Source organism: Geospiza fortis, unplaced genomic scaffold (assembly GCF_000277835.1).
Source record: "Geospiza fortis unplaced genomic scaffold, GeoFor_1.0 scaffold125, whole genome shotgun sequence".
Classification (NCBI taxonomy): domain Eukaryota; kingdom Metazoa; phylum Chordata; class Aves; order Passeriformes; family Thraupidae; genus Geospiza; species Geospiza fortis.
In genome coordinates this window covers 296,700-367,438 of record NW_005054479.1, presented here as the reverse complement: position 1 = coordinate 367,438, position 70,739 = coordinate 296,700, and the positions used below count along the sequence as shown (strand labels likewise).

The window sequence follows — 70,739 nt, the reverse complement described above, 5'->3', positions numbered from 1 at the left end:
AGCAGTTGGAAGCTGGAGCAATTCGTGCTCCAGAAGTGTCTCCCCCCCATTTGGTCACCAGGGTCTTTCCAGGGCCCAGATGCTTACCAGCAGCTGTGCCAGCAGTGGGAGAGCTGGTCGGAGGAGAACAAAAAGCCCAAACCCACTAACAAGTGTAAGAAGCGGGCGGCTTTGCAGGGTTTGCTGATGGTAGGCAGGGAGTTGTCCAAATTGCTGAAGGAGGCTCTTGAGAACGTGCAGACCTTGGAGCAGGCCAAGGAGGAGCTCAAAGTCCAGGTGGACAACCTGCGGGCGGAGGTGCAGGGTTTGTGCGGGGACTCTCTGCGGAGCGCAGTGGAGATCACCCGGCTAGAAAGCAAGCTGGGTTATGAGAAGCTGAAAACAGAGGAGCTGAAAAAGGAGGTTGGCAAGTGGATCGGGGAGACCCAGGATGCACAGAGCGCGGTGAGGGCCGTCCTGCAGGATGTCCAGCGGGACCGGGGCACTGGCCCCGATCACAAGGTGTGCCATGCCAAGATCCAGGAGCTGGAGGCAGAGCTGGGGGTGTCAAGGGGCATTGTGGCTGCCATTAAAGGCAAGAGGACCCAGATTGGGACTGGTGAGGGGGAGGACTCCCTGGACCTGCACCCACCCCACTATGATTACGAGGATGATGTGTGGGGTGCTAACAGCCCCACCAGGCCGTCCCCCTATGCTCCTCTGCGGGAGGAGGTGTGCCAGCTGCAAGCAGGGGAGGCAGAGGCTTCCAAAGATAAAAAGGTCCCCCACGATGAGCCAGTCAGCCATGTCCCACTCCAACCCATAGACACCAACAGGGCTGTGCTCTGGTTTACCCCTGAGCAGCTTAAGACAGTGGGGAAGATGCTGGGGCCACTGACAAAGGAGACAGCAATTAACTGGCTGTCCAGGGTCCAGCGTCTGCCCAAGTGCCAGAGTGGCAACTTTGTGAGTGACCTGATAGACATTGTGAGAAAGTCCATGAAACCAGATGATTTTGCGTCACTGCCGGGGGATGTGCAGATGGGCAATGTCCCGGACATTGGGGATGTCCAGCTGGCCGTGCTGAAGGTGTTCTTCCCAGAGGTCAACCCCTTAGTGCTCTTCCACCAGGAGAAGCAAAACCCTGAGGAGAGGCCTGATGCCTATGTAAACCGTAAAAAGATGCTCTACCAGATGGCTGGGCTGCCTGGCTCAAAGGACTCTCCCCCTGATTTTGACAGGCCTGAATTCAAGGAGCCGCTGGTGGTGGGGCTGACACCCCCACTGCGGGTGATTGCTGGTGGGGATGCAGCCAAAAAGCCTCTGTCAGAGCTGGAGCAGATCCTGAACCAGAATTTTGAGCTGCAAAAGCAGGCATTCCCGGGGTACATGTTGGGGGGGAAGAAAGGGAAAACCTTGGGCATGCCTTTCCAAAATGCAGGGATGAGAAAAATGCAAGGAGACAACCGAAAAGATCCTGATAGCAAGGGAGGGCTGGGGAAGGAGAACCAGCAAGGGCTGAGGTTTCAGAAGTCTAACCCTTGGCGGGCTGAGCTGAGGAAGCGCTTGATAAAATATGAGAAACAGGAGGACATTGATGGCTTGCCGGATGCGGAGCTCTTCCAAAAACTGGCCCTGCATGAGGCCAAAAAAACCAGCAGCTCCCACCTGATTGACCCGGGGGCTAAGGCTCAGCAATAGGGCTGCCAGGCACCCGCATCGCCCCTTTTTGTGGCACCGATTAAGACCGATTTATGGGGGCGCCTGATAGTTGATACAACTATTGGAGGGGGGGTGCTTGGACAAGTGATGTTAATTGATACTGGTGCCTCTTATTCAATTCTGAACATGACCCCCAGCAGAGCTGGGATTTTCCAAACCTCTGAAATTATTGAACTGACAGGGCCCAATGGCCAGAAATCCTCAGTGCCCTTCACAGGGCACATACCCTTTGAAATTGGGGCTGCCAAAGGGTCTGAAAAATTTGGGAAAATAGAAATGAAAGGAAAGCCAGGAATTTTAGCCATCTCCACACTGACAAAGATGGGGGTGGTGGTGGACCTGGCAAACCAAGCGTTGCTACGCTGCCCACAGATTGATTTGCCCGTCATCCCGGCAAGTCACAGGGTGATGTCAGTGAAAGCCCCTGAGATCCTGGTCCATCCTGAGTGGGAACCCCGGGTGAAACGGGTCACAGAGCAGTTCCCCCAGGTCTGGGCAAGGAGCAAGCTGGACTGTGGGCAGACTGATGCTGCTGTGTCCATCAAAGGGCCGGATCCGCCTCCTCAGCATCAGCCCTGGTACCCAGCTGAGGCTGAGGACAGCTTGTGGGACACAGTCAAAGCCTTGCTGAACCAGGGCGTGCTGGTGGAGCAGCAGAGCACCAGCAATTCCCCAGTGTGGCCCCTGAGGAAAGCTGATGGGAAAACGTGGAAGCTGACAGTTGACTTCAGCACCCTGAACCAAGTCACCCCAATGCAGACCTCCACGGTGGTCAGGTACCCCAACGTCATGGCAGCCATCTCCCGGGGCTCTGAGTGGTTCTCGGTGCTCAGCCTGACCAGCCCATCATTTGCCATCCCCTTGCACCCTGAGTCCTGGCACAAGTTTGCCTTCATGATTCGAGGGCGGCAATTTGCTTTCACCAGAGTCCCTCCGGGTTTCCACAGTGCCCCTGCCATCTGCCATGCCCGCGTGGTGAGGATGTGGGAGCAGGTCAGCCACCGGGGGAGTGTGCTGTCCTGTGCTGGTGATATCCTCATCCACACCCGGACAAAGGAGAAGAACTTAGAGGTGCTGGCAGAGGTGCTGGGGGCTGTCCAGAAGACAGGCTTCAGGATCAGCCCCACAAAGGCCCAGCTGTGCTGGAAGGAGGTCTCCTTTGTGGGGGTGACCCTGGGGGAGGAAGGGCGCTCACTGGAAAAGCAGAGGGTTGAGCTAATACAGAAGATGTCAGCACCGTCTGATGTCACCACCCTGAGGTCCTTCCTGTTCCTCCTGAGGTTGTGCCGTGAGTTCATTGAGAGCTATGCAGAGAAAACAGCCCCCCTTTGCCACCTCCTGAAAAAGAACACCCCCTGGGAATGGGGGCCAGAGCAGGAAGAGGCAGTGAAGACTTTAAAGGAGAGTGTGGCACGAGCCCCCATGCTGGCACATCCCCGGGGGGACAGGCCCTATGTTCTGCAGCTGGCCAGCATGGGGATGGGGCTGCAGGCCACGCTGAGCCAGCAGCACAGTGCCAAGCTGCTCCCTGTGGCCCACGCCTCGCATCTCCTGACACCAGTCGAGCAACAGTTCAGTGACTACGAGAGGGAGGTTCTAACCTTAACCTGGGCCCTGCAGCACTGGGAGTACCTGCTGGGGTCGGCCCCAGTGCTGCTGAGGACCTCCTGCACCCCGGTGAGGTACCTCTTGTTGGGAAAGGGGGATGAAGGTCCCCTGTGCTGCCCCAGGATGGCCAACTGGGCGTTGGCACTGACCAACAAGGAGGTCCCTGGGGACCTCTCCCCTGGTGCCTACAGGGTGGTAATCAGTGCAGAGAGGGATGGGGAGGAGCTGGGAGTGTCGCTTACTGGGCCCAAGCCACGGCGGGCACCCCTCTTTGAGAGCAGCCTCAGCCTGGAGGAAGCCAAGGAGAGAGGCTACGTTGTGTGGTTTGTAGATGGGTCCAACTATCATGAGGAAGGGGTGCCCTACACAGGCTATGCCGCTGTCAACAGGGGCACGGGGGAGGTGGTGAAGGGGAGGTGCCTGCCACACTCTATCCAGGCTGCCGAGCGCTGGAGTGGCTGCCCCTCTGGAGGGAGAGGGACATGCAGTCTGCTGATGGCAAGCCTGTCACCTATGCCAAAAAGCTGCTGTACCTTGCAAGGCTGGCAGAGCAGAGGGCGTGCCCGGCACAGATCATTAAGGTCAAGGCCCACAAGAAGGGAACAGAGGAAGCCAAGTGGAACAAGGAGGCAGATGCCAAAGCCAAGCAAGGTGCCAAGGAAGGGCTGATGTGGAAGGCCAACAAGGTATCAGAGAGTGGCCCCGTGTCGGTGGCTCCCAGCAGGCACTGGGAGAGTGTGGATCTGGTGGGCTTGCAGGCACAGGACCCCAGGCTCAGGGAGTTAGCACAGGGCAAGGAGTACAAAGGGTGCAAGGTGTGGAAAGATGTCTCAGGGCTGATCCTGGCACGGAGGGAGGGGGCAGATTTCCCAGTCTGGGTGGTGCCGGAGCTGGTTCGGACAGAGCTGGTGGCCCTAGCTCATGAGCAAGGGCATCTGGGGACAGACAAGACCATGGTGAGGCTGCAGGGTGCTGGGTGGTGGCCCGAAATGAGAGAGGATGTGGAGAGGTATGTCAGCAACTGCCTGACCTGTGCAGCCAACAATCCCGATGCCAAAACAGCCAAAGCCATCCTGGGCCACCAGAGGGTTTCTGGGCCATGGAGCAAGTTGCAGATGGAGTTTATTGGCCCTCTGCCCCAAACAGCCCAAGGCAATAGGTACTGCCTAGTGGTCAGTGATATCTTCACCAAATGGGTGGAAGCATTCCCAGCTCGAAACAACTCAGCCAGTGCAACTGCAAAGATCCTGGTAGAGCACATCTTCTCACAGTGGGGCATCCCAAAGGAGATCCACTCAGATCACGGCCAGCGCTTCATCGGGGAAGTCACAAAGGGAGTGTGCCAGGCCCTGGGAATCAAGCAAAAACTCCACATCACAGGGCATTTCCAGAAGCCAGTCTCAGCAGAGGGACCCAACCAGCCCCTGAAGACAGCACTGAGGAAGCTCGTGAGCCAGCAAAGGAAAGACTGGGATCATAAGCTCCCACTGACCTTGCTGGCACTGAGGGGGTCTCTGGCATCTCAAACACTCTCTCCCCCAAAATTTCCTCCTGCAAGAGATCCAAAGTTTCTGGAACACTGGTGGCAAGGAGGGGAGCCCCCGGATGAAATGCAGCCCCGCGTGCTGATGGACAGGTGGGTCCAGGACATGCTGAGGACGGTGTCAGCCACCTACCACCAACTTGCCTCAGTGCAGGAGACCAGCATCCCTAAGATGGATAAGCAGCTGGGAGTGCTCCTGCGCCCCATGGAGTGGAACACAGGGGACCTGGTCATATACAGAAGGGTTAGGGAGAAGAACCAGGTGCTGGAACCCCAGTGGTTGGGGCCTGTTAGGGTTGTGAACAAGGCCAGCCCATCTGTGTACCAGGTAGAAATCAGAAAAGGGGCAAAAAGGCAGGAGAAATGGTTCCATTCTTCACAGTTAAAAGCATGGAAGGGAAACTAACGGGGCTGGAGAGCCCTCCTTGCTTATGTTTTGCAGATAAAGGAAAATGGAAGGCGATTGTGACCAGCGGGAAGGGCGATCTTCGTGGCATCACCAGCCCTGTTTGTGCTGCGGGGAAAATGCTTTCAAATTTGTGATTGCAGGATTTACTTTGCTTTCTGGTATGTGCATATTGCTGAGCACCCAGTGTGTCCAACTGACTCATCAGCATCTTGGTAAAAATGTCATTCATTCTCACTTAGAAAGGCACCTTGACACACAGGCCACAGCCCAGCCCAGGCTTAGGAGGCACACAAGAACTGGGACTGATTGGCCCTGGTCCCAAGCTTACATAAAACACACAGGAATCATGGGATTAAATTCTACCAAAGGCTTGAATTTGTCAACAGTGGTTATGCATGGGGCAGAGGTGTACTTGGAAAATGAGTGGGGCTGGGATAGCACAAACAGACTTCCACAGCTGCTGGGAAAGGTGGGACAGCAAATAAAGGTGGGGTGCAGGGTAATGAATGCATCCACTCACCAGCGAGTAACTCAAATCTCTGTCATTGAAATAAAAACTAAGAAGAATCAGAACAAAATCTGTGCTGTGGAGAATTTGGACTGCTGGTACAATTTTACTTTGGTCCAGCCAGTCTTTGTGGTTTGCCTTTGGGCACAAAACAGCGTGGGGCTGTCCTTTAAATTTAAGATCAGCACCACAGCACCCTCCTTTGCTGCCATTAAGATCTCAAAGTGCCATTTTTTGGCCTGGCATGCACCCCGTTATGTTGAAATTGGCAACCAGGTAAAACTGGAAATTAGATACTCCCAAGAAAATGTAGCTGACCCAATGCAAATCAATGGCACCACCGTGACTGTCACAGCCCCTGACGGCCACCACTGGATCATTCCACTGACCTGCCTCTGTGAAACCAAAACACTTGATAGATCTGAATTAGATGCAGAGGCTTCATGGTATAATCAGGATTATGGACGCTGCCCACACCTGATCATAACCCTCCAGGTGTGGTGTAAAGGAAGCCTGAGCGTAGAAATGTCCCCCAAACTTGGAGGAAAGTGGTGGATAGGAGGCCCTGAAGGATTTAAAAAAGAATTTGCCATCATTGCTGTCTTGCCCCCTATTGTTTCCAAAATAGGTCCTTATGTAGTGAAGAAAAATCACATCCAGGAGTTGTTGACAGGGCCTGTCCGGTCACTAAAGAAGGTGGTGCTGTCTCTCTCCACTGCTAACATTTCCTCCGTCAGCCCACACTGTGCCCCCTTCCTGTCCACTCTGCACACTGGCTGGCTGGCATGGCTCCAGAGGAGCTGCTGGCCTGGGAGTCCTCAACAGCATGGATGCTGAAGTCTTGGCAAACAAGCTGGAGACTGTCACCTCAGGCATGCAGGGCCTCCTCAAGCCCCTGAATTCATCCCTGTCCAGCCTTGGGATGGGGCAGTGGCTTGTGTCAGAGGTGCTTCCCACCTGGGAACAAATAAGTGAGAAAGACCATCAGGTGCTGTTGCAAGCCCTGGGCTTGGAACAAAGTAACGTCTCTCTTGCTCTTAGCTGCATCCAGGCCCAGATGTGGGTGCAGAGTGTTGTTGCAGGTATCCTGAGAGATGGTGACAACGGCGTCCTGCCCACCGAGATCCGAAAGATCGTGTGGGACGCGGCCACAGAGAAGGAGCGGCAGCTCCAAGCCTGGTGGAGGCTCGTCAACTTCACCCACGACCAGGCCCTCAACGCAGTCATTGCCCATGTCCTCACTGTGGCAGAGGCTCGCATTGAAAAGATTTACCCCATCGTGGCCCTGGGGGTGAACACCAACGGGTCTGTAGTCTACCCCCTGGAGCACCGCATGTGGGCCAGGGTGTCTGATGGGAGGTGGGAGACGGTGGATTTGGAAGCCTGCATTTTGGAGAGGGGGCTGGGATTCATATGTGAAGATGATGCCCTTAAGGCGAGTGATGTGTGCTTTGACACCAAAGAAGGGGTGTGCCACTTTGAGATCAACCCCCAGAGCAGTAACAGAACCATGTTAGTGTATGTAGGGACAGGCTGTGTGTGCTTCAGAACAACATGTGAATACGTGCAGATTAATGAAGCTTATAACCAGACTGTGTTTAGCAACTCAAATATGTGTGCTTGCAATGTAGCTACTATTAGAGGCTGTGATTTTGTGTATAAACCACCCATGTTTACTAGCCAGTTGCTAATCAGAAACTATACCTTGTATCGTAGTATAACCCCGACCCCCATCGGTATGGATTTATCACTTGTAAAAGAAATGTTAGAGCATGTAGATTTGCAGCAGCTACTAGAAAATGCCAAGGCTCAAGCTAAAAAGATCCTAATAACGGTTCACCACGATGGTAAAGTTATAAAACAGGTCATAGAACGAATTAAGAGGGCAGGAGAGCACCACTGGTGGGAATTTTTTTTTGGCTGGTCCCCCACGGCCACTGGCATTTTCAACACGCTGCTGCACCCCATTGTAGTCATCCTGCTGATGCAAATCTGTGTGTGCTTTGCCATGGTAGCCACTTGTTACCGGATGAGGCAGGTGAAGCTCTGCTTTGATAACCAGGTGAAAGGAGCAGGGCTGGCCAAGAGCCTCCTGAAATAGTCAAGGGCAAGACTGGGTTGGCCTCTGTGTTTGCCACCAAGAAGATCTTTTGGCTCCGCTGTTGGCTGCAACCCAGCAGGCGTTGAGCGGTGGGGACACACGCCATGCCAGACCTTGATGACAGGGATGGCCTTCTCTGTTACCAGAGGGCCACCCAGGAGGGGAGGACAGGCCAAGCAGCCTGCAGATGGCATGAGTCACAGAATGGCTGAGGTTGGAAGGGACCTCTTGAGAGGTTTCATTTAGTCTGAACCCACCTGCTCAAGCAGATTGCCCAGGACTGTGTTCAGCTGGGCTTTGACCACCTCCATGGATGGAGACTCCACAACTTCTCTGGGCAAGCCTGTTTCATTGTTTGATCACTCTCATAGTAAAGAAGCAAAAGTTAGCAAAAGTAGCTTGTTTTCGAACTTCCCATCCCCAAATAGTAATGTTAAGAAGCTGCTCTTGTGTGATTTAAGAGTCCTTAAACCAGGGAGATAGGGGTAAGGAAAACCAAGGACGCTCTCGGAAGGTTGTGGTTTATTGCAGCCCCGAGACACATGAGAAGTCTCTGTTTCGGCTCTGTCGTGGTTTGAGAGGAAGTGAGGTTTTTGGGATGCTGTGGTCAAACCAATGGGTCTTCTCGTTTGAAGACTGAGTCGGAGTTCTTCATTTCTCGGTCTCAGAGTTGTTTATTGTATCTTATCTATAAAAATTTTTCTCCTGCCTTGCTGAGGTCCGTCCAGCAGGACAATTCCAGGCACTCTGCCTGCCCCCAGGGCAGGGTTATCTCTTTATACTGCAAACTACGTATAACATGTTTACAATTACTTCCCAAAACCTATCACCTATGTTAGACAGTGAGCTTCTACTCTAGACCAATCTAAAAGTGCCAACATCACAGCAGAAGATGGAGGTAGAGAAGAAGAAGAAGAAAGGCTGGACACACCCAAGTCCTTGCATCTTGTCCCCAAAACCCCTATTCCAAAAACCCCAAAATCTACTTTTTCACCTAGTGATAATTTTATTATTACACTACTTAAACTTCTGTGGCTTTCAGGTCTTCATACAAAGCTGGCAACTTGCTCCACAGGTCATAATCAAACCCACAGGTGTTCTGGGCTGTGTGCCAGGGTCTCTGAGCCCCCTGGCAGGGGTCCTGGCAACTCTGGACACCCAGAGGGATGTCCTGAGTTCCAACAGGACACTGTCTTTGGAAGTAAAGAGAAGGAAATTTAACACCTGAGCTTGGAAAAGCACCCATGGAAGACAGCAGGGGTGTGAACAGCCTCAAAGCCTTGGAAAGATGATAAAAGATGAGCAGAACAGAAGACCCTGTAGCCACCATGGACTTTAAGGATCTGAATCCGCATGGACCTTTGCAGCATCACCTCCAGGTTCCCAAGACTCCCAGCACGCCTGGCCAGCGGATTGATGAGATCTTGTTTTTGGAGCCTGGACTTCACTGCTTTGCTTTGCTTAGTTGTGCATGTAGTCAATAAACCTGTCTGTTAGAGAATGGGCTGTCTGTTCAATCTCTGCCTCTCACTCACTAGTCAGGCTTGTACCTTTGGCTACCCTGGAAAAGAGAAATCCTGGTTAAAAGAAAAAGAAGTGGGGTTTTTTCCCCCTCTTTTATAAGCCTAGATCTCTCACTTGCTTTTTTGTCTGCAGAATATTCACTCAAACACAAAGATTTCAGCCTTGGGCCGCAGGATGGGGCTCTGAGGTGATGCACAAACTCACTCCCCTCTCTCACTCTGCCCCTCCTCACCTGCATCTCTCCCCTGCCTCTGAATACAGGAAGAGCCTCAAAGTACACATAGGGGGTCACAAACAATTTTAAAACATGGGCAATTTCAAGAATTAGATTAACTACCTCATTTCCAGGCCATGTTCAACTTCATCTCAGAGGTGCTGCACTCTCTGAGAATGGGGCAGGGGGTGGGGGGTTACACAGACAAAAAAACTCTTTGCAATTTAGGTTGAAGTAAATAGATAAAGTCCTCTAACCTAGCAGAAACCAAGTGCAAACTGAGATATTAATTTTAAACCCACTTTTCACAATCACCAGGCTGAGAAGTGCAAAGAGATATCATGGTGCTGCAGCATAGGTGTTTTAAAGAAATGCAAAACTTTCATAAAGACACTTCCCCTTAAAAATATACATTATAACTGAGCTCATGAAAATACAAATATATACATAATGGTCTAAACCCACAGAAATCCATTTTTCCCTCCAAGAACTACAAATACACCCCTTTCACCCTTGGGATGGGAGTTTGAACTCTCCCTTTACCCCTCCCACCTAGCTGGGAAAGGGCCATAACCTGATCCCCTCTATGCTTTGCTGCTCCCTTCAGTTTCCCCATCACAAAGCCTCACAGAAAACACAGAGTTATTTTGGTTCAAGCACTTTCTTACTTGCTAACACCTCACATGTTTCACAAGAACTAATTTCCCAGTGATTAATTACCCTTTTACACAAAGCCTTTACCCCCCTACACCACAGAAAATTCCCATTATCCACTCTTCAATCCCACACATGCACTGTGAGTGTGGCCCAGCAGGGATTAGCCCTGGGGTGATGGTATAGCCACAGGGAAAGGGTTCCTACAGCTACACACAACTTTTGGCTGAGCACAGAGCCCTGCACGTGCATCCTCTGCAGCTGCACCGAGCTGCTCCCTCTGCACAGCCACCTCATGTGTGCATGTGGGTTGGGAAAGTTTAGAAAAAGATGAAGTTTCCCCCCTTAACTACCATTTATTTATCACCACAAACCAAGGAGGGCTGTTTTCACAGCAGCAGCACCACAGACACACTTGGGGCTGCAGCCTGGGCACAGGAATTCAGGATCTGTCTGCTCTTCCAGCAGTTTCAGTAGATGCCAGAAAAGACTCCACCCAAACCTGCCTGCTCTTCTGAGTCAAAGGGGTAACACAACTGGATTTATTCCCTGGTCTTTATGTCCCTATCCTCTCTGCTTTGGGGCAGAGGGGACTCTGTGCAGCCCCTGTGAGCAGTGGCCTGTGGAAGCCCCCCATCCATCCACTGTGCTCTGGCTTGCCTCAGCTCCAGCTAGGCACATCAAAGAGGCGGTTTTCAGCTCTAGCCCAGCCTGGCTGCTCCTGTGTCAGGCTGTGAGCAGGTCACTAGCCCCACTGACCTGGCCCCATGGTAATAATTCAGATTAAATTCTGAAAATTAGGGGTTTAGGTGCTACTGAGAAGCAATTTTGACTCAACCTGAACAAAGTGATGAAAAAAGAAGCTTTGGTGGAACCTCAGACCTGCTGGGGTCCTCTTAAGAGTCAAAAAAATGCCCATAAGGGACAGAAAAGCAACAAACACATAATTTAAGACAAGGTAAGTGCTGATCTCTGGATATTTCTCAGGAGGCTGCAGAGAAACTTCTCTGTTATTTCTCTTGATACGTGGTGTGATGGACATTTCCTGCTGCAGCAGAGGATCCTGGTGGCTTTGGAAGGTGGCCTGCAGTCACACAGAGGTGCCACAGCAGCTCCTCACTCCATTTGAGTGGTCACAGAGTCTCCACCCCCTCCAAAGCACGGGTGAGAGGAGATATCTGAGATATCTGAGCAAGGCTGCATGGGGCCATCTGCAGAGCCAGCCCTGGGGTAAGGACCTGGCAGTACCCTGAACCCAAACCTCCCACATGGGCTCCAATCAAGTGCAGGAGGGATTTGCACCTGGGTCCTTCCCTGGCTAGGCTTGTACCTGAGCACATGGCTCAGAAAAAGCTCAGGCTTTGATTTCCCATCCCCAAACAGATTACAGCACTGTATTTTCACAAAAATGTTCAACAAAGCTTGGAGCTTTTTTTGGGGGGGGGTCTGCCTGCAAAGCCCTAAAGACCATCAAGGTTCATTTCATACCTCTTGGGACAGGGCCAGCTGGGCAGATTTCTCTGTCAGAGCTGCCTCTCAAATTCCACAGTCACCTTCTGGTGTTAACTTTGCTTTTCAGACTTGAGGCTTGGCTATGACTCTTTTTCCTTCTCTCTCTTCCCTCTTTCCCATCTCCAGCTTTTACCCCTTCCAGCACCAGCTGCTTTCCACCCTCCTTAACACCATTTTCCTTGCTTCTCAAGTGTGAGTGTCAGTCCAGATCCCCCTTCAGGAGTGAGAAAGCCCCAGGGACAGTGACAAAAGGGCAGTGATACAACCTGGCTGATCACAGTTTATGGGCATGATGGAAGAAATGAGCTTAAGGCAGAGGAATAAGGAAGGGCATCAGGACTGAGAGGCACAATAAGGAGAATTGGTTTGAGAGCTAAAATGCTGGGTAGCTTATCTGGGATGTGGGACAGATTATGGTTTGTGTTGATTTTTTTTTCTTTCATAGAGTCTCACAGATATTCTGTGATGTGCCAGCACTCAGCATGAAGGGAGATGCTTGATTTGTTCCTCACAAGAGCCTCAGGAAGTGATCAGATCCACATCAGCCTGGCTGAGAAGGGTCATGAATAACTCAGCAGGGAGTTACTTTACTCTTAGGAGTGGTGAAATGACTGGAGGTGTATCCTGCAGAGGGAATTCTTGTGGGTTCACTCATCTTCTTAAAAATAAAACACAACGGAAACAAATTCCAATTTTGAGAGATACCTATAATTAACGTGACTGTTGAATTTGGCGTGGCTGACAAAAGAGTGTAATTAAGAATTAGGCCTTCTACAGCATGGGACAATCAAAGTGTTTTTGTTCCTCTTGCTGCTCTCAGCATCCTCACCAGTGGAGTCACAACACAGGTATCTGGAAAGAGAATAGAAAGTCATGAAGTTACTTGAAATAGTGCAGGCTAGAAGATATGGGGGGGAAATATCTGCCTTAAAACCCCTGAAGTTATCTTTGCTCTCCATGAGCAAATGTAAGGCTACAAAGATGCCTGCTTGCCTATGCTTGCCTAAGCAAATGGCATTAGAATGTTTATTAAAAATGCTAAAAAAAGAGAAAGAAACAAAGGTTCATTTGTTTTAACAGCCCACCCACCAGTGAACAAGAAAGCACCACCACAACAGCAGTGGTATGTGTGTCCCCACTTCCTTCACACTTCATCAGAAACCTCATCTGTAATCTTAACCCAGTGAGCTGCCAGAGCAGTAAAATCACACCACGAGGTGAGGGAGCTGTGAGATGGGCAGGGAGCTGTGAGATGGGTGCTGGGGAGCAGATAATGCCACACAGGGTGAGGCAGAGATGGACAGAGCTTGGGGGGCTGCTCAGCTCCTTTCCTGCTCCAGCTGCTGCTTCTTGCTGCTTGGAGCAGAGTGCAGAGATGAAAGGCAGGCTGTGCAGCCCCTGCTCACAGGGCAGGGCAGGCAGGGGCTGGCTCTGCTGGGGCTGGTGCCACAACACCTCCACCACAGACACCCCCAAACACATGCGGTCAGATTTCTGCACTTGTTGAGCTCAGATTAAAAAAAAAAAAACCAAAAAAAAAAAACCAACCAACCAAAAACCTCCCCCCCCCAAAAAAAAATCCCCAACCAAAGAAGAGATTAAAAAGAGCTGTAAACAAACCTGAAGGCAGGCAGTGAACAGCTGGCATCACCTTCTCCATCTGATTTGAGAGAGAATTTTCTGAAAGCAGAGCCACTTCCATAAAATCCCCTCATTTTAAGGGCAATTCTAAGGAAATGGGTCCATCTCCTTCTTTAGGCTGTGATACGCTCAGAGAGTGACATAGAATAACTGAGCAGGGAAGAGATGTTCATCCCAAGAGTTTTCAAAAAATATCACAGAACTGTAAATGCTCGAATAGACTCAAATGCCAGCAATGCCAGTTGCTGGCCATTCACAGATGGCCCCAAAATGCAGACTTTATTTAAATCTGATGGGATCTGATGCTGTTTTGCAGGATACAACTCTGCTTTCAGGGTGCTGATTTCACATCAGGGTGCTGATTTCACATCAGCTTCCCAGTTATCCTTCTCCATGCTGAGCATGGCAGCATGGAGCAGGGATGGAGCTCACATGTGAAGAAGCTGCTGGTGCACACTCAAATTTGAACAATTCACACAATACAGGTGAAAAAGGTGCCTTCCCAGGGGGCTCTGAGCTCTCTGCACCACGAGCACCACTGACATGAGCTTAGGGCCCAGGGACCTCAGTGTGTGCCCAGATGTTGCTCCTGAAGGTGACCCCAGGTGCCGCCTGAGAGAAACCCACAAAAGCTGAGCCCACGGTGCCCTGATCTGAGCTTGCATGAAACTGCAGCACCAAAACTTCTATTGGCCTCTAGGAAGTGGGCAAAAGAGCCAAATCTTGCAAGCTGCTGAGAAGTCTCACGTTTCAGTGGTAACACACCACTTTGCCCAGCCTGAGTGATTCATTCGTCCGGGCAGAAATGCAGTTTCCTGGTGCTGCAGCAACAGGGGGAGTGCAAAGCAAGAGAGGGAGCATTAGTGGGGTGAAGCTGAGCAAGGCAGAGTGATTTGTTGTGTTTTTTTTAAGCCCAGCAGCTGGCTATGCCCCCAGTGTAAGAAGGGCGTGGGTCTGCTGAAGGGAGTCCAGAGGAGGCCATGAAGATGCTCAGAGGGCTGGAGCTCCTCTGCTGTGGAGACAGGATGAGAGAGCTGGGGATGTTCAGCTTGGAGAAGGCTCCAGGGAGACCTTCTGGCATCTTCCATCACCTAAAGAAGCTACACACATAGACTGACATAATACAGTTCCAAAAGAAACATTTTGAGGGAAAAAGCTTACCAAAATGCAAGAGGTATCACAGCCAATGTATTTCTCACATATCATGGTATTAGATATCTATGGCTCAGTTTTTGGAGCTTGAATTTATAATGCAGGGGGTTTGGAAAGATCTAGCACTTAGCTTTGGGGAAAAAAACCTTCATTTCAATTTTTTGTTAGCTTAGTGCTTGGAACACTGCTGGGAACTGTTTCCTCCTTAATTCTAAGGAATCCTACTTCGCTTTAAAGGTGTCTTTTAAATCTCCCCTCTCCCACACAAACAGATTTTCAGTTTTCTCCACAGCTCTCACAGAGAAAAAACCCACAATGTACTACTACTTTCACAATCCCCCCACTGAGAATCTAGTTTTCTGTCAAACTTTTGTATCTCAAGTACAGAAGCAGCAAGGACCTGAGCTTGCCAATGCAGGAAGAAAAGGTCTGTGAGCTGAGCATCTGTGGTTTTGCCAGGTGTTGTTAAGTATCAATTCTGCAATGAAGCCCAGCTTGTGCAAGGTGGGCTCCCACAGGTGTTCAGCACTTGTGGCTATGCCAGTCCCCTGTGGAAGCTTTGATTTAAGTTTTATGCCCACGCTCAGTGTTCCACCCTGGAGCAGGAGGGACTGACAGCACACTCCTAGGAGCAAATCTGGGCAGGCATTTTTCTGCAGCCCTCTGAAATCAAAGCAGGATTTTCCTAAATTCAACAGGAATCAATGCCTAAACCTTCATTTTGCCAGGAAAAAAAACCCATAAACACAACCCAACCTGGTTGAGATAGCACTTAATTGCTTTCAAATTGAGCTCTGAAAGGGAGATGAAGAACCCTTGGTGCTCCTTTTCCAAAGCTGTCCCACAGATTTATGGCACTGCACTTATTTATAGTTTCCTATTAATTGGGGTTTTTTGTGACAATTTTTGTGGCACCTGTTGTAGGGTACACTCAAGAACTGTTACAGCTGGTCAGGGTTAAAAAGATGCCACGCTTGGCTGCTCAACACCTTGCTCTGAAAACAGAAGCAGGATGGGAAACAGGTACAGCAGGAGAAACACCAACAGATCTGGCAGGGCTCTGACCTCCTCCTTCAGGCCATTTCCACCACTGCAAGTCCAGAAGAACCACCAGCTACAACATCTTGTGGTTAAAAAAGCTGCAGCTGTTCTACACTGTGATCTGGTTCCACAGGTAAATCAGGTAATGGCACATTTCAAATGCAGTACAAGGTGTTGTATTGGGTAATTTGTAGTGATTTTGGTTGAATGCCTCTCAACCTTTAAGGAAACATGCTTGGAAAAGTTGAAAGGTGAGATATGACAAGGATGTGGCTCATGAGCCAGCAGTGGGGTTAACTTGGCAGGTGTTGGTGCTCCCTGTGCCTCTCTGAAACCACAGCCCGAGTTCAGGGCACACGAGGTGCTTCAGTGGTTCTCCCTTCCTTTGGTGAGAACCTTCCACTGTGGAAACAACTTGCTCACTTCACTCTGAGATGTTCTGTTTCACTTGTGGACTTTTTCAGGCAGACTGTGAACCAGGATCTTGCCACAAATTATTCACATTCTGCAGCCAGTCACGAAACCAATGTATAAAAAGTCATAAGGGGGAAAACAAACTATAAAATAGTGACAGTATTTTGCACATTCATGGCACTCTTCACAGGGCAATGAGTGTGACAGCTGTGTTCAGAGATGAGCATCTGAGCTCCACTGTGTTCACTGAACAAGCAATTCCACGGCTTGCAGGCATTTGCTGTTACTCCTGCTCCCTCAGAAGGGTGTCTTGCCTCCCTCTGATGTTGGCTGCCCTTCATGGAGAGGTCCAGCAGATCTGTTTGCCTGTGAGGGAGAGCAGCAGACACAGGGACACAAGGATGTCCAAGGAATGGTCACCTTCAGGAGGGAGGAAGGGAAGAAAATCTGCTTCAGGGGCACAGCGTGGCCAGGAGAAATCTGCCAGAATCACTTTTTGCACCATTTGTAGCTGAAACAAGAGGCCTTGGAAGAGCTACTTAATCCAGGTGACCTGGTGAACCAGGGACAGAGCCAAAATTGAAATGCAGGAATTTTCCATTCAAGCTCAGTTTTAAACAGCAGCCATAATCTTGGTTTTGTGCTCTACATGTACACAGTTTTACCTTGTCCTTTATGTATAGAGCAGTTCTCTCACAAAGCCAAGCAGCACACAGGTTTTCCAGACCAGGAACAGATCTAATTTAGTGCTGCAGAGAGGAATGATTGTACCTGCCCTGGACACTGTGGTCTCAAGGGGTCTCCAGAAAGATCTGAAAGATTTTCTGCTCAGATGTGACAACGATTTGTGGCTCCATTTGTTTCTCAAATCAGAATTGTAATGCTTTGGTGGCTTAAATGGGAGGAACAGATGAGCAGGATTAGGTTTCATTACTGACATTTGTCTCTAAGAAGTGAAAAAAGATGTATTTAAGTAAAGGGTAAATAATATCATCAGTGTCTGTGCTTAGTACTTTAAATGTAAAGAACTACTGGCAGAAATGTGAAAGGCCAGGAACAAGGAGATCAGGAAACACATCAACAATAACCATTATTTATGACCTTAGAAAATTGGTTATTGCTTACCTAAATTAAAGCTGTAAGTCACTTCTGCTAGATGAGAATCTGCTATGTTTTATTTGCAGCATTTACATCATAGATGCATCATTTTCAAATGGAAATGTGACAAGAACACTTCATTTGGGATCTTATCTTTCATGTTTGACACCAAGAGCCTTAGTTTAGAGCACAGTTTCTGCAATCACTGCCCAGTGGGTGGGTGAGCAGAGTTCACATTTGGGAATGATCACTGAACACACCAAAACCATTTCCTTGTTCTGCCAAATCACACCTTTTCCATATTTTCAGAGATGTTAATCTTCTCCTCTTGACTTCCAAAAGTGCCACTCTTTTTTCAAAAGTGGACCAATTGACACTTACTCCTCTTCAATTAGTGTGTCCACAGTGTACAAGTGGGGTACTCACTCATGGCCTTTCCATCTATGGAGCAAGGGTGCCCTAGTAATAAATGTCACTGGCCAAATTTGCACAGCCCTCTGTGCCAGAGTGACAGAAACTCAGAGGGAAGATCAGATCGGAGTGAGAAAAGAGACACTCTGAAGACAGCAGAGGGATCATCAGTCTCAAATAAAGACTGAAAGAGCTTAGGAAAGGGGACCAAAACAAGAGCCCCACGGACACCTTGAACTTAAATCTGAATCCTCATGGACCTTGGGTTGAGGTTCCTGGGACTTCTGCCCAATGAATTGTTACTGGCACCTACACGTCCCTGCTCAGCTTAGCTTAGTTCAGTTTGTCTTTTAGAGGATGGGCTAAACTACTTGACAGCCCAGGTTCTGGCTACTCATATTTATAATTTAGCAGTAGCAGGAAAAATCTAGAGCCAAGATTGCAATCAACAACAAAACACAAATTCAAAAAGAAACGGGAAAGAAAAAGCAGACTACATTATTTTTTTCAGGACTTTTCAACCTTCCTCTTATACTCACAAAACTAAGAGAAATCAGACAGAATTCAAGGTTTTGAGGGCCCTGGTCTCGACTCTATCCCACAGCACAATAACCCACAACAGAAAGCTTCAGTTGGGCAGATTTACTGAGCACAGCAGCTCAGCACAGGTGGCTCTTCAAACAGACCCACCCTGGGGAAAGCACAGTTGGAGTGCTGCACACCAACAGTGTGATGGCTTTCAGGTCCCACATCAAGGCTTACAGAAGCTCTCCTGTGACCTGAAGACAATGAGACACTAAACAGCCTCTTATGAAATTGCTTTTAAATGATCAGTTTGCAGAGCCTCACTGTTTGCTCAGTCCAGCAGCTTTCAGTAGGATGTCACAGAGGATTCAGGGGCTCTGCACAAACCCTGCTCTGAGCCCTGCAGGCAGACTGAGCAATTCCCCTCTTTCTCTTGCCTTTCCCTGCCTACCCCAGGCCCTGTAGAAGCTGATGTTTCCAATTTCTTATTGAAGGTCTCACTCATGAGTCCTGGGAGCAACACAGGAGCTTGAACATACTATGGAATTATAAAATCATAGAATAGTTTGGGTTGGAAGGGACATTTATAGATCTTCTAGTCCAACCCCCTGCCCTAGATTAGGTTCCTCAAAGCCCAAATCCAACCTGGTCTTGAGCACTTCCAAGGATGGGGCGTCCATGGCTTCTTTGGGCAGCCTGGTCCAGTGCCTCACCACCCTCACAGGGAACAATTTCATCCTAATATCCAATCTAAACATGCATTCTTGTTTAAAGCATTTCCCTCTTGTCCTGTCACTCCATGTCTTGTCAAAAGTCCCTCTCCAGCTCTCTTGTAGCCCCTTTAGGCACTGGGAGGTGCTGGAAGGTCTCCTGGAGCCTTCTCCTCTCCAGGCTGAACACCCCCAGCTCTCTCAGCCTGTGTCCACATCAGAGGTGCTCCAGCCCTCTGAGCATCTGTGGCCTCCTCTGGACTTTCTCCAGCAGATTCATGTGTTTCTGTGTTGGGAACCACAGGGCTGGATGCAGTGTTTGAGGTGGGGTCTCACCAGGACAGAGCAGAGAGGCAGAATCCCCTCCCTTGGCCTGCCCACCCTGCTGGGGATGCAGCCCAGGACAGGTTTGACTTTCTGAGCTGCCAGTGCAGATATCCAGGTCATGTCCAGCCTCATCCACTAGGATCTCCAAGTCCTCTCAGCAGGGCTGCTCATTCCTTAAAAATCAGGAACCATTTCCATGTTTAATGGACTCATTTTCCATTTAGAACTGGTAACCAAAAAAGCAAAGCATACCAAAACCCCAATAGCAAATAACATCTGGAATAATTTTGTTAAACTGCAGATAGGCCTATAGCAGTTTCCTATACTCCTGTTTTGGGGGATTGTAATTATGTTCTAAACAAATATTTAAAATCACACCAGTTCTATATCAGTCTTTTGTAATTTTATTATTATTGTGCCTTCACTTAAAAATTTTTAATGGCCAGACTTGAAGATCTTTGAGGTATTTTCCAGCCTTAACAATTCTATAAAATGTTTTATCAAAATGCTTAATATGTAAGCAATTTTGATATTTAGCCCAGTTGCACAGCACTCTCTAAGAAGTGCATCTGAAATCACCACAAAATCCATTTTGCAGTTAACACTCAGCAGCCCTCTCCTGGGCAAAAGGGAAGGTACAAGAGCTTCAATTCAATTCAATTCAATTCAATTCAATTCAATTCAATTCAATTCAATTCAATTCAATTCAATAAATTTCTTATGCCAAATGTAAAATGAATCCTGAAAGCAACACAATTGATGCAGACTTGGCACTTACCAGGATTAAGGTCACTTTTGCCTTGTCAAAGGGAATCTTTAAGTTCAGCCCACTTCCTTCTACACTGAGCACTGCAGATGCTGTGCCAAAACAGGTGCTGCTACCCCCAGAGAGCAAAATAAGTGGGAAAACTGCAAAGGTTGAAGGAGCTTCTCTGGGGTTGTCATTGAAGATGTAACTATGAAAAGTCTAGGACTGCATCTCAGTTTAACTAGACAGTGCCTCTTAAAACCATTAAACCAAACAACAACAAAAAAAACCAGTCCAAAACCAAAACAACAAAAAAATCCCCAAGAACTTATTCAAGTCAGTTAACAGCAGACCACAGGGCTCATGAAAAAGTCTGAAAGTGCAAACTGCAGAGGAAGAGTAACAGAAGAGTTACTGACTTACTAAATCTGATGTTTGTTTCATTCCATGTGAGAACGGAGTTACAGAATGGATTTACTGTGGAAGTAAGTGTGATATTACAGACAGGGCACAAGTAACAACCAGCCCCAAGTGCTGGAAAAAGGGAATCTGTAGGTTAGAGACTGCAAAAGAGGCACAAAACTCAAAGCACACCATGATCCCATTCCATGCAAGAGTCCTGACACAATGACATAAAGAGCATTTATAGATAATACAGCCTCTGCTGCAGTTTTACACTAGAATTGATGAATTTTACACTAGCATTTATGAAGGTGGCCTGTTGCAGTGTAACCATGGCTTCAACATTAACAAAGAGTATTTTTGATGTCTGAAGTGATAATTCCAGCAAATTGTTGTCAAGTGCTGATGAGAATAAACCATTCTGAAAAATGAAATATTATAGATACTCAACCCAAGTATTATAGGTACCAATCTAGCCAGTCCAGATTTAATTAAAATAAGATCAGTTTAAACATTATGTGAGACAGTATCACCCCAGGAGTGGGGCCCCAACAAGGAATGACAAACTGGGTATCAAAATGCTGCTGATTGGCGTGGAGGGCCATTAGTTTCCAATATAGGAATTAATTTTCTAATTAAAACTTTATTTTTATGACACACAATGGGCCTGGTGGCTCATCTTTTAGAGATTCTGTATGCTGTGGTGTAAGTAATCCAAAAAATCCAATATTCCACTGTTACTGATTTTTGCAGTTTAACACCTTCAACAGAGGGGTGAAAGATGGACACAATAACTTGAGTTGATTCACACAAGAAAATCTGTTCTGACCATCAGATGAAAGCCCTTCTTGCACACAAAATACATGAATTGCCAGTGTTTGTAGCAGAAAAGACATTTACAGAGGAAAACTGCAATTTGCTCAAGTGTACTGAATTGTAAAAACAGCTACCTAGAGAAAGATAGAAGGAACAATATTCTCTATTAAAAACCTCCCAGCCAGTTAAGAAAAGGCCAACTGCAGTTAGGCACAAGTCTATGAAATGTTACTATCATGGGCAGTATTCACTCTATTTCAATTTGCATAACTTCTCACTGGAAAACGTGTTTGTTTCAAAGACAGACTTCTTGATATGAATTAAGGACAGTACTTTGTGTATATTTTCCTTGGATTAGCAGTGAACTGCACAGTCTTCTTGGCGGACATCACCCAACCAAGTGCACACTACCAAAAAACCCTAAGACTTTATAATGTAAAATTTAAAATGAGGTTTAGTTCACCTTTTTCTTGCTGACCACTGTACCGAAAAGATTGGATTATAGGGGGTAACAGTCTGGTTGGCCAAGTAACATCTATTGTGCCTCCTGGAGCAATCCTGAACCCTGCTGCGACCTTGTCCTCAATATTTTGCAGTAGCTGATGAATTGCATGGACATATATTCTAGGGACAGCTTAAAATATTACCCTTTGTTATTACAACATCCATTTTCATTCCTCGGTGTTGTAAAAAGGCGGACGGGACTTAAGATTCTTTCTTCTTTGTAAATTCATAATATCTTAGTTCTCTTTTCATATTATTGTCTTTTCTCCTGCTCGTGAAGTCAATTTCCCACCTCTTAACAATTTAGTGCCTCTGTTTGTGCTCAATCTTTGCCAATACAAAATTCAGCTGCTACAGCCGAGTCAGCAGTGATGAATGCAGAGCTACAACAACCTCTTACCTCAGTATAATACTTGTAGTGCTGTTAATTAATTTGTCCCATGAGAGAAACAGCCTCAAAATATATGTATATATAAAGACACAGAATTAAAAACATTTGTGTCCGTTTCAGAACATGTGGAAACCCAGAGCAGCACAGGGAATATTTCTCTGTCTGCTCTGGGCTGTCCTGACACCCAGGGGAGCACGGACTCTGACCCTCATTCATGGAGAAAGTTTCCTAGATTTCAAGATAGACTAGAATGCACAAAAGTGTGAAATAGATTATAGAGACCAGTGTAGGTGTATCACTGGGTGAGAAATTTAGCTTTTGGGATTTTTAGTATGTTGTGGATGGAAGCAAGATGGAGGGCACAGGGTGTTCATCCTGGGTTTCTTCTTCTTCATGCTTCTTCTTCCTTTTCCTTGGTTTGGGTGGCATTTTGTAATTGGCAGAAGAGTCTGCATTGTGGGCTCTGTGGGATCAATTATTGGGTTAAAAGGGAAAATAATGTAGGTGTCAGTTCTTAATTGGATAGTTTAGTCTTAAAAGCCCTTGTAACAAGAGATTGTTGGCCATTTTGTGCCTTCTAATGAAAAGCTGCAGAACTCACAGTAGTGAGACTGTTTTACTGATAAGAAATAATAAATACCTGAGTCTGAACATGAACTACTGTCTCAAGTGCCTAAAATCCAGACCCAGAAAAACCAATGACTGCTACCCTCACAGGAACCCTAAAGATTCACACTGCTCAGGTTTTCTGCATGCTCACAGGATGATGATTAACAGATTTGACATAAAATAGGCAGGGTTCCCAAGCAGCAACTTGGCTGGGGAAGGCAGGGCAGCACCTCAGGCAATGTCACCTGCTCTGATGCAGCTGCTGGCACTGCCCTGCTGTTCCATCAGTAAAAAAGCACAGGAGTTCAGCTCCAGCTCTGCCAGGGTCACACAGCCCAGCACAGCTCAGCCTCCCTGCTCCCCCAGCCCAAACAAGGCCAGCACATCCTGATCCACAAATGGGGACAGCAGCTGCTGCTGGGGATGGTTGGAAACACAGCAACTTCAGGAGTGCTGGGTACCCACTTTTAAAAAGACTGATCTGGTATAATTTCACCTTCAAATCACGTGAAAAAAATGTATAGACACATGTATCATTTTTCTTTTTATTTCTTTTTATTGTTACTTGTGCTTTGTCTGTAATATCACACATTTTATTTATTTGTATTTTCTTATTTTATAAGTTACCAGATTTTTATGCAAATACGCTTGTGTATATATATATATATACACACGTATAAACGTGTATATATATATATATATAAAATAAATAAATAAATAAATGTACATATATATGTACACAGATCTATCTATATAGACATATATCTATCTATCATATATATCTATATAGATATATAGATACATATCTATATCTATCTATCCTATTTATCATATATATCTATCTATGCAGACACATACATATATAAATAATAAATAAATAAATAAATAAATAAATAAATAAATAAATATGTATGTATATATGTATGTATTTAATACCTGGGCAGGGTATTTCTACATGGTATTCTGACAAACCTGCATGAGGCAAGCTCAGGAATGAACTGATGTGTCTCTCACTTAAATCCCAGCCAGGCAGTGAGGTGTAAATGGCTTTCACTTTGGTCTGGGACACTGCAGGCTCCTTCCCAAGGGCGCCACTACATCCACAGCTGCTAAATGACACATCCCTGCTCACTCCCAGAGAGGGGTCATGAGCAAGTCTGGCCTTTCTCCTTCTAACTCTGCCTCAAGGCCATTTGTTATACACAAAATTGGCAGAGCATGGGGAGATCTATTTTCCCACTGCCTATGTGCAAGCAGTTCTAGAAATGTTAAGCTGAATTTTAGGTTTTTTGCTTACAGACTCACAAAACTTTCCTGGCAATGAAGAAAAAACTTCTTTAAAAGGCTACCTGACAGTTTGTGACCAGGTAATCAGAAACTTTTGAGAGAATCAATCAAAGGCTGTGGCCCTGCAGAACTGCCAAACTGACATTGTCATTTATATGCCTCCAAAATATTTAATGGTGTTGGTGGTGTGAATATGGAGTGGAACAAATTTCTGACATTAAGAAATGGTTCACTGCAGAGCAGACCAACTACTGATTGTCACAAAGCTGCAGCTCTTCAACAAAAAGATATTGATGAAAATGTTTAGGAAATGTAAGACAAGATTTTAGTTGGTTTTTTTTTTTTTAAATAAAAGATACAAGCATCCATAACACATGATGAAGTCAACCAATAATTTTCAGTGTTGTTTTCCCTTTATTTTTAGTCTAAACAATTTGTTTGTCAACAGCCAAACATCAGAGGGGAAACCAGATTTCCAGACTGGAGACATGGATCCAGCCCACATCTCCTTTTTACCAGGACCCAATGGCAATATCTCCTCATGTGATTCTTAATAAACCTTGTGGTCTGTCCTTGCCACAGGTTCCTCAGCTGTGTTTTGGAATTTGTGGCACCTGGCAGTGCCACAGACAAGCTGTGAGAGTTCATGGCTTGAGAAGTCCACTGACATACCACGGCTACAGCAAATATTAACAGCAGTTTAAGTATCTCAAAGGAATGCATAAGTGAAGCAGCAAACATAAGGAGTTTCTGGAAAACAAATTATGAATCTGATCCCACTGGAATGCTAAGAAGGGCCTGGCAGGTGATTTTAGCACAAGATATTTAGCCTCAGACACTCATGAGATTCCATGAAGAGAATTGCAAAGATGCCTCCAAGATTTAATTTCACATTCTTGAGAAGTGTGGAGCTATAACAATTCCCTCTGGCTTCTGGGGTGAGAAATCCCACTGAACAGATTGGCCCCTCTGCAGTTATGGCCCTGTTTTCAGTTTCACAACACACCATCTGCCTCACCTGTACCATTTGCTTTGCCCCATCATCCTTCCCAAGCACTACAGAAATAATTCTTTTCAGAGGGAACTGGGCTGCAAAAAGCACCTGTCAAAGCTGTTTAGACAAAATAGGAGATGAGTGTTCAGGCACCATCCAAGCATAAAGGGAAAATCCAGCAATAAAACTGGCAACATCTTCCTGTTCTGTCATACTTCACTTGTGTGCCCAGAAAGTAAATGTGAAATACAGCCTAGACTTCCATGAATGTACTACCTAAAACTGTCCTTTAATAGCAGATATTTGTGCCAAGAGAAACAGAATATTACTGTTGGTGGATTGTCAAGGCCAAGGAAAGCAGACCCTGGAGACTACTGCTACCCAGAGTGACATGATTCTTTTCACTACCAACTCAGCAGCCATAAAGTATTTCCTGTGATTACTTTAGCTCTTTGATGATTCAAGAACTTAAAGTCTAGGACAGAGAATCAGTGCCAAAAAGATTTTATCTATCAAAATGCCTGCAAAATGCTAAAAAAGCAAAACGCATGCACACAAAAGTCAATCTGTATTCCTTCCTGGGTGTGTAACACTATTCATATATAGCACTCATCTGAGATATTTGGGCATTTTAATAAAGGACTTAAATTCCAAATGTGCTCCAGAGGCTATGGAGCCCTAACAGAGAAGAAAGACAGGTGGGAGGAGGTGAGAAAGAAGAAGGCTAGAAAGTTGGTTTATGGCTCTGCACAGAGACAGAGGACAAGACTTGCTCAACACCCTTAAATATACATTCTCACATGTAGGTACTTTTGTATTTAGGCTTGTAAGTTTGAAATCTGATTTTCATTTCTGTACATCTCTGAATTCTGCAAAGGTAGCACGGGAGCAATGAGTTACTGTAAAGGGATGAGTTAAAACTTAATTCTTATGTATGAATGTAACTTTGATGGACCTTTCAGTATTACCCTAACCGGCAGCACTGGCATAAACAGCATCACTTTAAATGACTATTTTCAGTTGGGGTATGAACAATCTTTGTTTGAATTCACTGGTTTTATCAGAAAACAGGTGTTTCAAAACTGTTGAAAGTGCTTGACTCCTTTGAGCAAACACAGTCAGTGTTTTTGCTGCATCACTGCTCCCTCTGAGGCAATGCTCACCTTAAGTCACACTTGGAGTTCTGCCTCATAATTTAACTTTTTGCAATACCATTTTAAAAGCTCGAGACAGAGGTTTGTAAGGAAATAATTTGATTGGAAACTAATGTTTTAGTGAGTTGGTCTCAGTCTTACAAGTTCTCCAGCATAGCACAAGCAGTGGGTCACTGAAAATTTATTTATTAGCAAAAACCACTCAAACTTTACAAAGACTGGTGGATGAAGAGTTTCCTAAACATGTCCACTTTTGCTCTCATAAAAATGACTTCTCATTCTTATCTCCAATGTGACTTAAAAATGGCATGAATAAATAGAAAGAAACTGTTATTAAGGCAGAATAAATCATAACAATAAATGCATGCTTGAAAGCCAGCATGCTATTTATTGGTGTAATTTTCTGACTTGTGCATTCTGAGAGGACACAGCACTTAATACATCAGATGAAGTGAAATTAAAAGCAGTCTGAGGTAATAGTGAATAACAGTGAAGACAGTGAACAGCTTCATTGTTTCAACGTTCAGACACAGAAATTATGGACATTGAGAAGGCAATGGGAACTTCAGGCTCTCTTAACAAAAAACCTGAAGCCCTTTAAATAAATAAAAAGAATCAAAGTAACTGAGGTGGATTCTGAAAACCTGAAACAAACAAGTTGCCTAATAATAATGAATCAGACTCTTGCTGTGTGAATTGAAAGATAATGATTTGCTTACTGTTTCTCTATTCTCCATTGTGATCTTAGAATCACACCCAGATTTTTTAAAAGTTTTTTTCCTCATTGTTACAGAAATTCCATGAATCCACTAAAACTTTGATATGAGAATGCTTAAAGAAATTTTAACATTGTTATATTTGCAAATTTTACCACTTGAGAGAAGCCTGAGAATGTCTTTCCAACTTTAAACCTTTGCAGTTTCCTTTTGCTGCATTAATTGTAGAGGAATCTTTGTGGAATTCCGTGTAGAGAAGGCAAGGAAAAAAGTGTTCCCTGGGGGCAATATAAACATGGTAGGAAAAATAGTAACATTAATTAAAATATCAGAAACCAGGTAATTTAAAAAGTCTGTTCACACCAGGGTTTTCTGCCTCTTGATTAAAAAGGAAATGCTCTCAGCTTTAGCCTATTATTAACTTTTCTTTCCCAATACTTCAGGGCAAAAAAGACAGAAAACAGAATAATGGAGTAAAGAAAATGTCTAAGCTAGACAAACCCCTTAAGGCAAAGGCATAATGTTTCAAGTTCAAGGTACCAAACCCACAAAATGACACAGCCAAATTGTACCTTGAGATGCCAAGAGCAAACACAGCATTTTAATGAGAAGTAGGTGGATGTGCATGAATCAGGTACAGCAATAACTGCAGCTCCTCAAGAGCAAACACTGACTCGCACCTTTCCCAGTTCATGAGCCCTTCCACAGCCTCACAAGCCATGGCTGTGGGAATCCTTAAAATCAGAGGGGCTTGGGGCAGCTGCAAAAGGCAGCCTCAGAGAGAGCAGAGCTGTGATTGGAGCTAAGCAGTAGCCATGAGATTTGGCAGCAGAAAAGTTATATGAGATGTAGAAAGTAAGGATAGCTGGAACAATGCTCTGTATATTAATGCTTGGCCAGAATAACTCCCTAAGCTACAGAAAAGTACATCTAGCATGATATTAGGAAGTTCTAAGCTTAATAATGGAGCTCTGTGCATTGTGTTTGAAGGCTTACAAGCAGGTATTGTATTCAAAATAAGCAATTGTTTTAAATTGTTTCAACTAAAGGTATGTGTATCGGAAAGCAGGGCAACCCTGACATGGGGAGAGAATTGATGAGGAGGACTCCATGAATATCAGACTAATTAATTACTTTATTATACTGTATTATTCTATATTACATTACACTACATAAAAACTGAATCTGCACAAGCACCCAACTCAACTCCACTGCCCAGAATCTCGTGACTGTCAGCCCACAGTCCTGACACACACCTGGATTCAATTGGTCAGTGAATCAAAACACTCACAGCAGAATCCAATTACCAATTCCCTTCAGGTAAACAGTCTCCCACAATGCATTCCACTTGTGAACAACACAGGAGCAGTAAATGAGATAGGAACTGTTTTTCCTTTCTCTGAAGTTCAGAGAATGTGAATCCCAGAAATATTCTTGGGAAGTTGTGCCTTGCTTTTCTCTAGGAAGAGAAATGCAGCTAAATACATGTGCTTGTAGTGGTTGGATAAATCTACTGTCAATGTGCTTTTGCTTTGTGTGATAGGTCAAAAAACTTTTGAAGTGAGTTGTAACATTGAGTTCTTTGTCTGCTGCCTGGGATGTGAGCTGCTGGCATCTTCCCATTGTCATAACCATGGAATGAGACTGATGCTGGAAAATAAAACAGCTTGGAATGTGTCTCACAGCAGCCCTGTCCCGTTTGTGGTTTGTACATAAACCCCTGGCTGGCAATCCTGGGGTTACAAACCTCACCAGGACCACCTGGCAGCCCCACTGGAGCTATGCATGCTCAAGCCTGTCCCAGCAGCACACAGAACAGGTCGATTTGCATCACATGCACCTCATTAATCCACATTCATTTGTTTCACTCTGCAAGCAGCAAAGGCAGGCACCTGCAGGCTGTCACTGTCTCAGCTGACTGCTTGCAGCTCTACATGATCTTACAACTCTATCAGGCCATGATATTCCTGCTCCATAAAGGGAGGAAAGATGAACAAAAACTTGGATGCTGAGGGTATCAGGTGTGTCAAGCTGCAGGCAAAGGGCAGCACTGAAATCCCTTCTGGCTGTGGGCAGCAGGCAGCATGGTCAGTGCACAGGAGGAGTCAGACAGCAAACACAGAAATTCACTCAGATACCCACAGAAATTCAGCTGAGAAAGGGCAGGCAAAGGTAAGAGACTTTAAATCCTCTGTCAAGTACACTGGACTGTGGTGTAACATCTCTGTATTCCAAATGAGGAAGGGAGGCTCTCCCAGTGAGATTTCCATTTCTGCAGTTAGGTATAAGAATTTCCTCCAAGGAAACAATATTGTAGTAGCATTAAATTTTCATTTTCTTAGTGAGTTTACTCTCTGAATATATTTTGAGTGATTTTTGTTTTGTTTTCAAGGTTCATGGGAATGCAAAAATTGAAACACCAGACTGGTTTCTGCTTCGAGATGAAGGCTGTTAATGCTGGCACTGCATGTTTCCATAAAATAGTTTCATCACTCAAACCCTAAGAATTTTCCTCCACAGAATATTGAAACAAGAGTTAATTTACAAGCTTTCAGAGGCATCTTTGAACACTACATTAGCATTAATTTGGCTACAACACAGGACTAAGCCTGTCCTCTGCTTCCTCCGTCCTATCACACCCATGAGAACTGGGCCAGATTATCAGTGCTGCAGCAGACTGAAATCAGCTATTCTGATTTTATCAGGAAAAAAAAAAGAAAAAGCTGCACTTTTTTAAAGTGTCAGAAGATTTTCATTGAAACCAGTAGCTCAGGATTTCAGAAAACAAGTATTTGATTTTTTTGTTTCTGTTTCTGTGAGCATGGTTTGATCCAGCTGTGCTTTAATTCTTGAAATACACCAAAAACTTGACTAGGGTGCAGCAGAAAGCTGATTAAGTCTATGCTGAGTGGTTGATTCCTTCCAAAGAAGAATCCTTAGGATAACAGACTCTTTTCCCTTTCCACACTGGCATGTTTTAGTGCTCCTTGTGCCCTAAGAACACAGTAAGAAATACACCTCACTTTGCAGACTCTCTGGAGCAGGTTAAGATAATTGTCCTTTCTGACATACAAATGCTCCCAATTGATTGTAAGAGAGCACTTTGTACAATGTTATTTCCCAGCCTCTTCTCAGTGCCCTTTAAGCAGGGTTTGTGGAATACTGGGTGAGAAACATGATCAGTAAATTGGTACCCAAACTCTTTCTCCTCTCCAGTAAGTGAATAAGATATGCTGAAGAAGGGAGAGGGGAAAATGAGTAATTTTTAACATCTGAGAGCTACTTATTGAGTCTTGAAAAAGGATGCATGACTTTAACTACAGATTGACTCCATTCCTACAGGCCCCAAGGGGTTTTACCTTGTTAACACTGAGTCAAAATAAATTCCTTACACAAAAACAAAAAGAAAGAAACAAAAATTGTAAGTTCTTTATAATTTAATCAAATAACATACACATGCTCCAAAGGGAGGATGTGTGTGTTGTGTGATAAAATCATTAAGAATTGTGCCATTGAGTCATTCCAAAGCTGAAAGTTACTGCTGATTTTGCATTGAAGAGAAGGATACCCTCTGTTCTCGCAGATTGTCAGACCAGAAAGTACCCATAATATGCAGTTCCACAGCTCTGTTTGGCAGAGGTAGGATCTGACAAACACAACCAACAGCCCTTGCTGTGTCTGGCTCATGACAAAACCAGGACCAGCTCTGCACTAAAAATAAGAGTGTGAGCTTCCTCTAAAGGTTAAAACCCACAACCCTCAGACTCCTAAACCCCTTGCAATTCCCAGGAGCTCAGAGTGCTTCTGAAGTTGTTAATGTACCAAAGCAGATTTTGGAGTTCAGAAACATGGCAATTCAATTTAGGCAATATGTGTGAAAATAGGAACTTAAACCTAAACATAGCAAGGCCATATTGGAACTTTCCCCAAGTATATTCCTTTGGAGAGCTCTCATACTTTCCTCCAGAAAGCTGACTGCTTAAAATAGCTTAGTCAGCTTTCTAAAGGGAGTGATTAATTCCACTGGAGTTATTTCTGCTCCCAAGAATGCTAACAGATTTAACTGACAATGGGGAAAGCTGCTGCTAATGGATGTCTCACATATTTTAAATAAAGCCCACATTTATGTGTTGCTAAGTGTGTGGGTTTTTAGTTTTTTAACTTGATTTTCATTATACAACCTATCAGTCAGTGCTTGCAAACCACTGACCAAAGCCATTCAATGAATGCTAGTGACTGCTAGTAATTAGTAACTGCCTTGTAATTACCTCAGAGCTAGTAGAACCTGTCTAGTAATTCCCAGTAACTACTAGAGCTAGTAAGTCCCTAGGAACTGCTCAGTAACTGCAAGAAGTTTCTCAGTAACTACTAGGAAGAGTCTAACAAATTGCAATAACATAATAATAATAATAATAATAATAATAATAGTAGTAGTAGTAGTAACTGCTGGTAACGTCTTAGTACCTAACAACTGCTAGTAATGACTTTGTAGTGTCTGATATCTAATATTTACTAATCTAATATCTAACAATTACTAATATAACATTTACTAATTTAAGAGTTAACAATTACTAAATTACTAATTACTGCCTTGTAACTGCCTAGCAAATAATAGTTACTGCCTAACAGCTCCTAGTAGCTACTTAATAGCTGCCTAATAATTACTAGTAACTGCCTAGTTAATACTATGCCTAATACCAGCCCTTCCCTTCATTGACCCAGCCCTGAAAAGGGCTGAATTCCCCTCAGCCCCCATTGTTTCCACCCCAAGGAGAATGAGCAGAGTAATTTCCCCCCACTTTTCCCCAAAAAGGGGCTTCACTGAGATCAGAGCCTCCTCTCACCTGTGAGGGGTCACAGTGCGTGGTTGAAGCTGGATTGCAGTGGCAGGAGGAGTCTCAGGAGCTCCTGCTTGGCACAGGGATTTTTTTCCCTCCTGCTTTTTTCTTTTTTTCCTCTCCAATTCATGGCTTGTCTGAGCTCTGCTCGCAACAGTCCAAAGCTGCTGCCATTAAATTTGATAAAATTGTGCTTTGGATAATTTTTAGAGGGCAGCAGAGGGTGCTGTTAATTCTCCTGTTGGGAGGATGGGGCCACTCACCCCTCCAGCCCAGAATCCAGAGAGACCCAAAGCCCAGAATAATCTCCTGCTCAGGGCTCAGCCTTGCTCCAGGCTCCAAAACTGGTGTTCTTCTCCAGCTGGCTCTGAAATTCAATGGTCTTTTCAAGGGGCTCAGGGTAAGTTCGCTGCTCTAAATATGGATTGAGAAAGAAGGAATTCCTGATATCCAGCACCTACTTTGAAAATATAGATTCTTTGTTGTAATTTTATTATTCTGTTCGGTATTATTTGTTATTTGGGAACCACAAACAGTGCTTGGAGTGATTAATGACTGTGTTCAATACAGCCACACTCCAAGCTGTGTGAGTTTGGGAGGAAAAAGCCAACCAGCACTGATTTTGAGGTGCTGAAGTCCTTCTGGCAGTTTCTAAAAGATGCCTAGAGCCAAGGGAATCACCTCTGAACAAGAGATGGGACCAGAGCATCCTGCCATCACCTACCACACATGCAGAGCACTGCAGCTAAAATTGTCATTGCTTGTACGAGTTAATTGCCTGTAGTGACTTTTCTGGGCTGCACAGGGTGAACTGGGAGCCTTGTGCTGGTGGCTCTGGGACAGCTCTGGACCTCCTCAGGAGCAGTGGAGGTGTCTGGTTGTTATGGAAATACTGCTCACAGCCACATGAATAGCCAGATCACCCTGAATTTATGGAGCTGTGGGTTGATACTGTTTGTGCTTTGCACCTGCAGGCAGGCTATAAGACAGGGATTTGTTATGATCCCAGACTTCATCTGCAGGCAAGAAACACTGCCAGAGGCTTTTAGCAGAAGCTGCTGAGCAGTTCTGTGTCTCAAAGAGCCCAGTGATACTTCCCACTGCCTTGGAAATCTAAAGGATTTATTTTACTGCCACAGGATGCACAGGATTTGCCCTCTTTATTTCTCTGCAGCTCACTTTTGCTGTTAACCAGGCAGATTTTCCTGTGCAGCACAGAGATGTGGGAAGAGGACTGCAATAACTCTTATCTGCACAGTGCTTACAGCAGGACACAGCATCAGGTTTCATTGGTGGAGGGTGAGATTAGCAGGAACCAGCCCTGTGAATGCTGTTAAATGATAAAGAAATGCTGAAGGGCAGCATGGGCTGGGTTCAGTTTTCACAGTGAGTTCACTCTTACACATGAGGGCCTTTCCTTGTGTCTCCCTGAACTTGCACTGGTGCAGGGAGTAAAGCCAGGGCCTTGCTGCTCCTGAGTTTGATCTTTCTGTTGGACCATCCTTTTCCACTCAGGGGGCTCAGATTCTCCTCCACAGCTGAGCACTGGAGGTGGGGACAGCTCTCAGGTGCTGGTTCAAAGCGGTTTAGTGCATCCAAGATGGTGAGAGTATCAGGATGTCCTGCTTGCTCCTGCAGTCTGTGCTGAACTGCTGGTGTCCTTCCAGCTCCTTCCCCACTGCTCTGTACACACGCTGCCACTGGCATTTGAAATGTGAATTCCTCCTTTCCTGGTGGTGACAGGATGCTGAGAATGTCAAGGCACATGTTCCTCTGTTATCCCTGCCTCTAAACTCGCTGTCCATCTCTTGGAGGGTAAAAATAAAGCAGCTTTGTTTGATTTCTAGAAAAAGCCAGACGGCAGTGCAGGGGTCAGAAATAGGCATCCCAGCCCTCCCCATCCCACTGTCTCAGCTGTTGCTTCCTGAGAGACAGAAGCATGTGGTGGCTAAAAATACCCTGTGAAGAGAATACACTCTCTCTCTAATGGGAGAGTATAAATTAAGCTGAATTGTAACATATACAACTTCTTGTGACTGGGAGAAACACCTCCCCACGTCACTTTGGAGAGAGTTTTCCTAATGAAGCAGAAACCCCAGCCCTGTGCCATCCCTGCATAGCTCAGGGTTATTGAGCAGAGGATCTCCTGCCTCTCCTGCTCCCACCCCCTGGCCCTGCTATGGGAATCCATGTGCCCAGGGGAGGGGGCAGACCAGCCCTCCCTTTATAAGCCTGGCCTCACAGCACATCCAAGCTGGCGGGAGTGCCAGGAGGTTTGGCTTGCTCCGAGACACCCACCTCCCAAAGCCTGGGGTCCCTGGGATGACCAAAGGAGGAATGGAGTCAGTGGAATTGTTCACAACTGAAGGCAAAGGCAGGGGTTTGAAAGCCCAGAAGGAATTCTTGCCTGGGGATGTCATCTTTGCAGAGCCAGCCTACGCAGCCGTGGTTTTTGACAGGTAAGAGAAAAGCGCTTTGGAAAACTCAGAGCAAAAATAATCTCGCTGCAAAATTTCATCTGGGTGGTTGTATAAAAGTTTGGAGGCGCCTGGATGACATCAGAGAAGGGATCAGAGGGAAGTCAGAAGCACTTCTGGAAAGAGACACATTCACAGTTTATAGTGAATGTCCTTCCCAGGGCTCAGACCAGGTTGTTCACTTGCAGTAGGTGCAGTTTGTTTCCAGGATATGACACCTTGCAAGGTGCTTGGTGTTGGAACCTTTGAGAAAAGCAGGGAAAGTTGGATGCATTCAGTGCCTCACAGAAGCAGCCCCGTGCTGCACTGCAGAGAGCTGCCAGGAGCCAGGGTAATCCAGGTACAGGAGTCTCACACTGGCTTTGCAGAAGTCTCTGGTGGGTAAAACATGATAGAAGTGAGTTCTGTGGTGCTCTGCTCACTTTTACCATCCTCAGCTGCCCTTCCAGCTTCATCACCCACTGCCCTGGAGTGAGGAGCTGGTGGGGATCAGCAAGTGGCACTGTTTCTGTTAAACAGATTGAATATTTGCAGCTGCCTGAGCTAACTGGAGACAAACGTCTGCTTTTGCTCTTTCACAAGACTGGTTTTAAATTTATGTTCACACTGATGTAGCCAGATTCTGAGTTCTGGTGCAAGGATATTTTTCTTTTCTGCTGCTCGTTTTAATCACAACATTCACTCAACCTGTGCTGCTGGTGTGGCTGGTAGGTGCCCACTTCTGCCCTTTGGATCAGTGGAAATATTCACTTAAATAACCTGGAAGAGAAAAGATACAAAAATGGATTTCTGTGCTGATTTCCATTGGGTTAAATATAAATTAAAGCCTCTGACACAAATGAAATTTCTTCAGCCTTATGGTAACTGAGAACACAATGTGGCCCTGCTTTTTAAACTGAGGACGTAGATGGCAGCTGAAGGTTTAATTCTGAGCTTAAGAAAGTTGTGAGTGCTCTTCAAGGGCATCATGGTGAGTCCTGAGACTGAATTTTTAGCCCCAAACAGCCAGTGACTCCAGTAAATACCCTGCACACTAAACAGGGCTGTAGGCAATTCTGCTTAGCTGAGTTTGTCCAATTAAATCAGCTCTGCTAACGAAGTCTGGGGCACAAGCAGAGGTTCTGCTGCTGTATTAGCCTTGATCAAATCATAGCTGAAGCTGCTCAGTGCCACTGTGTGATCTGGCAGCAGCAGAGAATTGGATATTAAATGTGCAGGGGAATAAATAAGTTTTTTATGTGTCTTTCATTCACTGTTTCTTTGTCCTTTAACTGTCAGTGAGTGAACATTATTATGAATCTTTGCCGTAGCAGGAATGACACCTTTAGTTTTTATTTTAATATGTCATTGCAAGAGCTCACATTAAAAATGCCATTTTTCACTTTAAAATGTTGAGTTCTTGAAGTCTTAACCCTGAGCTCAATTACAGGAGTTGGTGACAAATCATTTCTCCTTGATGTGTCCATTTAGCTCTTCAGTCAGTACTTCAGTTTCTCTTGTGTCACTAGCTGGAATTTTGTGGTGATTTGCTTTGGAAGTGCTATGGACAATTATTTCTCTCAAATGCCTTATTAAAAATACTTTTTTTTTTAACAGCTGGAAACCTCTTGGCTTTTGTTGGTGGGTTAAAATATTTTTTCTTCCATGTTGCACCCTGCATAGAGCAGAGCTGCCCCTGTTGAAGGGCTGCAACTTTGCTGCATTTTCAAATGTCACCGGTGTAATGTGAGATAAGGGCAGAAGCTATCACTGCACAGCTTGGACTGCAGACTGTGACTTAGGCTGAGGTTTCCAACAGAAAACCTCAGATGTGTTTCCCTGCTTCCCTCCTTTCCTGTATCAGGTCATCTGGCCTTGTTCAGCTGGCCTTGTTCAGCTCCCAGAGGGCAGGTCCAGAGGTTGAGCAGCAGAAGTCAAGGTAAACACAGCCCTTCTGTTGTGCAATAACAATGGATTCTTACCCTCCTGTGGCACATTGCATCTCAAAGCACTGAATGTGGGTCAGGGGTGAAACACAGTCCCAAAATCTCTGAAACAAACCAAATGCTTGTTGGTAAGAGCTTGGTAGGATATAGCCTGGGTGTGAGATATAATGGAAACACATTTTTCTTGTGGCAATTACCTTGATGCTTTTCTTCCACACCCAGGGCTTTGGCTTTAAAGGTCCCTTCTAGTGCTGTCCCTAGCTGCATCAAACGCCATTGAATTAATTGCTGTCAAAGAAGGGCTGCCTGCATCCTCATATTCTTTGTTCCTGCAAGATTGAATCCCCACCTGGCCTTGGTAGTTGGTTTTCCCTATAGGAACTGCTGCTGTCTCTGCATGGATGAAGAGCCCAGTGAAGAGGCATGTGCTTTTCCTAGCCCACAAACACAGGTGCATAGGTCCTAAAATTGCTGTTGGATCTACACTATTAAAAAAGGGCCTCAGCCTGCACAGGGAAACCCAAAATCCAGAGTCCCTCATCCTAACTCACCTCAGTATCTCCCATGGTGTATGTGTACTATGGAAAAGGGACTCAGATAGGAAGGATTGCTGGGTTTAAGTTTTTGGCTCAGGCCCTACCAAATATGTGACCAGATTTTCCAGAGATCTCAGCTGTGTTTGTGCATAAAGACCACATAGATGCACAAGAGTGCAGAGCTGGTCTCTGCTTTGCAGCCCCTTTGAAGAACTCAGTCCTTTGGGAAGTTCATTCCCAGTCTGTGGGTATTGAGACCCTGAACTCCTTCCCCTGATTTTGCTGTTGAAAGATGTCTGGAAGGCAGCTGTAGTGCAGAGGCCACACAGGGATTTCTGTATGGCTGCACAGGATGTGCAGGCAAAGCAAAGATCTCTTTGAGATCAGGAGGAGCAGCTCTGCAGAGATACAACACCATTGTGCTGTCCAGAGCACAGCCTGGAATGGAGATCAGACTGGGATATCAGCCACAGTTTACCTGGCCAATAACCAGATGGTCAAGTTTGAAGTCAGAAACAAGTTACATGTGGGAGCTTTGACAAGCTGCCAGGCAAATCAATCAATGACCTTCCTGTACTGACCCAGAAAGTCAAGGCTGTTATCACTGCTGGGAGCTGTTTGGAGAGGCTTTTCTATCAGCCCACTATGGATCCATCCAATATATATATACATCTATATATATATACTGTGGATATCACAGTACAGACTCCAACCTGACTTACATGTGTAGATAGAGATGGATAGCTAGACAGACAGATACATGTGAGAAGCTGTCAAAGTAATTTGTCACCCAACTGCACTTTATTGATGTCTGTCTTTCAGTAGGAGGCTGAGTTTGAGGAAGCGTGGAGATTTTATTTTGCTAGGAAAAAGGACAAATGTTTCCTTTGACCAAACTCTATCATCAGGTGTCCCCGCAGAGCCTAACACTGGAATTCTGTGTCCAGACAAGTGAATCCAACACTAAATGCTGATATAATCAATGGAGCTCTAAATGTGCAGTGAACACAGACATCTACCTTTGAGCTGAATGGCTTTCTGGACCCTTCAGACACACCTTGGTGTCTAAATATACAGGCTGCATCCCACCCTGGAAGTCCCTGAAGGTCACAGGGACCCTGAAATCCCCTAAAGTCATTAAGGTTGGTGAGGGCTTGTACTCTTCAGGCCAATGATGGTCATCTGAGCAGCAGTTTTTAATACAGTGCCAGAGAAGTATGTAAAACTCAACGAAAAATGAGGTTCCTATAAACACCATGCAGCTCATAGTCAGATTTTAAGGCCAGAGTATGACTCACAAGGCTAACTCTGTTCATTTCAGGGACTAGGACTGGGTGACCTTTAAAGGTCCCTTCCAACCCAAACCATTCTGATTTTATGATTCTATAACTTAGTTGCTTCACACAGTGTATATTTAGCACTGACTCCTGTATCAAGCCTGTCACTTCTACCTGAATGAGAGCAGGCTGCCTAAAGAAATGGTGAATACTGATGGCAAAGGGGTGCAGAACTCTGTGTGATTTCCAGGATAAAGTGCAGACACAGCCTGATCTCTGATTTAGCCTTGCTGTCATCAGCTGAAATATCACCCAGAAAACACCACCACTGACAGGCTTTGCCCTGACATAGGAGCAGAAAGCTGGAAATGCATCTTCTCAAGGGATGCTTTGCTTTTGTTGGGGTAATTTTTTCAACTTGCAAAGGCCCTGAGCCTCTCACTGAAGCTTTTTCTAATCCTCCCTCCCTCTTCGCTTTCTCCCTGAAGATCCCAGGTCTCCTTTCCTCCATCACCTTTGTGACCATGGCATTCCCAGGGCCTGGTCTCAATGTGCTGTATGTGACCTTCTCCTCTGACACATCCCTTGGCTCTCAAGCCTGCTACAGTTTACATTTCCTATAAGCAAGGGGATGCCTCATATGTCTCTGTCAGCCTTTGCCAAGAGAAATTTGCTCTTTAACCAGCAGGATTTGAGGGACAGTAGTCAAGGAAAACAGTGTCATGTGGTGGAAAGCTGAGATCACCTGAAGGTCTGCTTGATGAGTGATCTGCAAATTGATAAAAAACTGAGATCATGCAATTTTTGCTTGTCTTTTCATGTACAAAGAGGCCAAAAACACTTTCCAAGGAAATGTGGGGAGCTCTGCTATTGTAGTTAGGATGACCTAGACATATAAGAAATCCAAAATTTTCCATCACAGCATGACTGAAAAGATTATGGGAACAAATTCTTTGAGCTGACACCAATAAAAACTGAGAGCTAATGTGATCATATTCATATTTTAAAAAATGTTCTGGGGTTTGATTTTTTATTACTATCTCATTTGTTCAAAAGCCTAATTAAAACCTGGGAACACAGATTTTTAAAAGAAAATCTCACTCACATCTCTAAGAAAAGGCTGGGAAATCTTGTAATGAAAGACTAAAAATAAAAGAGTCAAAAGTTAGTCTAAAATAAATCCTCCTCTCAAATCAGAAAAACTAGATTATATCATCCCTGACATTTTAAAGATGAAAGTACTAAGCTCTAACTCTTTTTTAAAGGAGCAAACCCATTCTTATGCTAATAATTCATCTTTAGGTAGCAGGTGCATTTTCTTAGGCTGTTGTCTTTAGTGAAGTGTTACAGCCTCTACTTTGAAAACCAAGGAGACTTTGCCCTACATCTTAAGTTGTTCTTATGCTGTTCTCTATAGCAGACTGAGGAGAGAGATGCCCTGCCAAGCAATCATAAATAAGATTTAGGTGTAAGTTAGACCATCTCTGTGTGTCATCTGTGATGTACAGAATAGCAGGGACCCACATTTAACAGTTTGGGAGCAACTCACTGTGCCTATCAGCTCCTCAATGAAATCCTCCTTGATTCTTTGCACTAAAGCCATCTCACCTGGCTTTTCCAGGCCACTGAATGAGATGTTTTGTGTGCTGGGTGGCAGATGTTTGGGCTGTGCCTGTCTCAGAGATGAGGTTAATACATTTCCTGTGACAGTGCTCAACCCCGGCAGGTCCAACAGACCTTAATCTGTCTGAATCCAATCCAAGCAGTCACAAGAATTATTTGTTTCTTGTGCTTTCACTGCAAGCTGGGCTTGCAGGAACCATGGTTTAATTGTCAGTGCTGTGTTACCTCTTGCATTTGTTGGCTGGCACGCTGAATCACTGTTTTTGTCACTGTAGCTGCATTCAGGATTAGTTGTAGTTGTGTGTCCCACCTAAGTGTGGGGGTCCCAGTTGCTGGGGTACCAGTTTTGGGTTTCTCTGGGTCAGGATTGAAGGCACTTGAGGCAGTAATTCATGTTCAGACTCAGGTGTTTATTATTTCTTATCAGTAAAACAGTCTCACTGCTGTGAGTTCTGCAGCCTTTCATTAGAAGGCACAAAATGCCAACAGTCTCTTGTTACAAGGGCTTTTAAGACTGAACTATCCAATTAAGAAAGGACACCTAGATTATTTTCCCTTTTAACCCAATAACTGATCCCACAGAGCCCACAATGGGACTTTTCTGCCCAATTACAAAAACCAAAACCAAACGCCACCCAAACCCATGAAGAAGAAGAAGGAAGAAGAGACATGAAGAAGAAACCCAGGATGACACCCTGTGCCCTCCATCTTGCTTCCATCCACAACATACTAAAAATCCCAAAACCTAAATTTCTCCCCTGTGATACACCTACACTGCTCTCTATAATCTATTTCACACTTTTGTGCATTCTAGTCTATCTTGAAGTCTAGGAAACTTTCTCCATGAATGAGGGTCAGAGTCAGTGCTGCCCTGGGTGTCAGGGCACCCCAGAGCAGACAGAGAAATATTCCCTGTGCTGCTCTGGGTTTCCACACCTAAGTGACACCAGAGCATGTGAGCCCTTCAGCGTTCAGCTTGGTTGATGCTGGGGTAGGAAGGAAAAGTGGCCAAGGAAACCTGAGGCTCCCCAGAAAGTCATTCAGTGAGTCAGCCAGTGGCATCTAAGTCAGCCCTAAATCCTGACCTGGCAAGCTTGTGATGGGCTGGAGGCATCAGTGTACTGAAGAAGATCCTGCTTTGGGCAGGGTGAGAACCAGTTCTCACTATGTGTGGGAAAGGGCACTGATCACCTCAGGCGTTGTGGAGTGCACAGACAGAGCAGAAATCAGTTGGGCTGTCCCTGTGATAAAGCAGGGGAAGCTGAGCAGCAAGACCCAGAGGGTTCAGACCTCCAGGGTTCCTTGGTGGGTGCCACAGCTGAAGGCACCTCCCCAGGGTCCTCTCCAGGAACTTTTAGTGCTGCCTTTGTGCCTCAGGTTTTAGCTTTTATATTTTTCAGATTCTCTGCTGCTTTAGTGTGTAATTCTGAGCTTCATATGAGGGGATGGTGAGCTCTCTGCACAGAGTAGGGAGACAAAAGAATTCTTTCTCCTGCTGGGGACCAAGGACAAATGATCCAAATCTCAGGCCCAAGAGCAGAAACAATGTGGACTGAAGAGAGAAAAACAAGAAGGATGGGACTTCATAACCTGAAGCTGTAATTGGACAATTAACTCCAAGATGCAAATGGAGCAGAACTTATAAAAGTGAGAGACCCCGTGACTGGTCATGCTTTTTTGACCATTTTGGTTCATCTTGGGTGCAGCCTGGGCTGGGCTCTTGTGCTGCCCAAGGTGGATCCACTGAGGCCTTTTAATAAATCCCTGCTTTATCCTTTAGCTCTGTCCAGCCTCTGTTCTAGGTCAGCCTTCCCAAGGCATCAGCCTGGCTGTGCAGCACCCTGCCCACATGGGCTGCTCTCTGTACTGGGGGGGAGATCTGGGATACCTGGAACCATTTTGGGTTGAGTTAAACACTTTCTAGACCAGACAGAGAAGGTTTTGTAGATCAATGATTTCCATGGGCTGAGAGACTTAAATTTAATCTCAGGTTGCTCCACCTGGAGAACCTCAGCCTTGCAGAGGGGACGAGAGAGGAGCCTGTGAACCATGCAAGCCTTTGGTGTCTGGGTGTTGTGTGTCTCCAGGACAGGTGGAACCAGAACCCAGCCAAGGCAGAGCCCCACTCTGTCCTTCCCTTTTGGGGCATCCAGCTCTGAGCTCCTCTGACACAGGAGTTTCACAACTGCCAAGGGGCACCTGGGGGATTTAGGTGCTTGCAGATGCTTAAGCAATGCTAGTTGAAGTTTTATGGAATGGATCTCAAATACTTGTGTCTTCTGATTTTTTTATTGTGCCAAGAGTTGAGCCCGGGCCTCTGGAGTCCTGATAACACACAGTATCCACAAATCCAGTCTTTTTTTTGAGACCATTTTGGGGCACAGAGGATCCCATAATGGTTTTGTAAGAGCTGCAGTATTTCTTACACTTGCCAGTCAGGTTACCTGGGAGTAATTGTCTCTGCAGTTTCAATACCACAAGGGCTGCTCCTTTCATTCTCAGAAAATCTTGTATAAAATTTTGGTGCATTTCTGCATCTCCTCAGAAGTGAGGGATTTCCAGAGCTGGTGGTAAGTTCTGCCAGCCAGGTTTGCTTTGGAAAATCTGGACACCCCATGCAATAAACAGCAAAATGCAAAGTCAGCATTTCAGTATTTTTTTATTCTCAGGGAGCAAACTGAGGGCAGAGGAGCACCTGGTAGAGGACTTGGATTTTTCTGCACCATGTTCCCTTCCAACCTGTCATTCCTCTCTACAAGGAAACTTTTTTTTTTTTTTTTGCTTTCTGATTGCCCTTAAAACACCCCGGTGGCAGGAGGGACCCCCATTCCCCATGTGAGATATCTCCCTGTGCTTCCTGGCACGATGTAACCATGTGGGTTTATCAGCTCTCTGGCTCTGCTTTGCCTTACAAGGAGTTTAATCTCTCTTGCACCTCTCTGCCCCCCTGACCTGACTGCTGACAGAGCACAGCCTCACATTTCTCACCAGCTTTCAGCTCTCCCATTTGACACAGTGGAGCTGGCTGCATCCCCCTTCCCAGACACATTTCCCCCTGTCCCATCCTGAATGCTTGCCTTACATTGGGCTCCCTCCAGCACTGCTCACTTTCCAAAACCTTTTTTCCAAACCTCATTTTTGCACGTGGTTTTGTCTGATGTGGGTCATCCTGCTTTTAAATCTGTGGCCCTCTTTATCCTGCAAGAGCCAAGGCACAGAGTGGATTAAGTCAGCAGCTCACACAATATTTTCAGAGACAAGAAAATGAATTTTAAATGTACTGTGATATAAATATAAATATGCATATGTATGTGTGTACCTATATATAGCTATAGGTATAGTAGAGACAAAGGAGAATCTTTGGGCTGGAATCTCTGGGGCTGTGAGTCTGATTCCTGCTTGTGGCACATCCTCCTTACAGGCTCATCAATAATTTTTTTATTTCCCCATGCCTCAGTTTCCCCACTCTGCACTGTGCACAATTATAAATGCTCCTTTGATCACGAAGCCTTTGTGGTCCCTGAGCTTTTTGCAGTGAGGAGAACCTCCCTTCTGGCACCAGCAGTGGCTGAGTGATGGGAATTTAAATTCTCCTGTACTGTCAAGCCTGGCTGGAGGCCCAGATAAAGTGGGTGGTTGCATGGAGAAGCAGACAGCTGCAGACACCAAATCAGGCAGTGAAAAGCCTTCTCTAGCAGCAAGGGGAAAGTCCCAAAATTTTGTGGACAGGAGACCAAATGTCTCCCCCTCCTTCTCAGTGAATTAAGTTCTAAGAGCAAAAGCTGGAAACCTGAAGGGGGATATGGGGGAGGTTTCCTCTCAGTCTGGGACCCTGGACACTCTCAGAGGGAGGATGTGAGGTCAGACTCCTTCATCAGTATCCTTCCCCAGCCTCAGTTATGGTTACATCCATACAATTGTAGGATGCTTCTTAGAAATCCTGTTTTGAATTCCCCAAAGATTAAATACCCCTTTTGAAGGGGTCCCAGTTATTCCATCACCATTTAACTTACAGCAAAAGCACCAGGCAAGAACACAATCATTAAGCTGGGTGGGATATTTCTCCATCCTCCCTAAAAATCCTGAGGGGTTTGTTGTTGTGGTGTTGAGACGGTCCCCAGGATGAGGTGAGAGATGAGAATCTGACTCCAAGTTCTCAGAAGGCTGATTTATTATGATATTATATTAAAAGAAAATGATATACTAAAACTATACTAAAGAAAGAGAAATGAGACATCAGAAGGCCAGACAAGAATGAATAATAAAAAAACCCAGACTCAGACTCTGACACAACTGGCTGTGATTGGTCATTAATTAAAAACAATGCACACGTTTGGAGAAGCAATCTCCAGGCCACATTCCAGAGGAGCAAAACACGGAGAAGCTGAGGCTTCTCATCTTCCCAGAAGAAGAAATCCTGTTGAAGGGATTTTTCATAAAATATCACGGTGACAGTTCTTTTGTGTGCAGGGGTGCAAAACAGGCAGGAACTTCACTGGGCAGAGCTGGGCCTCACTGATCCAAGGTGTCCTTCTGTCCTTGCAGCCTGACACACGTCATCTGTCACACCTGCTTCAAGAGGCAGGAGAGGCTGCACCGCTGTGGGCAGTGCAAGTTTGCCCATTACTGCGACAGGACCTGCCAGAGAGCAGCCTGGCTCAACCACAAAAATGAGTGCTCTGCCATCAAGAGGCATGGCAAGGCACCCACCGAAAACATCAGGTGAGAGCTGGCCCCTGTGGCCTGGGAGAGGACAGGACAGACCTGGGACACGTTTTTCTCATGGCAAAGAACAGCTGGGTGGCCTGATTTGGGCAAGGTGGAGATGGGAGAAGGTTTAGGATAGGCTGGGAGCATCCCTGAGATAGGGAAGGTATGTGGAGGAGTGTTGGGTGTTGTGAGAGTCCCCAGGACGAAGTGAGAGATGAGAATCTGACTCCAAGTTCTCAGAAGGCTGAGTTATTATTTTATGATGTTATATTAAAAGAAATTATATACAAAAACTATAGTAAAGAAAGAGAAAGGAGACATCAGAAGGCTAGACAAGAAATGATAATGAAAACTCGTGACTGGCCAGAGTCCTGACACAGCTAGACTGGGATTGGTCACTAAGTTAAAACAATTCACATGCTGGGTAAACAATTCTCCAAATCACATTCCAGAGGAGCAAAACATGGAGAAGCTGAGGCTTCCCATCTTGCCAGGAGAAGAAATCCTGGCAAAGGGATTTTTCATAAAATATCATGGTGACAGAGGAGCATCAATGGCACAAGACATATGTTCTTATTTGGGATTTTTTTGCTTCTGGGCCCCAAAAACTCTGAATGTGGTAAGGTAAACCTACCCTGCATGGTTTAGAAAGTGTGGGAAACTTGGGAGTAGGTGGGAAAGTGAAAGAAGAGATGGGTTCTTCCCCAATTTGCCTATAGGACACATTAACTTTATTGTATTTGCTGGGAATGTCCAGATGAAGGCAGGATTGATGAATCTGACTCCATGTTCTGAGAAGGCTAATTTATTACTTTATTATACTATATTATATTAAAGAATACTATACTATACTAAAGAATACAGAAAGGATACTTACTCAACACTAAAAAGATAATAATGAAAACTCCTGACTCTTTCCAGAGTCTCAACACAGCTTGGCCCTGATTGGCCAAAGAATGAAAACAACTCACACCATAATCCAATGAAACAACCACCTGTGGGTAAACAATCTCCAAACACATTCCACATGAGCACAACACAGGAGAAGCAAATGAGATAAGAATTGTTTTCCTTTTCTCTGAGGCTTCTCAGCTTCCCAGGAGAAAAATCCTGGGTGAAGGGATTTTTTCGGAGAATGTGAATGCCACATTAACTTGTCTTCACATTCTGGCTCCACTATAAAAAAATGAGAGGAATCCTCAAGGAAATGGGAGCAGCTGTGGAGGGCTGGGGACCTGGGGCTCTGTAGAACATCTCCTGATGAGAACAGAGGCACTGAGACAACCCCCTGCATCTCCCTGTCCTTCAGAAGGCTGGGGATGCTGAGCCTGTCTCAGTCACTCTACCTGCACACCATTTCCCCCAGGAGATGAATTTTGTTTTCTCCATGGTGAATTTTGTTTTCTCCACGATGAATTTTGATGAATTTTGTTCTCTCCACGTGGTGCTGGTGCTGTGACCCTGTGGCTGTCCCCTGGCCAGGCTGGCTGCCCGCATCCTGTGGAAGATGGAGCGGGAGGGCACTGGGCTGTCCGAGGGCTGCCTGGTGGCCATCGAGGAGCTGCAGAACCACGTGGACAGCTTTGGGGAGGAGGAGAAGAAGGAGCTGCGTGCTGACGTGGAGAGTTTCCTGGAGTTCTGGCCGCCCCACTGCCAGCAGTTCGGGATGCAGCTCATCTCCCGCATTTTTGGGGTGGTATGTCCAAGGGGAGGCCGGGCATGTGGGGAGGGTTTGTAATGTCAGCTTTGGGAGAAACTCTGCAGCTGGCCTCATGAGAGGATGGCTGACTTCATCCCATTCCCCACCTGCTTCTCCTCTGCATTGACACTGGAAATTGAGGCATAGCAAAGGCTGAAACATTTTGTCTGTCTCAATGTGCAGACAAGTGTTTTGCTCAATCATAGGTGCTGCATTTTCATCACAAGTCCCACTGGGCACCTCTCTGCACCTGGGAGAGCTGAGAAAGTATATTTTTAGTGAATACATCTAGAATATATTTGGATACAGAAGATCTGGTTTAGTAGATACATTAATGTCTACTAATATTGTGTGCGTTAGATTTTTTACATTGACGTAATATATACAATAAAACCAGTAAAAAATGGAAATATATTTAATAATATCAATCACAAAGTTGTTAACTACAAATTTTTGTTCTCACTGTAGCAGACAGGAAAATTCCAGTTCAGGCTGAGCTGCTCTGCTCCCAGCCCTGGGTATCCCTGCACTGCCCCCTCAGCTCCCAACACTGCCAAGAGGAGACACAGGCTCTGCTCACTCCTCTGCCAGTGGCTGCTGTGCAAGACAAGCTGGCCTTTGCCACTGCCAGTACAGGGAGAGGACACAGCATGCTTTGGTACCCACACCACAAAGAAAACCCAGTCTACTGGACACAGGGAGACCCTATGTGCTAGTGACCAGCACAGCTTATCTGTGCAGGAGCAAGGAAGTACAGAAAAACTACAGAATCAGTTCACAAAGGAAATAAAACTATTATCAGGGTAAAATAATCAGCATCTGAGTTAATTATTTCCTTTGATTTATCCTATCATGTTTTTTCTTTGCAGATATTTCCATTATTTATGCCTGGACTAAAACCTGCTCTGTTTATAGTAGTGCATAATATAGAAAAGTGAAATAATTCATTCTTGGAATATATGTCATGCAAAAGTAGTAATGCTGAAAACTTACAGCAAAGAGTAGCAGCTGGTTTTTATAAGCTTTGAGGGCAACCCAGCAAACATGACCAGGTTCAATACAGCAGTCAAGGTTAATTTCTAACTGATACCTGCTTTCATGAGTGTGAACTTTGCTTTCTGCTTGAATTGCCTCAAAGTCATTTTCCTGTGACCTTTCTCCAAATTATTTTCAGGAATCAAATATAAGGAAATCAATACATGGCCAAACCAAGTTTATCTTAGGCATCCCAAGTGAGCACTGACAGCAAATATTCTGTAATATTGACTCAGCTCTGGCCTGGTCCCTCTGCACAAGTCCTGCATTGCTTCTCTTCTGATGCTTTATCCCAACTGGAGTTTCAGCTTTTTCTGCTTTAACAATTCTTCCTGCCTGTTTTTTGGGACTAGATCAGCTGCAACGGCTTTACCCTCAGTGACCAAAGAGGACTGCAGGCTGTTGGTGTGGGAATCTTCCCCAACCTCTGCCAGGCCAACCATGACTGCTGGCCCAACTGCACTGTCATCTTCAACAATGGCAAGTGAGTGGATTTCTTTCCTTTGGTGAAGCAGGGATGGACCATAACAGCCAACTCAGCAGGCTCTGCCACCCCCAGTGTCAGGTCCCTGCCCCAGAAAATCTATTCATTCTTCTTTCCTTCTCTAGCTCAGAAAAAAACCCCAAACAGTATTTTCTTGCTGAAGACAAACTGGTTTCTCTCCTTGTTATTTAAAGAATTGTCATCTGATGCACTAACAAATACATAAGATTTGACCCCAAATCCAGCAACCAGCAAAGAATTTTCCCCTAGTGTCTTATGAGTTTTGTAACTAGACTCAAAATAGGTAGCTAAAGTAGTAAGCAGCTGTTTAACTCACCCCTTATATTGAAGTCTGTCGCCTCTGCTTGAGGCATGGCGTCCTGGGTCATTTATAGATAGTTGAGGAGTAATTCTACTTGCAAATTATCAAGGATTATGCTGAGTCTACAACCCAAGGGTTTCTCCTAACTGAAGCTTGCAATCAGCTGTGTATCATTATCTGCTGGTGTGTTTATAACCACTCCTAACACAACCCCCATCTGGTAAGAGTGTGCCATCTCAATTAATCACTGATTAACTCTTTAGCAACGGGACCTTAGTGGCAGGTGTGATTGTTATCTGCAAGCAGAGTCACCTGAGAGTGCAGGATGCTCTCAGTGTCTGGGCATTCCCTATTCCCACCCCAGTCCTGTAAGAAAACCTCTGCAGGACAAGTGAGACAGAAAAAGATTCAGTGGGAAATGGGAGATGTTTCACCAGAGCTGGGAGTGAAACCTGGTGAAGCTGGTAGCCCACAGAAGGGATGCTCTGCCCTTCCGTTTCCAAGCTGTGACAGGTATAAACTGCTGCTGATTCAGAAAGTTGCAGTGTGTGCAAAACATTAACTGTGGGAAGTTGCTTGCCAAAAACTGCACAGCCACAGGATTTCCTCTGATCTTTCTGCTACTATTTTACAGCTACCTGTCTTCACTAAACTTCAGTGCTATAACTTAACCACCCCTCTTCCTCCCAGCCCCTCATTTTTGGACTAACACTGGTTCTGCACTCCAGTTATCACTGCTGGTTTTCCCTAACAAAACTACAGCAGCATTTTCCAAGCAGCTGGTAAATGAGCCAAGAGAAAACAAAACTGGGTGATTACCTTGGTGGGAAATAGGGTCTGATCCAAAGTCAGTTTGAGTCTGTACTATGATATCCAGTTGCCCTGGATTGGATCCATAGTGGGCTGATAGAAAAGCCTCTCCAAACAGCTCCCAGCAGTGATAACAGCCCTGACTTTCTGGGTAAGTACAGAAAGGGCATTGATTTGCCTGGCAGCTTGTCAAAGCTCCCACATGTATCTGGTTACTGACTTTAAACTTGACCATCGAGTTATTGGCCAGGTAAATTGTGGCTGACATCCCAGTCTGATCTCCATTTCAAGCTGTGTTCTAGAGAGCACAACTGCTGATGTCAGTGGAGACCTTTCTGTACAGGAGATCCAGTCCCCTTGTTCCTGCCAAATATCAGGAGCAGGTTTTGCACACTCCCTGACCTAGACCACTCGTAAAATCACAGTGCCAGGGCAGTTCTCCACCAAATCCTCTATGGCCCAGTGATGGACAATTTGGTCCTGGCAGCTGCACATCAAAAGGGAAGCTCTCATGCAGTGCCACATGAGCCAGCACAGGCAGCCCCCTTGTCTCATTTGTGTCCAGTGCTATGCCATGTACCCATTTTTTTGTTGTTGTACTTGTACATGTGTAAACTGCAGATGTTTGTTTTGTCTTTCAGTCATGAGGCTGTAAGATCAATGTTCCACACACAGATGAGGTGGGTCAGACTTGAAAGCATCATTCTCCTCCATTACCCTGTACCCCCCATGCCCCATGTCTAATGGAAAAGATGCAAAGACCCCAAGGGGCTCCCTCTGTTTACTCCAAATTCCACTTTTTCTGTTTTCTAAACTTCTCCTCTTCCCCTGTGTAAAGCCCCACTAAACCCAAACCTCACTTAACTCTGCATTTTGTAGTAAATTAAAATAATAGTGATAATAGACTGTCTTCCCCGGGGTGAATTCACTCTCTGCCTTCCCATCCCCTCCCTTGGCTTCCTCCCTGTCAGTATTTCCCCTCTCCACTTCTCATTTCTCCTCCCCTGACCATGGCAAGAGCATGAAAGTCAGAACAAGGTCTTGCTAATCTTGTACAGCCCAAAATAAAGCCTTGCATATTAGGAGATGAGAAATGACTGTGTTACTGACACACTAAATACTCCATGTTTCTCCTGCAACAAACTGTGCCCGAGGAATGTGTTGCCTACAGGCGCAGTAATACCATGAGTTGTAGGTTTCAATTCCTTTTTATCATAATCCATGATTAATGTTCCACCTTTTAATGATGCCGCTGTTACCTGATCCAAACTAAATCAATCACAAAAATATGTGCAAAAAAAGTCTTTGCTTAACTCATGGCATTTGGTATATTATAATCAGTGTTCTTAAGGGGACACTGCCTTTAAAATTTAATTTCAAGCAGGCATGCATTTTCCTCAAAGAAGATGTGAAATACATTTGAAGTGCTCTTCTTCACCACTGAATCTTACTCAGTACATTATAGATAGGGACATAAAAAGGGGAAAAAAAGAGTTTCACTTCTGATTAGAGTTGCTATTTGGGGCAATTTGAGTTTTGAGCTATCAGGCACTCGCTGTGCCTGTGCATGCAGCTATCAAGGTCCCTGCTGCTCGTGGTAGACACTGGGGAAGGAGCCCTTGACAAGCTCAATGGTGTGCTCCTGGCTGACAGTGTCTCTTTAACTACAGTATTTAAAATATGCCATGTGTTTCCTGGCTTACCCCAAAGGCTATCAATCCCCTCCACACAAGGGATGGCTGCTTAAAATACCCCTGTGGTGCTTAGGCTATCAGGGGCATCATGAAAGTCAGAGGCTTAATTTTGCTTCTCTGGTTGCATGACTCACTTTAACAAGGATCCTGTGAAGTGTGAACATGAATGTTTATAAGTGTAAACTTTTCAGCTGGGAATTGCTCTTTTTTGTGCACTTCCTCCTGGAGTAGCTGCTTGCACTTTTCTCTGTCTGGCACTTTCCTGTGGTTGTGACATAACTAATAGCTGCCCTTTGTGACAATGGCATGTTTGATGGTAAATTTTGTATGAAATTTGTTGCTGATATGGCAACACCCAGAGAAGATCAAGACCAGCCTTGGAGAAGAATTTTGACAGCAGCTTTAGCAGAGCTGGAAGACTCAGAGCTACACCCTTGGTACTGAGAGCCTGTAACAGGAATTCCAAGGGAATTAGAAGGGAATTACAGGAGAACTACAATCCCTTTGCAAAAACATGATCACACAGAATAAGTCACATCCTCCCCAAAAGGCTTACTGCTAAAGCACCTGGTGATACCTGTAAGTCCTCTGCCACCTCTGCCTTTAGTGAGGCTTTTGTTGGGTTCCACCTAGAGCACCTCATGCTCAGCTGGGAGCCAGCAGGTCCCCCCCAGGTCCATCTCAGGGCAGACATGTACATTAAAACACATTGTTGAGCTCACCAGTAGCTGGGAGAGGAGGTGGATACAAAAGAACCACCTCACAGTTGGTATTTGATGGATTTTTCCCCCCCAAAATTTCTGGCCAAATTCTCTAGCTAGTCATGCCTGTTTAACCCCTACATCTGAGAGATGGCCCAGAGTAACTGGGACATTCAGTATGTAGAGTGAAAGAGCAAGGGAATAGTTCTGAATCTCCACATTATTTAAGACCTTTTGCAGGGAATGACATAAGGGAAAGGCAAAGACAAAGGTCTGGCTTTCCAAATCCCATCATCAGGGGCTTGTCATGGATTTCAGTAACAGAGACTGGCAATTGAATTGTGGTAGTAGGTCAAATGAGCTATTTAAAAATAGACTCTCTCCAGATAATTACTTCTAAACTTTTATGTGGAAATGCATGAACAGGGTGAGGGCATCTCTTATGCAGCACCCAGAGGGAATTTATCTTAACTTTTCAAAGTGAAAACGATACCAAAGGCAGCAGAGCTCAGGATCTGGGAGTATAGCCAGGGGTGTGTGGGTAGCATGCAAAACAGCACTTAAAAAAAGATCCCAAATCCAATCTCAGCATTTTGGTGTGCATTTCTGATCTCAATGGTTTTTTTTCTTCTGGTGAGGTCTGCAACAAACTAAAAATTGATGTCTAGGTTGAGCCACCATATGGATAAATTAATGGAGCCATAACCTCTTTATAGCTCATACCTTTACATATCCCTACCAGGGACTTTTAGAAGGGCAGGAAAAACTGCTGTGACTGTGTTCATGCTCTGTATTCAGTTAACCAGGCTGCTGTTCACCTCTGCACTGCCTCCCTGAAGACTTAAAGCAGTGCCTTAGGGCGAGGGCTCACCTCTGCAAGGCAGGGCAGGCTGCAGGATTGTCCCTGCCGGCTCTGTGGCTGCACTTCTGCTTCTGCTGCTTCTCCAAACGCACATCCCATCTCCTGTGCCCCCAGGATCGAGCTGAGGGCCCTGAGCAAGATTTCCCCGGGGGATGAGCTGACAGTTTCCTACGTGGATTTCCTCAGCCTGAGCGAGGAGCGGCGGACGCAGCTGAAGAAGCAATATTACTTTGACTGCACCTGTGAGCACTGCAAGAAACAGCTCAAGGATGACCTGATGCTGGCAGTGAAGGCAGGGGAAAGCAAGGTATGGTTTGTCCCGCAATGTCCAAACCCTGTGGTGGCTGCTTCTCCTCTACCAAGGCATCTGTGGGTCTCTAGGATTGTGGTTTCTCAGCAGTCTTGATATGAACATAGTCAGATTTTGGCAATGTGAAAAAATGAGAATAGAACTGGACCTTGATTGGGCACAGCAGCAATTCAAGCCCACCATGCAAGGCTAGCTTAATCCTTATTCTGCAAGATAAGTACAGTTTTTAAATTTAAAAAGCCCCCTGAAGTTGCCTTTAGCCTAAAAGTCCAACAATAGATAGGATGCAAGAATATTGTAAAATTAGGTGTAGAGCTGAGAAAAAATGGTGGCATTTTGAGATTGTGGTGGTTTTTTCGTTTGGTTTTTCTTTGGTTGTTTTTGTTGTTGTTGTTGTTTTTGTTTGTTTGTTTCCTGAAAAACTGCAAGGGACACTACATTTTGAGTGCAGAGAAAGAAATGTGTTGCAGGTGATCCACGGTGACAGGACTAATGAGTGCTGCTGGAACTCTATGGTTTGTACCATCACACTGGCTCCAGGAATGTGGGAAGCCTGAACTTCCAGTCCCTCTTTGCAAAGGCCTGTCACAAGGAGTTTGCACCATCACTTGACATTTTTGCAGGCTTGCTGCAGGCAGACTGACTGTGAGGAATTAACATGTTGAACTGCTCATTTTTAAGTAATTCTTTTCTTTGGAGGTCTCACAAGTCATCCAGTAGGAGGTATAAGGCTGTGGCTTGCTGTTGGCAGCGGCTTGGCCAGCAGTTCCAGTTTATGAGTGTGCTGGCAGCTCTAAGAGTTCCTTTTTGGTTCCTCTGCCCAAGGATATAATTGCTCCTAGGTTTTGCAATCTCTGGCAGTGTTACCTTGGGGATTTCTACTCCTGCAAGCCTTATAAAGTGCATAAGGGAAGGCAAAGCAAGGCAGAGCAGGAAGTGTATCACCAAGTCATTGATCTGCAGTGTTGAGCAGTCACACCATGATCAAACAGCCCAGGGGATGATGTGGAGCAGGTGGGAAACAAAACAGAAAAGTTGGGATGAGGAAATGTGACCTCACAGAAGCAGTGCCACCAGGAGAGGCCCAGTGAGATGCAGCTTCCTGGGAAGGAGCACAGAACCCTCAGCCTCCCTCTCAGGAGGTGCCAGGAAGCCAAGCTCAGTCCTGTAACTCTTCTTTCAGTGAGATGGAGCCAGGAAAGGCTGGATACTGCAGAGTGCAAATCTCTCCTTGAGAAAAGTTTAGAGAAACAGTATTGAGCTGATGTAAGGGAGCTCCCTTATAAGAGGCAGGAGATGGGACAAGAGGAGACCCTTTCCTTGCTGGGTCAAGTTCTCCTCTGCTGCAAATGACCCTGCTATAGACCCATTTTAAATTATCAAGCTTCATCTTACAGCTAATGCTGACAACTGTACCTCTCCACTTATATTATAAAGCTGTTCCAGAGCTCAGTTCTCTGATGCAGAAGGATTTTTATCTGGCTTTCTGCAGGAGTATTTTTGTACACATTCTCCAGTAGAAAGCATAAAAAAAAAACCTCATCCCTCATTGAACACCTGCTATCAAGTCTTGAGTGAACAGTGAGACCAGGAATCACAGAATGATTTGGCTTGGAAGGGACCTTATAGATCATCTCATTCCATCTGCCCCACCATGAGCAGGGACACCCTTCCACTAGACATGCACCATCTCCTTTTTGTGAGCATCAGAGGTGCTGTGCAGCACATAGCAGGAAAACATGCACTTCTGGGGCAATGTCCCCCACAGTGTGAAGTGCTTGTGCAGAAAAATCCTGTAAGTATGCAAGGTGCATGATTTCAGCTATTAAAAATACACCTCATCCACAGACAATAAGTATCCAGGCTGACCTCACCCTCAGAGCATGTTGGCTGTGTCACATTTCCTGAGCTCAGGCACACTTGTCTGGGGGCAGCAGCACTCACAGCTGCATGGAAAAAGTGCTAGGAATACATGGGAGATGGACAGCTTCCATCCTCAACAACTGCTCTGACCTCCAGTCCTTCACCCCTTCCAAAGAGCAGAAAAGTTCCCATTGTTTATAGTGGCAACTGACTTAGAAGTCTAGTAAAGGCAAGGGAGGATTTTTATTAGACAAAGCCACTGTGGAAATGCTGTTTAAGGTGCCTATTCTGGGAGTCTTGACTCAGACAGCACAGCAGTGTGATTTGCACTGACATTAACATTGACATTAACATTGCCTTTGGATGTGCTCCGTGCCCCAGGACACCCCGTGTGCTGCTCAGGCAGCTGCCCAAACCTGATTAGCTACAGTAGCTTCAGTATAGGACTATAGAATAATAAATCATAACACAGATGCTAACATAATAACATCTGTAACAGATAGGGGTAAATGGATCTGTAAATGATGGCTTTTCCTTCAATACTGGACTTTGAAGAGGATTTCCCAACTAGATGAATTTCAGATTCATCAAATGTCTAATCAACCAGGTGTGGAAAAAAGACAATAGGACAGTCCTACACTCCTGACTCACAGTTTTTGCATCCTTCATTGCAATATAGGAACTCTGCTTTTGATCTACACCCAGAGGTCTCTCCTGGCTGCTGGCTCTGCTGTGTGTCTCCAGACCAGGCTCTTCCCAAAAATTCCCAGAGTCACATGACTGTGGGCTGATTTCAGATTTTCTCATTTATGAAAAGGAAGGTCATGATAGCTAGAATAGTTGGAAAATGCAAATTTGAAGGGCTCAGAGAAGCAGAGGATGAATGGTTGTGCTGGATATCATGTTATATTTCAGTATTAAGAGAAGAAAGAGGTGGCAGCTAATTATGAGCTCATTAGTGTTTTGTCAGGTGTTCCTAGATGTGCTTCATGTCTCTAAATGCATGGTGAAACACAAACTTCTTTGTGGTGTGCAGGAAAACACATTTCCCTATTGGGGTGCAGCTGAAATCTGAGCTTAGCTATCTTAGGGAGTTGGGAACCAATGACAGCATTTCTCAGGGTAGGTAAAATCCAGGGATCTTTCCTATTCCACTGATCTCTCATTCAAGAGCCTCATTTCCCTCTAGCAGCTGCACTGAGAGCACCTGATACTCACCAGCTGGTGGCTTTCACAGCCTCCTTGGTATCTCACGAGACCTCTCAGTTGCAGGGTGAATTCTGCCCCTTCTCCAGAGGGGAAGAGTGGTGGGGAGGGTTGAGGAACCTAGTCGTGCATCTCAGAGGCACATGGCCACTACCCTGATGGGAAACACTCAGTGAAGTCAGCAGGACCTTCACCTTTTAACCTGGAACTGGGACATTGCAGCCCATTTCAGCCTTGGGCGGGTCTGAGGGGCACACTGGTATTTGCACCAGCAGTAGGGAGTGGTGATGTGGGAAGCATCCCACCAAGCTGATTTGGACCAAGCATTCTTTCAAGCAGTACCTGTTGGCATGTGTGAGGCAGTGCCTTTTCCTCATTGGTGTTCCACTGCTGTCCCCAGCCCTCTGCAGACACAGTGAAGGAGGTGATCCAGCTCTCCAAGGACACGCTGGAGAAGATCAACAAGGCCCGCATGGAGGGACATTACCACGAGGTGAGTCCTGGTGCTTCTGCTCTCTTGCTGCACACACACTGCCCAGGAAAGGAGGCCTTGTCCCCCTCTACATTCACAATTTATGGATGAAACTGTAAAGCACAACCATGTCTGAGACACCCCAGACTAATTTCTTTTGTAGTAATGACACAAGGAGATTCAGGTGACTTCCAGCACCTCTGACCGACACACGTGTTGAAGCCAGGGCTCCTGGGTGAAACACATGAGTTACAGGGTAGGTGTAACAAGTCAGTTCTGCCAGGTAGCCTCAAAAAAAGAAGGACAGTGGGTTTGGGATAGGAATAAGACCATCATGGGTCTTTGTGTTGATCTCTTCAGTGTTCTATGTTGCTCATTTGTTGGCTGCTGAGGATAGGCGTGTGGTTTGGGTGAACCATGTCCCACCTTGGAGCCCAAGCTACAAGGGCGATGGGTGAGAAAACTCAAGGTTTTTTCTCCCTCTTTTGCTCACCCAGGAAATATTTAATTGTTCTCCTCAGAGAGCACTCCAGGTTGAGTAATGACCTCTGGGTTTTCGCTGTCTTTGGGAAAAGGCTGAAGCCCCCTGGAACAGAAATCTGGACACTGACTCATGGCTGGATCAGGAGTGGAACAGTGCAGCTCTGTGGCTCCAGCTCCAAGGGGTCATTAAGAGTATTCCCTGCCTTGAAGATTTTCAGGAGGCTGGTGGATGGCGCTGGTGTATGAATCCTATAGGCACTTGGTGTCCTCTCCTGAGCAATAGATATCACTTTTTCCTCCCCAGTTTTAGGAGTGTAACCCTGGGAGAGAAAGCTGTGAGTTCCAATCATTTTCCTAGGCTGATGTTTCTCAAATCAAAGCACATCCTCTCTTCCCCAGCCTTCACAGAGGGAAGAGACTGGTAGGAAGAGACTCTGGGACTGGTACGGACTGCGCAAACCACAGGGTCTTGAGGTGGCAGCTTCAGGCCCAGAGGTGTAGGAATGTGCCTTCTGTAGGTGGAGTGACAAAACTATCCTTTGTCCCCTTTAAAAGGAAATCAGCCTAGATGTTTTTTTTTTTTGATTCGGTGAAAAAGGCATCTTATAGGCCTGGAGGGCTTCACCTCAAACTTAAGGATAGCTAATTAGAGAGGAGCCAAAAAGTCCTGCCTGGGCAATTTACTAGAAAAAGAAGAGAACAAAGAAACTAATTGCTTTTGTGGGGTGTTTTACCAGGGGCAGGAGGGCCTCTTGTTTGTTATTTTGCCTTTTAATAAAACCTTTTTGTTTCCAACACTCCAACAGAAGCCATTCTGCTGATTTTATGCCTTCCAACTGAGCTATCTTGGGTGTGAAATAGACCTCCAAGAGCTTATGAGACCTGGCTCGAGGAGGTTCCTATTTCAAAAAGGTGCTTGGACTCACCTCTCCTGTCCCTGCTTCCTCCACACCCAGGTTGTGAAGCTGTGCCGTGACTGCCTGAAGAAACAGGAGCCTGTGCTGGGGGACACCAACATCTACCTGCTGAGGATGCTCAGCATTGCCTCCGAGGTGCTCTCCTACCTGCAGATGTTCGAGGAAGCAGCTGACTATGCCAAGAGGATGGTGGATGGCTACCTGTGCGTGTGTGCCCTACTCCTGGCAGCTCTCTGAGCTCGTGCCATGTTCAGCAGTGTGTCACAGGAATCATTTTCTTAGTCTGCTCCCATGAGGGCAGTGGTGATGAAATTCATATGGGGACCTTTTTTGTACCACCAGACAGAGACGGGTCCCTTCTTAAATGCACATGGGCTCCCAAACACCTTGATATTCTAAACTGGAGCTGGCAAATGGTTTAGGAACATCTTTCCTTGGCCTTTTTGTTTTGTCTCAGAAGCATCTCAGGGCTGCCCTTTCCCTGCAAGACACAGAGCCTGGGTGCAGGACAAAGAGGTTGTGACTGCAGGAGTTGCCTGTTCCCTGCACCCTGCAGGAAGGAGAGGTCAAAGAGAAACATGTCAAAGATATCCCCTCACTCCTGAATATTACATGGATTTTGTCTTGGCTCATTATATAGTCCTGTGATAAAAGCTTAGTGAGAATAAAGAAACTCAGGTTTAGTTCATATAGATCCAGGGTAAACCTCATATTAAAAATTACATGCTTTATTATATACTGAGGTTTTATAACAGGACTGATGAGTATTTAACGGAAGGGAAAAAAAGGAGAGAAAGAAAAATAATAGAAACTGTTGAGAAGAGGGAAAAGCCTAATTCATCATCTCATTCACCCTCCTGCTGAGGACATCTCACACTCATTATTTGTCTTTTTGGTCAGTTTTACCCCAAAAGGCCTGTTATGTTTTGTTCTTTTGCAGAGGGGTGACAGACTCACCTCCCTGGCTTGCAGGCCTGACAAGCAACTTCATGTCCCAGCCCTGGTGCTGAGCTAATTGACCGAGAGAAAATTCCTTCCCTTCTGTGTCCCTCAGTTTTTCAGATCATGGGGAAGACCTTGGTAGCTTTCTTTCTTGCTTTAAGTGCCAATTCAAAATTCCAAGGAAGCCCTTGAGGGCAGGTTTTCAGCTAAGACCAAGCAGCTTCTAACTCTGCTTCAGCTTCTTAAGTTGAACATAGAGGAGAGGTTTCATTTTTCCCACCTTAGGCACGGAAAATTCCTAGATGAAGGGATGCATCTGCAGAGGGTGAGATGAACATTTCTGGAGTTTCTGGAACCATCTGTTTCTCTTCCTGCTTTGAATGAGGAACTGGTGATTGTTGCATTTTTACCCCACTAAGTGTGTCAGGTTAAGCTGCTGCCCTCTGAGCTGTAGGGTCAGATCTGTGCTCTGCTTGTGCCAAAATATTGACAGAGCGTGGTTTTCTCTTGGCATGAGATGACAGAACTTGCCTTTCTCCAAGCCAGGAGTTGAACTTTCCCAGTTCACATCCCATCTTTCATAACTCATGTCCCTGTACAGCTCTGTCCTTGAGTAATGTGCCCCCTCCCCTTTCTAAGAAGGGCACATTTCAAGGGCACTGCCTGCAACAAGCTCTTCACCTGAGTAAACAATCTGCTCTTTGGCAAACATATCATGTCAGTGACACTTTTGGGAACCCAGATTTCTCCTGAACTAAAATTACCCAATGTTTTCCCAGGAAAATTTACCATCCCAACAACGCTCAGCTGGGGATGGCCGTGATGCGGGCAGGAGTGACACACTGGCACGCTGGCCTCATTGAAGCTGGCCATGGCTTGATCTGCAAAGCCTATGCCATCCTCCTGATAACCCATGGACCTTCCCACCCAATTACCAAAGACCTGGAGGTAGGTGTCATCTCCTGTCTTGTCTCTGCTCTCTACCTGGGCAAGATCACAAACGGTAGAAACCACCTGTAAGAGCTGAGACATGTATTAAGTGCTGACTACTTCTTACCAGTGCTGTGGTTTTATCTAGATTCTGTTACATTCTGCTGGGAAATGCATGTCCTTTCTTACTGGAAATTTTCATCCCTGAAAATTCCAGCGAAAATTCATCCCAGCTTTTATTCTGCACCAGAAGATACATGAGAAATGGCAGTTGAGCCCCTGAATCTTCTTTGAAATTGCTGTGCCAAAAGACAGAGCCCCCCATTCTTCCAGCAGGCTGATTTCACTGCTCTCAGATGGATGACATTGCAATTTGAGTATATCAAATTACATGTGGTGGATGTGCCCAGTTTCCCACCTGGTTTTCTTTATTGGTGTCCATTCTTCTTTATTTACCACTCCCTACTCCTTCTCAGCAGCAGTGTGTTTTTTCCTTAGATCACTGATAGGTGCATTTCCTAGCTTAGACTCAAGAGTGGAGATCCCAGGGAATTGCATCTGCTCAGATGTGAGGAATTATTTACAATTGCAGCTGGGGATCTATTATTTCTGCAGCCCCTAATTCACTTCATGTGACCTGTTTGCTTTATAGCATTCTCCTTTATTACCCCCAAAAAATTATAGGATACGAGATGAAATCCTTTATTGATGTCTTAGTCCCCATATAGCAGAGCTATAACCTTTATTGGTGCAAGTTTGTATCTTCAGAAAAATTAGTATCTACTACCTAAAGCAAACCTGTTGACTGTTTCCATACGTGTAGCAAAAGATGAGACACAGCACCTCCATTTCTGTGCTTCCCTTCGTATTTTAGGTAGAAAATAGTGGATATATAGCACATGCTCATCCCTGTGCTCCTAAACAAAGGGCTGAATAAACACACAGACTGGTGTAAAAACATGTCCTAGAATCCCTTCTGATCCTCTGCTATAATGCAGCACTAGGAATGACTGCTGCTGATGAATCCTGGGGTCTAAAGGGTGCAACTGTGGGACTCTTCTCCCATTTGAGGTGACACCCACCCTGGTGATGGGCCACCCCAAGGGCCAGGCCCAGGGTATGGATGGGAAGTGCACTCATTTCCTGGCTCTGCACAGCATCACCTCCAGGTCCTGCATCACTTTTTGGAGCGTGAGGCTTCCCAGTAGGCTGTGGAAAAGCTGGATGTGGGAAAGGCTGATGCCTTCTTCTGCACACAGAAGAAGTGAGTGAGAAAGAAGGGAGTGAGAAGAAGGGAGTGAGAAAGGAGCAGAATATCTGTGCCCAGCCAGCTTTGGTCCTGCTGGTGGGACACTGGTTCCTCAGTCACTGCATGGTCTGGGACATCCCTTGGGGACAGTGCCTGATATTGGCAGTGTTTGACTCACGTGCTTTGAGGTCCCTGTGTCACAGGGTTTGTAACCTGCTGTGTCCCCAGGTCATGCGTGTGCAGACGGAGATGGAGCTGCGCATGTTCCAGCAGAACGAGTTCATGTATTACAAGATGAGGGAAGCTGCCCTCAAGAACCAGAAGATCCAAGTCATGCCTGAGCCCAGCAATGAGAATGCACCAAGCCTCTTCCACAAAAAGGAATAAACCCATAGCTTGGCACCAATTCATGCCTGCAGGGTACCATCACCCGTGGCACTTCCAAACACTGGGAACGTGATACAGCAGTGGGATAGATCCACAAGGATTGTTTCCAGTGGCACAAATCTGACAGCATGGACCTGCTGGGGGAGCATCCTGAAAACTCTTCTGAGGGCTTAAAGCAGAAGAGGTCCTGGCAGAAACAACACCCCTTTTTCTATCACTAAGGCATTAAATAATCAAAGAAAAAAACCCTGTTATAAAATTATTTACATATTTATTGGAAGCGTGTTTCTCTCTACACATGTCCTAGTTCTGAATTCCTTTGTTAAATTTTGATTGATTTTTCCTAAGGGGTTCTACCACTTCCTTGGGATGACATAATTTCTTTCCAGTGGTGTCCAAGGGATGATAGAAGTGGGAAGCCAGTTCCACAGTTCCAAGAAGTGTCATGTACACCTGTGGGCAATGAATGCAAACTGAACATGACCCACAGATTTTGTGTTAAATGATATTTTTTCTGATGAAAAACTGCTGGAAAATGATTTTGCAGTTGGCACAGGTGCAACATCGAACTGTAGGCCATTTGCAAATGAGACTACCTGGAATCCTTACATCAAGATAAGTTAATTGAGAAATTATTCTCCTTAGTTACAAATCAGAAAATGTCCACAGTGATGGACACGGCCCCATGCCAGAAGCCAGTTGCTATAGTTTGGTGCACTGCCTATGTGGATTTTTCTAACTGGACAAGCAGTTTCCAGGGAGGGGAATCCACCCTTCCTCATCTTTAGGGTGATTTGGGGGCTCTGATGCCTTAAAACATCTGTCTTTTAACTTAGCTGTTTAATCAATTTTGCACTGAGGAAAAAAGAGATAGTCTATAGATCAGCTGCCAGTGGACTGCCAACAGAACTAAGCAGAAGTCTAATGGCTAAAGTTGGATTTCTAGATTTAAAAAAAATGTATTTGTTGTCTGCCCATATGTCTCAAAATCCAACTGATTTCCTGCAGACTGTCAGTGGCAGCCAGGAGAGGAAAAGGTTTATTCAAGAATCCCCTACCTGCTCCTCAGCACAAGAGCAAGTAAACAATACCAGATCTTTTCCTCTTTGACATTTCTCAGTAATTTTGCTGATGTTTCTCCAGGTCTGAGTTCACTAAAGACCAACACCTGATTTTTAGGCACTGTTTAGCTCAGCCCTTCCATTTGTCTGTGAGGTGCCTCTGCTGCCCTGTGTGACAATCCATATTGGTTCAGCTCTTGGTATGAGGATCAATGTTGATCTGTGGTATGAAAACCTTTCCTGGGCACAGAGGAGTCTTGGCAGCATCCTTGGAAAAGGCAGATAAGAGGAAAGAGTTTCCTTTCCTGTGTGCAGCAGAAAACCACATCTCCATTTGGCTTCAAGTGCCAAGCAAGAGGACAGGAGATGACTTTGGTGCTCCCTCTGTGTACACTGTGAACAACCAGCCCATCTCCTGCCAGGAGAGAAAACCTGTATTTCACCCTGGAAGAAGTGTTTAATTCCAGTTCAACCCAATTTATCAGGTGCAGCTTGGGGTGAAACACACACTGGATACCTGAAGAGAATTGTGACCTTCCTGCTGGTGGGAAGGGGTGGGGAGGAGATGGGGATGGGGCTGGAAGAACACTCATCAGCATGTGTCACTCAGTGGCTCTGAGCCTGTGCCTTGCCTCAGCTCCATTCTCCAACACCAGCACACCCTTAGATCAGTTTGTTGCCCAATTTCTACCATTGCTTCCATGAGCTTTAGAGGCTTGTGTCTATTTATAGTAGCAATGAAGAGGTCGATGACAATGAAGAGGATTCAAAAAAGTTTTAATGGACACATTTTACATGGTAAACTACTGGCACGTGTAATATTTCTAGATTCTCTTGCTGACTCTCTTCAAGGTGAGGTCACCCATGGTCATTGTCTGAAAAAGAAATGGAAAGTATTAGCTTTTTATGAATTTGTAGAATCATTGAATATCTCAAGTTGGAAGGCACACATAAGGATCATCATGGTATTTAGCTCCATACTGTATTTAGGATATGGTCTTGCAAATCAAATCAGAACTGATCCCCAGTCTATCTCTCATAAACTGGATTTTTAAAACTTTTAATTTCTTCATGACTATCCCAAAGCATGCAGGGATAAGCTGGCATCCCTTAGCTGGGATCAGTTTGCCTCACCTTTCTGCTCTAAGAGTGCCAAGCCCTGGCACATACCTGTTCCTCTGGGTGGGTGAGAACATGCCCTCACTACCCGAAACTTTGATCAGCTGTGCCTAAACTGGGGTCTTAAAAAGTATTTTCTGGATCATACTCTGAGGAGAAACTGCCTTCAGCTCCTGGCTGCAGAGCCTGTGTGCAAGCACGTGCTCTGCTCCAGCACCTCCCAGTGCCTCTGTAGCTTCCTAGGGCAGGCTCCTGAAGGCAGCCCTGTTGTTCCAACAATTTCCCTTCTACACTCACGTAGGTGATGGTGTCTCCGTTGAGCTCCGTGACGGATTTCATCCCTTTCACCTGTGTGACCAGTTTGTTGTTACCCTCCATCTGCACAACAGCCTGGTGGAAGACAGAAGCATTCATGTTATTGCTGGAGACCACCTTGACCCCTGCAGGTTGTCATTCCCCTGCTTTAGCAGGAGGGGACTGCAGAGCCACCTGCACATCTGAAAAGGCTACAGACAGCACCAGCACCCCCAGGGCAGCTGTCACTGATCAATGAAATTAACCAAATAAATAAGACAGCAAAGCCCATTTCTGTTTATCTGCTTGCCCAGCTATAAGATGTGTTCGTTTGCCCTTGAGCTGCAGATGTACAGGGGCTAAAAGTCTTCTAATAACTCTTTCCAGAAGAGTTTATGCCAAAGGGAGTGCAGGGATGCTGGAAATTGTGACACAGCTGGTAGAGCTCTCAGAACCCCTTTCACAGGGCATTTCTTTGGTGATCATCCCTCCTGCTTTTAAAAATCCCTGCAATTCCATCTTCTCTTGAGGCAGAGATGAGAGGCAGATTTTGCCATTGGTGTTGCCTTGACATTCAATGAACCATTGGAAACTAATGTCCAGGAAAGGGAGCACCCAAGTTCAAGGGTGGTAACTCCTCACCTTGCCAAATCATCTCCCCCAGGGTAACCTGAAGCAGTGGGAAAGGCTAACAGAGCAGCTAACAGCTACTGGGACTTTAAAGGAGATTTATTGGTTTATGATTGATTATCTGATTTTCCTGCACTACCTTTGAATCAACAAAATTAAGGCAGAGCTATGTTTTGCATTGCAACGTGACACAAAGTCAATCCTTTTCCACCTCAAATCTTTCAGAACTCTTCCTGTCAAAAATTTTTACCAAAGCATCTCTATCCCCCTTTTCCAAATGGGATATTAAAACAGTGCAATGTTTTCCAAAATTACTATTGAAATAGATTCAGAAATACAAGGCTGCTTCTGCAGGAAGTGCAGTGCATTAATTAATACTTGTGGTATGGTCGGTCCCTTTGCTCATATGCAGAGGGAATGGCTGGAAAGGAGATTTAATGTCCCTGAGCCCCCATGGCCCTGGCAGAGGAGGGGCTGCTCACTCACCTTCACTTTCTCTCCATTCAGCATCTCTATCTCACTCTCCTCTCCAATGGTGAACTGGTTTTTCATCACTTTGGAGCCAGTGGTTATGGTAATCGTGAACTTTTTCCCGTCCTGCACAATTTCTGAGACGCTCTTGAGGTCCTTGCCCTTCTGGATCTGCTCCTCAGGGAGCCCTGCCCAGGAACAAAAGACATTGAGTGAACGGTGGAGCCATCTGTAGGCAGATTAATGCCACTGAACAAATCAATGTTGCAGGTTTTGGGGACCTACAGTTGGGAAAAATTCTATTCCAGTGTGGAAAAACCTTTCAGTGATGATGCTTCCCCAAGAGCCATATGTCCCTGAGTCTGCTGGGGAGGAAGATTAATACTGTAATCCTGAATTTTGTGTGGGAACTAGACATGTCCCGTGTCTTGCTGACCTGACTAGGAGCACAAACACCACCTCCCTGTCTAAGAATAAATCCTGCTTTCCTTCCTTCACTGACAGGCAAGGAAAAATTGATTAAATAAGACAGAATAAAGGAACAAAGTGGTTTTTTTATGAGATTCAGGGTTCCTCAGAACCAATTTATAAAATCTTTTCCCAAAGCCTGAAGGTGATCTGACAGGTAGAGCCTTCTGACACGTAACTGTGCAGAAATATTGCAAAGCCCCCTGTATCCCTGCAGGACCACATTCCCTGTCACAGACACAGTGGAAACCCATCAGACACATTCATCATTCAGCATTTAAACAACAGCAACTATTGTTCTGATGAACGGTGGGATGTGAGGCTGTGCAGCATCACAGCACAGTGGCTGAGCAATGTCCTGCTTGTCCCCAAATTTCACAGCCTGATGGAGCAGGTCTGCAGTGCCCCTAAGCCACCAAGGTCCTGCAGGCTTATCACATGTGTGCAGCATTCAGCCACACTGGCCAGTGGCTGCAGAACCCACTAGGACTGACTTCCTGCAAGCCATAAAACTTCATCCATCATCTCCTGACCTCCCACCCCAGACAGAGAGATTCCTTCTCTTCTATTTTGAGATTACATCTCCACACAAATACGTTTAAAATTCCAGTAATTACGAGGTGACAGACAGAAATAGCAAATCTCAGAGATGTCTCAATCTACATCATCAGCACATCAGCACAGTTGGCTCCCAAAAATCAGTGGGATCTGCAGAGACAAAGCAGTACACAGAACATGCAGGCACATACCGAGGGCTCTCATGAAGGGCTCAAAGTTTTCCTGGTGCTGGAGCTCGTATTTTCCAGTGAAGCTCATGGTGGAAAAGCTCTCTGTGCTCCTAACGCAAGAGAAGGTGCCTTGCTGGTAAGCAGAGCTTGGTTTTATATCATGCTTCTGCCTTAAAAGTTGGCCAGAGGTAAGATGATGTAATTGGTTTATGGGCATGTTCAAACATTAACATAAAACTGGGCAATGGTCAGTGATAAATTTCTCTACATTTTACAGACCACAATATACAACGTGGGGGCAGGGAAAACCCCATAAAATACTTTTATGGAGGTTGCAATGTGGCATGCATAAACAAATGATAAAAATATAATAATAATTGTGCAAAGAGTCTCATTATCAGAGGAAGGAACCAAATCATCTGATGAGTTTGCAGTCTAGAAGCACGTATGTGGAGGAGGAGAATGTGGTGACTGTGTGTCCCCTGGGGCTGTCCCTGGGGGGTTTCTGCTCACTGGTGTGTGCATGGTGGGTCTTTAGCACTGGCAGAATAGTGGCTGCACACTGGCAGGGACTGACTCACTCACAGACCTGTGCTGGTGGGGTTTGGTGTAACCCAGATGTAGCAGCAGCACAAACCCATCGCTGTCCTCTAAGAAAAATACTCCAGATCTATTCCTGGCTTTGCACTGGCCCACCTGAAGACTACAGTTTGAACCAGGCTCCACCTCTATGGTCCTGTGTGGATAGAGAGCTGGTGCCATTAGTGATCTACCAAATCACTTTCATCTCCTTTTCCTGTAGGAGCCACAGTCACTCTGTACTGAAGAAGCATTCCAGCTCTTGGAGCTGCAATTCTCCCAAGTGCCACATCAGAAAAAGGGCCAGCAGCAGCCTCCAAGCTGAGCACAATTCCTCCCTCGAAAGCAGGACTCAGAGCTGGGCTCCTCTTCCAGTCCCTTTGGCTGAGCACCCCAGGACTGCTTCATGGTATCTGAGCATCCATCCTCTGCGTCTGAACTCCCAGGCTGGGCTTCTTGCCTCAATGAATTCCTCCTCCCTCCCAAAGTCAGCTCACATCTTTGTCCTTTTTTGAAGTGAAATAATGTATAAGAATGAAAAAGACCTATCTCCTTCCAATTTGGAGATGCAGTCAGAGCCTTCTGCTGCTGTCTGTCCTGCTGCTGCCACCTCAGCCCCGCTCTCTGAGCTGCAGCAGTGAGCCTCAGTTTCTGGTTAATTAGTACAGGCAGTGTCTGCCAGATGAAGCAAGAGAGGGAAAACCTTGGCTGGTGGGATGGACAGTGGATGAAGTTGGCTGGGAGGGGGGAAAATCCACAGGGACATCATCCCTGCGCACCATGGAGGGAGCCAGGCAGGTTCAGAGAGCATTCATGGAGGGGTGGATTGACTCAGCAATTTCTCCAAACAGCTTTTTGGTTTTTTTTTTTCCATTTTATCCCCTCAGGAATGATGTCACGTTAGGAATTGTATTTCATTTTTATGCCTGCCTCAGGTGAACAGCCCAGTGTCACATGGGGCTATGCTGACATGTCCCTTTTCAGTGTCCTCTTCACGGGGACAGCGGTGACTGACCTCTTTTGCTGTGTCCTGGCAGCACCCTGAGCTGCTAGATCCCTGCCTCCTGTCAGCCAACATTCTCTGGCCATAGGATACCTGGAAGCACATGTGTGCCTCTCACATTTTCATGCCCTGGACCTCCAGCTGCTCCTCCAGTCAGTTCATGTTCCCTCTCTTTGCTTGATGGGGAGAGAGATTAGGCTTGAAAAAACTGCAGAGTTTCCAGGTCCACAGTGTCCATGGAAATGAAGTTCCTAGGGTCTGGATGTCACTCATCAAATGTTAAAAGGGAATATAGTTGTCCAGGACTCTCTTGGTAACAGGGCAGAAATTTTTCCATTCACATAAATGGGCAACTCATGAGAGAATTCACCCCATTTGGAACCCAAGTTGTTTTCTCTAGGTATCCTCTCCTCCTATGCTTACTGTGAATAGCTATAACACATCTCTGCTCCTGATTTGCTATTGCTAAGTGGAGACTATGGGTTGCTGTTAGAAAGTTTGGAAATGTGACCAACTGATTTTTGATCAATGAACAAAAATAAAACATCTTTGTGTTCTGTTGGGCTCAATGTTCTTTTATTTTATTTAGCAAAGATATGCAGTTCGTACTAAAGAAAGGAGAAATGCTTATTGAATGAAATTTGGCCAAGGTAATTATTATCTAGCCAGGCCTGCTGAGCAAATAGCAGGTGAGATAAACTTAATCTCAATAGCAAAGTTCAGAATACTTGTACATCTACCCAACAGAATACAGCATCTTTTAAAGTATGATATGATTTTATCTTTCCAAGAAAATGTACTTGATTTGTATTAACATGAGGCCATGTCAATTGATAATTTGATTAAAGTAAATCCATACCCTAAAATTTGAATCTGGTTTGTATAAAGAGAAAAGGCATGGATCATTTTCAAAAATTATTGAGGAAGCTACATCTTGAGGGAAGCCAGCAGGTACTTCTGTCTTTAAGCTGCTTTGAAAATAAAGCAGAGGATCTTAGAAGCTTGTCAGAAAAAAAAAAGATTGAAATATCTTATTTCTGCTTTTTGCACCTGAATCATGCAGAATGTCTCAGGTAAGAATATCACCAGTGGATCAGCCATGGCTTTGGCCAAATTTTAAACCCCATCTCCTCTGTCCCCCTGGGCACTCATCCTGGATCCCCAAGACCCACCTCTTGAAGGAGAGGTGCTCAACCCAAACCCCCCAAACTGCAATTTGTGGCTGGTGCCTCACGTTACAACATCTTCCATAATCAAGAAGAGTTTGGCTCTGTCACCTCTGTAGCTGCCTGTGGAGCAGCTGCATCCTTTTATGACATCCCCTCAACCCTTCCCTGGGATTCCTGAGCTCAGCTCTCAGCTCTCACTTTCACTCAGCCTCTGGGAAGCCACCCTCCTACCTGCACTCCTTGGTAAGTTGGACATTGTATCTAGATTTTCAAGTTTACAGCTCCTACAGGAAAAAAAATGTCTCTGCCTCCTCCAGTTCAAATGGAAACAATTAAGTTCTGAACTACAAAAATGACTTTATAGCTCAAGTATGGGGAGAGGCACTTCCTGTAGCCCAGGGGAGGGTCCCTGGCAGCCTTGTGGAGGTCTGGGAATGTCTTCATGCATCTCCCCTCTATCAGCTCACTTGCTTCTCTTATCTATCCCACCAGTGATTCCCCAGACTCCAGTGAGCCCAGCACTTCTGTGCTTTGGGAAGCCAGGGTTGGGCTCTACACTAGGATTTTCTTTGCCCAAATGTGAAAGGCTACAAGGCAGGACCTTTGATGATTCAGTCCTGGATTTTCCTAGTGCAGGTCCAGTTGAACACCCCAAAACCCCTAGACATTTTTTTAAAATGCTTGGTCACAAGCTTGACAGTCACAGATCCCCAGGTGGGCTCCCCTCTGTCTCAACCTAGAGTATTGTTGGGTAATTCTATTTCTGCTGCCCTTGAACCTGGAAACTTGGTCTGCTGCCAAGTTTTCACATCTCTGGTATGATTAATTTGAACTCTGAGGAATAAAAGTTTCTTCATCAGGCCACATGACTGCATTGCTTCGAAAGGCTGGATAGGATGGAGAAGATGCTGCTGCTGCCAAAAGCTCTCTGTCCCTCTTGGTTTTCCTTGTGCTGTGTTACCAAGACAGCACTGAGATTAAATACAGCATCTTTCCCAGATTCCTCTCTTTTTAAAATGCCCTTGGCAGTATGCTGAGACTCCTGCCTCCAAGCTGTAACTTCCAAGCTGCAGATATGCAAGCACCATTTCCTATAGGTTTAGATTAGATATGTCATTATCAGAGCCCTGATAAGAATGCAAAAGCAGTAGCTTGTGCAGAGAGCTGCTGCTTGAGAAAGCTTTCCATCAATGCTGATACTCAGAGAAGAGCAGCCCTCAGCCCTTGTCATCTTATTGCAAATGTGCCAAAGGGAGCAAAGGGTTTGTATTGCTTCTTCAAGGTCAAGGCGGCTCTAGCACTGATAGCACAAGAGCCTTAGCTCTTATCAATGATCATCTGGGGACCAGAGCTTACAGAAGAGTTGGACTTTGCTGCTGGGATCTTGCTTTACAATAGGAATAAAGCTGCTGGCTCTGCCACCCACTTCCCATTCTCTTGCTTCTAACATCTGTGGTGTAGAGCTGTGGCCTCTCTCCAGGCACAGGGACCCTCTGTTTATGCCCTCAGAGGATGTGTATTGTCCCAGCAGGTTGGCCTTTAGTGGGGTGAGGCTGTCCTCCATCCCACAGCCCTTGTGGAGTCAGGGTAAAGGACTGGAAATGGTGCTCATTGCTTATGGAACTAGTTTGTGTCAGGACAAGGAAAGAAAATGTTGGGAAAGAAATGAAGCCATTAGCAGTCAATGTTCTCGAGTGAGAAAGGTCTGGAAGAGACCCCCAAAGCAGAGCCAGTGAAGATTTAACCAATGTTGCATCAGACCCCACCACACATCTGCAGTGCAAACATCTCCCTCTGATCCAGGCACATAAGAGCCCCTGAGACACAGTGGGGACAAGGAAACTTTAATCTGAGCAAGTGCACAAGACCAGCATGTTGACAAGGAAAGGTAGCAGCCTCCAAGTGCACACAGGTGGTCAGATGAACTCCAGTCCTGGAGGGACACCTGGCTGTCACTGTGGGCCAGTACTCCCCTGTCCAGCTGTGCTCCCCTTCATCCTGATCTATCAAGCTCAGTGGCTCACTCAGTGCTCCTCACAGAGGGTTGCAGGTGATTAGTCAAGGAGAGCATCCTGGGGCCAGACAAGTGTGGGGTGGAGCCTGTTCCTGTCTCTCCCTGAGGTAAATATATAACCACAATTTATATATAAAATGAAGGAAAGTCCAAGCAATAACCTCCAAGACCTTCCCTAGCAGATGGTGGGTGCCCCTTGGCTGGGGAAAGCAATGAGCCAAGAGTGATGCACCAGCCAGAGGGTCAGTGCTGAGGCAGGACACAGCTGTGTTTTTATAGTCAAAGTGCCTCCCTGAGCACAGGTATCTCCATTTTGCACATTATGGAGCCTGACTTTTCCAAAATGATCTGGAGAAGCTGATAAAGCATCTTCCTTGTCCAATCCCTAACTGGGGGTCGTAGAGCCCACATGCTATGGGATTGCAGATTTTGATAAAAAATGTGGCTATGGGGTATAATGTAAACTCAGGAGAACCAGATTGCACAACCTTCTCCAGGATACAACAGCTTCTCCCGTACCCCACCAGGGTGCCAGCACTGCACATTTCCTTGAGCTGCCTTTCTGCTCTGCCTTTATGTGTGGGTCCTGCACTTTGGCCTACAAGACCCAAACCACAACACAGATGCCCTTGACCTGGTTGTGAAACACCTTGCTCTGAGGCAAGAGTGTTGCACCCAAATGTGGGGAAAGGGCTGACATGCTGGCAGCTCCTTGCCCTGCAAAATTAGCAGAGGTG

The 70,739-nt window shown here is 45.7% G+C and overlaps 3 protein-coding genes across 4 annotated transcripts; 2 read left to right on the top strand and 1 right to left on the bottom strand.

Moving 5' to 3' along the window:
- The first annotated feature begins 6,595 nt into the window (after positions 1 to 6,595).
- LOC102037338 lies at positions 6,596 to 8,003 on the top strand. The gene has a single exon (XM_014310046.1). The coding sequence runs from the start codon at positions 6,596 to 6,598 to the stop codon at positions 7,868 to 7,870; it is 1,275 nt and encodes a 424-aa protein (XP_014165521.1). The 3' UTR covers positions 7,871 to 8,003.
- Positions 8,004 to 33,608: 25,605 nt separating this feature from the next.
- SMYD1 (SET and MYND domain containing 1) lies at positions 33,609 to 60,712 on the top strand. Of its 2 annotated transcripts, XM_005428331.2 has the most exons (10): positions 33,609 to 34,011; positions 43,936 to 44,112; positions 45,583 to 45,796; positions 47,188 to 47,318; positions 49,092 to 49,130; positions 51,822 to 52,014; positions 55,487 to 55,579; positions 56,998 to 57,161; positions 58,680 to 58,848; positions 60,308 to 60,712. In XM_005428331.2, the coding sequence occupies exons 1-10, from the start codon at positions 33,875 to 33,877 to the stop codon at positions 60,464 to 60,466; spliced, it is 1,476 nt and encodes a 491-aa protein (XP_005428388.1). In that variant the 5' UTR covers positions 33,609 to 33,874; the 3' UTR covers positions 60,467 to 60,712. The 2 variants fall into 2 exon arrangements, with proteins under 2 accessions (XP_005428388.1, XP_005428389.1); XM_005428332.2 differs by lacking the exon at positions 49,092 to 49,130 and having other exon boundaries at positions 33,610 to 34,011.
- A 1,403-nt stretch (positions 60,713 to 62,115) lies between these two features.
- On the bottom strand, positions 62,116 to 65,358 carry FABP1 (fatty acid binding protein 1). The gene is made up of 4 exons (XM_005428330.2): positions 65,259 to 65,358; positions 64,057 to 64,229; positions 62,944 to 63,036; positions 62,116 to 62,402 (listed from the first exon to the last, which is right to left on the bottom strand). Exons 1-4 carry the CDS (start codon positions 65,323 to 65,325, stop codon positions 62,352 to 62,354), a joined length of 384 nt encoding a protein of 127 aa, XP_005428387.1. The 5' UTR covers positions 65,326 to 65,358; the 3' UTR covers positions 62,116 to 62,351.
- Positions 65,359 to 70,739: the final 5,381 nt, after the last annotated feature.

Bases quoted from the DNA above. Each gene is read 5' to 3' on its own strand.
- LOC102037338 (XM_014310046.1), top strand. From the start codon at position 6,596: ATGGATGCTGAAGTCTTGGCAAACAAGCTGGAGACTGTCACCTCAGGC.
- FABP1 (XM_005428330.2), bottom strand. From the start codon at position 65,325: ATGAGCTTCACTGGAAAATACGAGCTCCAGCACCAGGAAAACTTTGAG. The intron at 63,037-64,056 runs GTGAGTGAGCAG...GTCTTCCACCAG, and splicing joins TGAATGGAGAGAAAGTGAAG to GCTGTTGTGCAGATGGAGGG. The intron at 62,403-62,943 runs GTGAGTGTAGAA...TTTCTTTTTCAG, and splicing joins ACGGAGACACCATCACCTAC to ACAATGACCATGGGTGACCT.
- SMYD1 (XM_005428331.2), top strand. From the start codon at position 33,875: ATGACCAAAGGAGGAATGGAGTCAGTGGAATTGTTCACAACTGAAGGC. The intron at 57,162-58,679 runs GTGCGTGTGTGC...ATGTTTTCCCAG, and splicing joins AGGATGGTGGATGGCTACCT to GAAAATTTACCATCCCAACA. The intron at 58,849-60,307 runs GTAGGTGTCATC...CTGTGTCCCCAG, and splicing joins CAATTACCAAAGACCTGGAG to GTCATGCGTGTGCAGACGGA.